The sequence below is a fragment of the Arachis ipaensis genome, chromosome B09 (assembly GCF_000816755.2).
Source record: "Arachis ipaensis cultivar K30076 chromosome B09, Araip1.1, whole genome shotgun sequence".
Taxonomy (NCBI): domain Eukaryota; kingdom Viridiplantae; phylum Streptophyta; class Magnoliopsida; order Fabales; family Fabaceae; genus Arachis; species Arachis ipaensis.
In genome coordinates this window covers 62,327,057-62,382,401 of record NC_029793.2, presented here as the reverse complement: position 1 = coordinate 62,382,401, position 55,345 = coordinate 62,327,057, and the positions used below count along the sequence as shown (strand labels likewise).

Here is a 55,345-nt window from a genome sequence, read left to right as displayed (position 1 = left end):
CAAGGATCTCTAGAAGTTCTCCGAGGTTTAGTTTTAGAAAACTGGCCATCCTTCCCATCTTTTCCCAGTCTTTGTGGGTATGGTGCCTTTGGCACATAAGGCTTCAAGACTGGTTTTGGTAGAGGTAGAGCAGGGATTTCTTCTTCATCCTTGTTCCCATGCTTTGTTGCAGCTTCTTCATGCTTGTCTTTGCTTGGGGTTCCTTCCTCTATAACCTTCCCACTTCTTAGAGTAATGGCCTTGCATTCCCCTCTTGGGTTAGCCATGGTATCACTAGGAAATGTGTGTGTGGGAAGTGGGATTTGCTTGGATAAAATCCCCACTTGTGCTTCCAACTTTGAGATTGCTGCGCCTTGATTTTTCAGATTTGACCTGTATTCTTCTTGATTAGCGTCTATCCTTTTTTCAGTTTGTGCTTGTCTGTCCATGAGGGTGGAGACTGCTCCTATAATCTGTGAGGACAGTTGTGCTATTACGGCTTCTATCCTGTCAAAGTTTCTCTTGATTTCACATGGTTGCATAGTTGAGGATGGCGCATCTTAGTTGAGGTTGTTGTGTATGGGTTGGTTACTATGGTATGATGTATTTTGTGAGTTGTGGTAGGGTCTATGGTTTCCTATTTGATGGTTGGGGTTGTTGTTGAAATGCTGATTTGATGAATAAGGCTTGTTGTGGTCCTGGTTGTGGTTTTGTTGATTTTCCTACCCAAAGTTTGGGTGGTTCTTCCAACCTGGGTTGTATGTCTTAGAGTGTGGGTCATATGGTGGTCTGGATGAATTGTTCACATAATTGGCTTGTTCCCAGTCACCTTCAGATTCTGGTGCATTCCCTTCTTGTTGAGGAGTTTAGTCTTGAATGACTGAGGCTTGGTTGGCCTCCATCCTTTTGGTTAAAGCTGCTATTTGAGCTGCAATTGCCTTGTTCTGAGCTAACAAAGCATCTACAGAGTTGAGTTCTAGCACTCCCTTCTTCTGAGTCCTTTCTGAAGCATAGAAATATTCATTTTCAGCTACAGTTTCAATGACATCTATGGCCTCTTCAATGTTCATTTTCTTGTTGAGTGAGCCTCCTAAAGAATGATCCATAGCCTTCTTTGCTTCATAGGATAGTCCCTCATAAAAGATGTGTAGTTGTACCCATTCATTGAACATTTCTGGTGGGCATCTTCTTGTCAGATCTTTGAATCTCTCCCAGGCCTCTTAGAGTGTTTCTCCATCTTGTTGTCTGAAAGTTTGCACCTCAGCTCTCAGCCCATTGATTCTTTGTGGAGGGTAAAATCTTTCAAGGAATCTGTTCACGACCTCCTCCCATGTAGTTAGGCTATCTTTGGGGAATGATTCCAACCACTTTGCTGCCTTATCTCTGAGTGAGAAAGTGAACAAGAGTAGTTTGTAGATGTCGGGGTGTACCCCATTCGACTTTACAGTATCATATATCCTCAAGAATCTACTGAGATGTTGATTAGGGTCTTCTTGAGAACTTCCTCCATATGAGCAATTATTCTGAACAAGTGTGATGAGCTGAGGTTTCAGCTCAAAAATATTGGCATGAATTGTTGGCTTTAGGATGCTGCTGCCACAATTTCCTGGGTTTGGGTTGATATAGGAGCCTAAGACTCTCTTTTCTTACCCATCATGATTTACTGGGCCTTCTCTGGCATGGTTGTGAGCTTCTTCTTCATGGTGGTTTTCCATGTTCTCCTCCATGTCTGTTTCAAAATACTCTTCCTGTTCCTCAGCACCAACGACTCCTTTCCCTCTTGCTTCCCTCCTCAATCTAAGGAAGGTCCTCTCAGGTTCAAAATCAAAGGAAATTGAAGCCCCGCTTCTTCCACCTTTCATACAACCAACAAGGCAAAAATAAGAAGGAAAATGAATAAAGAAGTTACTCTTATTAGAGTGGATGTTAGTGTGAGTGGTGTAATTAATCAAACAGTTAGAAGAGTGGTAATATGTATGAAACAAAAATTACTCAAAGAAGAAAGAATTAGAACTCAAAATAAAAGAAAATAAAATGGTGCTAAATAAAATAAAATAACAAGGAATTTAAATTGCTTAATCTAGCTCTCCAATCGATTTAATCACTGTCAAATTTAAACCAATCCCCGGCAACGGCGCCATAAAACTTGATGAGTCGAATTCACACCCCATTCAAAAATTGGTGAATTAGTTCTTTTGGAAAGCGCACCAAAATTATCGTCAAGTAATAACCCACAGTGGAGTGGGATCGTATCTACAGAGATTGGCAAATTCGAGCAGCTTTAATCAATTGATGAATTAGTTAAGCAGATCAATAGGATTGTGAAGTACAGAATTGTAAAGGACATAAATGTAAATGACTAAAATATAAAGGAAAGCGATAAAGTGCAGAAATATAAATGGCAGAATGTAAAGTGCAAAATCATAAATTACTTGAATGTAAATAGGAATGGGGAATTGCTGAATATAAAAATAAACTGTAAAGAAATGGATAGATAAGAATGGGGAAATTCATTGAGATTGGGAGATGTTGTCTCTTTGGATCAAATCTAGCTTATATCCTCTTCAATCATGCAACTCATTGACCTCTTGGCAATCATGATTGATTGAGTCCCAATCCCTTGGTGACTCAATCTCTCAGATCTTGATCAATAGCCAATTCCTTGGTCTAATTGCTCATGAAGAGAGATATGCTTGGTCCCTGATTATACCACACACCATTATAGGTCCAAGTAGAGGGAGGATTATATGTCACATATCCAAACACCAAACCCCAGATTCTACTCTAGTGTGAGAAGGGATTTCAAGCATGATTTCATGTTTCCTTTCCCAAGGTTCCCATGAAACCCAATTGCATTCAATATCTTTCCCAAGATAATTGAACATTAAGCATTAAGAACGAAATTCCTTCTAGCAAATCAAAGAGAAGATGAAGAGAAGAAAAATTTCACTATTATCAATCCATCAAGTACAACAGAGCTCCCTCACTCAATGAGAGGGAAGTTAGCTACTCAGAGCTCAAAATGTACTCAAAAGTGAAGTGTAAAAGTAGATCTAAAACTAACTACTTAACCCCCTTCTTCAGTACTCATTGGGGGTATTTATACTACTCCTAGTAAAAAAAAGAATTACAAAAGTAAAAAAGGAAAATTACATTTTGGAGGGNACCCCATTCAAAAATTGGTGAATTAGTTCTTTTGGCAAGCGCACCAAAATTATCGTCAAGTAATAACCCACAGTGGAGTGGGATCGTATCTACAGAGATTGGCAAATTCGAGCAGCTTTAATCAATTGATGAATTAGTTAAGCAGATCAATAGGATTGTGAAGTACAGAATTGTAAAGGACATAAATGTAAATGACTAAAATATAAAGGAAAGCGATAAAGTGCAGAAATATAAATGGCAGAATGTAAAGTGCAAAATCATAAATTACTTGAATGTAAATAGGAATGGGGAATTGCTGAATATAAAAATAAACTGTAAAGAAATGGATAGATAAGAATGGGGAAATTCATTGAGATTGGGAGATGTTGTCTCTTTGGATCAAATCTAGCTTATATCCTCTTCAATCATGGAACTCATTGACCTCTTGGCAATTATGATTGATTGAGCCCCAATCCCTTGGTGACTCAATCTCTCAGATCTTGATGAATAGCCAATTCCTTGGTCTAATTGCTCATGAAGAGAGATATGCTTGGTCCCTGATTATACCACACACCATTATAGGTCCAAGTAGAGGGAGGATTATATGTCACATATCCAAACACCAAACCCCAGATTCTACTCTAGTGTGAGAAGGGATTTCAAGCATGATTTCATGTTTCCTTTCCCAAGGTTCCCATGAAACCCAATTGCATTCAATCTCTTTTCCAAGATAATTGAACACTAAGCATTTAGAACAAAATTTCTTCTAGCAAATCAAAGAGAAGATGAAGAGAAGAAGAATTTCACTATTATCAATCCATCAAGTACAACAGAGCTCCCTATCTCAATGAGAGGGAAGTTAGCTACTCATAGCTCAAAAAGTACTCAAAAGTGAAGTGTAAAAGTGGATCCAAAACTGACTTCTTAACCCCCTTTCTTCAGTACTCCTTGGGGGTATTTATACTACTCCTAGTAAAATAAAAGAATTACAAAAGTGAAAAAGAAAAATAACATTTTAGAGGGAAAAGAAAACACTCAATAAGCATGACTTCTCAGCTGGCGTGTGGCTGGTGCTTTTCTGGCGTGTCATGTGCCCTTTATTTCTAGCTTGGCATGCCACGCTCAATCCTTCAAGTGGCACACTCGTCCCTCTAACAACCTTGGCGTGCCACGCCTTCGAACTCAAGTGGCACGCCATAGTGAAATTCTTGTGTTGGCTTGCCATGCCTTCGAACCCAAGTGGCACGACCCTTGCCTTTCTCACTTCTCTTTGCCTCTGGAAACTTGAACTGGCGTGCCACGCCCAAGGTCTGGCGTGCCATGCCCTTGCTCTATGCTCGGCTAAGCTTCTCTGGAAAGTTGAACTAGCGTGGCATGCCCAGGGTCTGGCGTGCCACGCCCCTTTTGTGAGTGAGTGGTTCCTCTGTTTTGGCGTGCCACGCCACGAACTCAAGTGGCACGCCCCAATGCTTCTTGCTCTCTAAATGACACTGGCGTGCCACGCCTAGTTGCTCAAGTGGCACGCCTAAGTGAAGAATGGTGAATGGCGTGCCACGCCTTCGATATCAAGTGGCACGCCCTTTGTAACTGGATTCCTTCATCCTCTCTGGAAACTTATACCAGTGTGCCACGCCCATGATCGTGTCTTGGTTCCAGTGGTTGCCGTGCCACGCCTCAGCCTTCAAGTGGCACGCCAAAGCGAAATGATAAGGTTGGCGTGCCACACCCTCAATACTAAGTGGCACGCCCAGCCTTTGCTTCTGGTCCTTTGTGCATTGGCGTGCCACGCCTGGTTGCTCAAGTAGCACGCCCAGTCTTCAATTGCCTTCAGCCCCTTTTCTGGATTGTTGTACCAGCGTGCCACGCTATGCTGTTCAAGTGGCACGCTCATGGATTTGTGAACTCTTCAAGCTTGGCGTGCCACACCTGGGTTCTTAAGTGGCACGCCCAAGTGACTTCTTGGGGCTGGCGTGCCACACCTTCGACACCAAGTGGCACGCCATAGTGAAGGTTCTTCTTGGAATGGTGAGTTGGCGTTCCACACCCCTTTGCTCAAGTGGCACGCCCATAGTAGTTGATGGGTCAGGCGTGCCATGCCCAGCCTGGCGTGCCACACTCCTTTTGTGTCCTCCATTGTAGCTCTCTGGAAAAATGTATTAGCGTGCCACGCCCAGTCCTTGGCATGCCACGCCCACATGCATGCTTGGATCTCCCTCTCTGGAATTTAGTACTGGCGTGCCACGTCTAGCTCCTGGCATGCCACACCAGTGCATTTTTGTGGCGTTTGCTCCCAAGTGGCATGCCAGTTTCACACGCCCAGCTTCTTGTTTGTCTTCTTCCCATTTTTGATGCCTTTTTCACCTAAAATTCAGCACAACTCATCTCAAAGTGGTGTACCATAATATTCATCAAATAATGCATGAATTGTACTGATCAAATGAGATTTATGCTCTTTTATGGTCTTCTTTATGCAAGAAAGAAGGGTAGATGATGCAAGTCATCACTTCTTTTACATCAATTCTGCCAAGACTGCACCTAACTTGAGATTTTCTCAAGTTAGGCGCAATGCTCAATAACAACACCCAAGAGAAGTTACTTCCTTCAAGTAAGGCGCAGTTCTCAAGCAATGCACACCAACACACACTAGCCACTTCAAGTAAGGCGCACTCCCATCTCAAGTAAGACGCATTGTTTACTCTTCAATTCAAGTTAGGTGCCTTGTGTGGTGAACAGCATGAAGTTAGGCGCAGCTCTTTGCCATGTTAGGCGTGGATCCTAGTGAAGCCAAGTGGTCTCCACGTTACAAGGCGCGGATTATTTAATTAATTATGATTTAAAGTTTATTTTTATTTTAAAATAGGAAAGGATATTATTTTAGTTTTAGAAAATAGATTTTAAATTAATTAGGATTAGATATAAAAGAGAAAAGAAACTTCTCTTCTGGGGATAATTCCACCTCAGCCAATTTACAGTTTACCAGAATTCTAGTTTTCACGCTTTTCCATGAGCAACTAAACCTCCACTGTTAAGGTTAGGAGCTTTGTCTATTTGTATGGATTGATTCTATTATTTTTGTATTTTAATTCATGTACTGATTTATAATTTAAGAATTGTTTTCGTTCTTTTTCTTATGAATTTGGGTGGAACGAAAGTATGACCCTCTTTCTAATTGAGTTCTTGTATAACTTGGAAAAGCTCTTTACTTGAACAACAGGTTGAAAACAAATTCTCCTAAATTCTGATTATCTGGACTTAACGGGATACGTGACATATAATCCTCTTATATTTGGATAATTAGGATTTTTGTGGCATAATAACTAGAATTAAACTTCACCCCCTAATTGGAATTAATCGACCAAGGAATTGACGGTTAATGAAAGTTAGAGGAGACTAGAAAGGTCTAAGGAATTAGGGTCTAGTCACATATAGTTTGCTATGAATTAAATCTTGCATGATTAAAATAAATTAATAAGAAAATTCAATCCGAAAAATAGATAACTATGAAGCCTTAACTACCTTCTCCATATTATTTTTCCAACTTATTTACTTGCCTGTCTTCTGATATTATGAATTTATTGTTTAATGCTTTTGAACTCTCAAACTCTATTTTCTGTTTGTCTAACTAAGTAAATTAATCAACCATTGTTGCTTAGTCCCTCAATCCTCGTGGGATCGACCCTCAGTCACCTGAGGTATTACTTGGTACGACCCGGTGCACTTGCCGGTTAGTTTGTGGTTATAAATTCTGCACCACGAGTCACAGAGGTACTGGGAAAAGGCTACTATAGGGTGTCCGAACTAGAAGGGCGAGAGCTACCAAGGTCGTGGCATGCCTGCAACCTAAGAAGGTATTATAGTTAGACGTAATAAAGATCATAAGTCAAGGTGCACTCTTTTTCCTGAAAAGGTTTTTTAACGAGGCACAAAACCGAGATCTATAAAATTGCCCGACTTAGAAGGGAAAACACCCACATGTATATATTTTATTTGCCTATATGTCTACTTTCTATTGGAATAAAACTTTCCATATTTTCTACAAAGTTTCTCTACAGAGACGCATTAATCTGAACGCAAAAATCCATCGCCCGATTACAAAGCTAGAGGTCAGCAAGGTGAAAACCAAATTCACCATCCGACCACGATGAAGTTGAATTCATCGTCTGAAATTCTACAAAGGTCGGCAAGGTGAAAACAAAAATGCACCGCTCAACTTCGACAAAATCGGCAAGATGAAAAAGCGATAAAGACAGATTAATGCAAAAGCGACAAAAGTTATAAAAAGTAATCCATAGAAAAAGCCCCGACGAAGTCTGAGAAAAATTGATTGCTAAAAATAACTTGGGAAGGACCGACATGAAGAAGTCGGACCAATCCCACAAAACAACAAAAAGTTATAAAAAGTAATCCATAGAAAAATGCCCGACGAGGTCTGAGAAAAATAGATTGCTAAAAATAACTTGGGAAAGACCGACATGAAGAAGTCGGACCAATCCCCCAAAACGACAAAAAGTTATAAAAAGTAATCCATAGAAAAAGGCCCGACGAGGTCTGAGAAAAATGGATTGCTAAAAATAACTTGGGAAGGACCGACATGAAGAAGTCGGACCAATCCCCCAAAACGACAAAAAGTTATAAAAAGTAATCCATAGAAAAAGGCCCGACGAGGTCTGAGAAAAATGGATTGCTAAAAATAACTTGGAAAGGACCGACATGAAAAAGTCGGATCAATCCCCCAAAGCGACAAAATTTATAAAAAGTAATCCATAAAAATAGGCCTGGCCAGCCCTTATCAAAAATGGATTGTTAAAAATAACTTAGAAGGAATCGACATGAAGAAGTCGCCCCAAGCCGAATAAAGCAACAAAGTTATAAAACGTAAACCCATAAAAAGAAGACCAGGCGAGGTCCAATTAAAAAAGGGGATTACTAGACATAACTCGAGAAGGTTTGTCGAGAGAAACTAACCAACAAAGAAGACGTGCGCTAGAAGGGACGCAGCTCGACCCAAAAAAGCCACGACCTCACCAAAATCAATTTACAAGTGTTCTATGAAGAATACTAAAAAAAATAGCCAAACAAAGCTAGCCTCAAAGTTCGCTTTAACTAAAACAGGAAATAAAAAGAGGTCGGACAGCAAGACTCCCACACTCTAAAAAATTCCTGGAAGTGGCAAAAGTGCAAATCAGTATAGCAAAAAAGATACTATAATAAAAGCTCAAAGAAGGCAACCTCAAAATTGACCTCAAAGAGCGAAAGTATTTGTTTTTTAAAGACAAAGGTTACTAAAGCAACCTAACGTCAACAAAGGTCAAAATCATCCAAAATTACAAAAAAAAAAGTATTTAAAGACCCACAAGCCAAGCCATACAGATATCTAAACAAACTATAAAGGATGTCAAGACTCCCCAGTGGCGGCATCCCGAGGTGAAGGAGGACTGGTCGCAAGCGGGACAGCATCAACAGTTCCATCCGGCCGGTTCAGGATCTGAACATCAGGGTCTGACTCGGGATGGCCGCCCTCAGCTGTAGGAGTTGGAAATGTTGGAGCAGCAGAAGCTTTGGCTGATGGCTTAGGAGGAGGATCCACATCCTCGTCATCATCTGGGACAGGAACAATTTTACCATCTTCAACAATATTGTCCAAACTAAAAAGACTCAAGTCGAGCTCGGTAGCAAGAACTCAGACCTGAGACTTCAAATTCTCATATGCGTCAGTCACGCTACCCACCAGATGACTCTGAAGCTCAGCATAATTAGCATGAGCATTCTCCAGACACTCCCTTTCCTCCAACAACTCGCCATAAGTACGGACATAGCTCTCCTTATGCTGCAGCGCCGTCTCCTCGGATAGCTTGGCAGAAGCCACAGCGGCAGTAGCTTGGGCTTTCTCTTTTTCCAGATCCAGCCCCAGCTTAATAACTCTAGCATCCAGCTCATCCTTCAGACCCTTGATCCAATCATACTCCTACTTGGCTTCCAGCATAAACCCCTTCGTCGCATGGACGGGAGAATCTTGGATCAAGCAAAACAAAGCCGCACCCATATGCACCATCCGGACACTACTTCTGGTGAAAAAATTCAGGTGGTGCAGGATGGACACATCGTCCATAGGAAGTCGGCCATAGGGGGCAATCTGGTTATCAACAAATCCCACAGCGTCAAAGTCAGGGGCATCCAGATTATAAGGTTCAGCAATCTTCTGCTTCTTGGGGGGCAGGACTAGTGGCAGAGGGAGAGGTAGCACCAGAGGTCGGCTGGAGAGGATCAGACGGAGCCAAGTGGACCTGGGGAGTTAGGATGATCTTCCTCGGTCTGGAAGTGTCCGAGGTCGACCTCCTCAGTGTAGCATCAGAAGATCCCTCCCCAGGATCTTTGGTCAAATGTTCTGGGCAACAGTCGCCTTTCTGGCTCTCTTAAAAGCCTTCATGGAATTAGTGGTCTTCACCATCTCTGAAAAGATAAAGCAGCAAAACCGAAGTTGCAAGTTAGAAAGAGATGGATCGACAAAACAAAAAAATAAACAAAGATAAAGCTAGCAAAGAAATCGGCAGCTACCCAATTCAGTTCGAAGAAGGTGGGGATTCCCCAAGAACTTTTTCGTGTCAAGATAAGGAGGCTCCCCCCAATTCTCTTCTAGTACATGAACAAAAGCCTGCTCAACCTCATCCAACATTTCCCAAGTATACCTAGACACTACTACATTCTGTTGCCAGGATAGGGGGAAGGCAGGTTCATTATTCTCATCCAAAAAGAAGGGCCGAGCTCCTTCAACAGCTTGGACCTTGAAGAAATAGTTCTTAAAATCCCTAAAGGATTCATCATACATAGAAAAAACTTTCTTTCCCTGGACAGCTCGGAAAGAAATCCAGGAAGCCTTCTTCTTAGTTACCTCAGGTTTCGTCAAAACAAAAAGGTAAAGAAATAGAGTCTGAGAAGGTCGGACATCCAGTTCTTGGCACAACAGTTGGAAGATTTTTATGAAGCCCCACGAGTTCGGGTGAAGTTGAGAAGGGACAACATTACAGGACCACAACAAGTCGGTCTCAAAGGACGTAAAGGGAATAGTGATGTTCATTTGGCTAAAAAAGTAATCGTAAGCATAAAAGAAGTGACGTTCCCCCTGAGTCAGAGAAGGAAAACAAACCCTCTCATTAGGGTTAGTGATGATGGAAAAATGATTCCACATAAACTCACCGGCAAGTGTACCGGGTCACATCAAGTAGTAATTACTCACAAGAGTGAGGTCGATCCAACACGGATTGATGGATTGAGCAATTTTAGTTAGGTGATGAATTTAGTTAAGCAAATATTTGATGATTTGAGTGATTTTGATAAACAGAAGTAAAATTGCAAGAAAGTAAAAGTTGCAGAATGAAAATTTTCTAAATCTTAAAGTGCAAGGAAAGTAAATTTCAGAAACTTAAAGTGCAATAACGTAAAGGAGTTGAAACTTAAATTGCAAGAAAAGTAAATTGCAGAAACTTAAAGTACAAGAAATGTAAATTGCTGAATCTAAATTGCTGGAAAATGTAAATTGCTTGAAGAGTAAAAGGATTTGGATACTGGGATTCAGAATTGAACAAGAAAATGCAAGCTAAAGTGAATCAGAGAGCTCTGAGATGAAAAAATTTAGCTCAGCAGCCAAACAGAAATGTAAAATTGCTTGAACAAATAAACAGCAAGAAAACTTAGCTCAATTATGAAATTTTAAAAGATAACTTGAAGATCGAAGAAGAGCAATGAGATCAGAAATCAGATCTAGATCTTATTTACTCCCTTGACCAAGCAGAAAAGAAATTGCAGAAGAAATAAAAATAAAAACAGCAAAAGGAGCTTAGATCCAATTCTCCAATTCCCAAAAATATATGAAAGAAAAGCAAAGATGATTCTCAGATCAGGAATCAATGGAGCTATTCAATCTCAATTCAAAAGCCCAAAAACAGGAAGTAGAGTTGCAGAAGAAAGAAAGTGAAAACAGAAAGCAAATCAGATCCAATCCCAATTCCCGAATTCAAAACAAATGAAAATTAAAAGTGAGAAAACTAAAATGAGCTAAAGGTGTTTTACAAATCAAATTAACTCCTATTTATACACTTTCTATTTTGGTCTTCAAAGCTTGGAGTGGGCCTTTTGATTTTTGGATTTGAAGAAAGATGGGTCCGGTTGGCATTGGTTCAAGTGGCATGGGTCAGGATGTATGTGGTCAGCTCCCAGGGGAGCGTTCAGCTGGGTTTTGTGAATGCTACGTTCATTCTTGTGGCTCCCCTCATGCCAAGCCTTCTTACCTAGCGTTCACTCTTTGAACGCTACGTTCAAATTGTGAACGCTACTCTTGATTGCTTGCTTTCCTTGGCTTCCTCTTCGAGCGCTCCTTGTTGCTTTCATGTTGTGCCTTGCTTCCCTTGATTGAGAGGCACGAAAAAGGGAATGATAGTGAACGTAGTGTTCACTTCTTTGAACACTAGCCTTTGGGTTGGCCAAAGATCTTTGCTTCCAAACCAAGGTCCACGAGAAAGTTTCCAAAAGTGAACGTGGCGTTCTAATTTCCAAACGCTACCCCTTTGTTTTGCTTTGTGCAAGCTTTACTTTCCTTGGCCAAGAGCACGAAAAAGTGAAGGGTAGTGAACGTAGCGTTCATATTCTTGAACGCTACCCTTGCTCCCTTGTTTCCAACCCTTGAGTCACGAGAAAGATCACTAAAGTGAACGCTGCGTTGGAATTTTCGAGCGCTGGCCTTTGTTTTGCTTTGAGTGCAACGCTTTAATGTCATGGGCCACGCTTTTAAAAGCGTGGCCTAAGGTATAAAGCGTGCTCCAAAATTCTTCTTTCCTTTTTTCATCTTTTCTTCACCTACAAGCAACCCAACAACTAATCAAAGTCCCACCAAAATCACTAGATCTTTGCATCATTTATAAAATCAATTAATTCTAGCATAAAACCTATGATTTTGTGAAAAATAAATGATGTTTGATTGATTCAACATAATCATGAAAACCCACTCCAATTACTTACTTATTGTGCAAGAAAGTGCATAAAACCTAATGAAACTAATGAAAAATGCTTGTAGAACTAGCATAAGATGACTTGTCATCACAACACCAAACTTAAATCTTGCTTGTCCCCAAGCAAGCACTAAACATGAGAAGAAATGAAGTGAAACAGAGAAGCATACATGTCCTTATTTAGCAGATAATAGAATTAAGACTATGGGGTTTTATGCAGAAAAAATGCAGCTCAATTATTCTTTGCTGATAGATAAGAAATGTTTCTTTGAGGATTCACTAGAGTTACTGTCATAATACCTTGCTTTTTGATTGATCCCTTTTAGTTTCTTTCTTCTTTCTTTTGCTTAGAAAGCTTATTTCTCAATGATAACTCAGTGTCAAGTGTTGCAGTAGCCTTTTGGCTTAATTTTGCTCAACACTTCTTCACTACAGACACTTGGCTCACAAATCCTCTTAGGAACATTGATGCCCAACATCTCTTTGGATCACTAAATGCTTTGTAGCTAAGTTGCTCTTGATGATGGACTTTCGGTTGGTAATCCCGGATTAGTTAATCCAAGTTACCAAGTTTTAAAAGACTCCTCAGAACCTAATTATCCAAGCATATCCTAGTATAAGAAGCATCACAGACATATGTCCTAAGGTCCAAGCTATTGGTGTCTAGCCTTATTGTTTGTTTCTTTGCCAATTCTTGGCTTTTCTTTTCTTTTTCTTTCTTACTTTGCTTCATTTTCCAGGGGATTTCATTAATAAAAGGTTTTATGACAGCAACCAAGTTCACACTACATAGAACACTCTATTATACAGCTTTTATTATTAAGCTTTCCATCCAATCAAGCAATCACCACCACAAGCTTCATTCTAATTCCTACCACATTGAACAATTACTTTCTATTTCAAACATTTTCTCTTATTGATGCAAAAGGGAAACAAGACATGATTTAGCAGATGAGTGTGAAGACAAGCATTTAAACTATTGCAGACATCCAAGTTTGCATTATTTGAACTAAACATGAAGGTAAACAGCAACTTCTCATTCAGAGTATTTCAAAGCAAAGTGAATTTTGTGACAATACAACCTCTCAGGAGTGTCTTGCAACGTTCCTTTTGTCATCATCATCTTTTACTTTTGCATTTCCTTTGGTGATGATTCTTTTAAGAGGCTGAGTGTCTTTTCTGCATAATTATCAGAAGTTGCTTACTTTTCCAAGCACTTAGGCACATGGTTAGCATGCATGAGCTATTGTAATTTCTTGAACTTACTTTGGTGAGGGAACACCAAACTTAGTCCCTTGCTACTGTATATGATGCATCACATACATGAAACAATGTGCTTTTGCTAAGAGTAATAAAACTAAAGACTAGAAGACAGAAAATGGTTTAGTGATTTCCCTGATTGCTTGGAGCTAGCAACCATTTATGCAGAGGGTTGAATTGTGTTTTTAAACGAGATTTTTGGTGGAACACCAAACTTAGCATCCTTCATTCACCCTTGAATTATTTTGGTGTGAAACACCAAACTTAGCTCCTTGCAATACAGATAAAACTACTTAACCTTCTTATTGAAATAGTTAAGAAAAGAAAAATACCTTTGGTTGGGTTGCCTCCCAACAAGCACTCTTTTAATGTCACTAGCTTGACATTGGTCCCTTGTTAGGGTGGTTGATGATTGTGGTGTCTCAATTTGTCTCCTCTCACTGTGAGCCTTCTTCCTGTACGTTGATGGTCAATCTCCACATGCTCCAGTGAGAATATCTTGTTGATGGTGTAGTAATCATCAGTTTGTGGATTTGTCTCCAAATGCTGGTATATCAATCTCACTCTGTCCCCTTTTGAGAATCCTTCAGTTGGTATCTTCTTGTTCTTCCACCCTTTTGGAACCCTTTTCTTACTCTTCCTTCCTTTCTTCACTTGTCCTTCTTTCTTTGCAGCATGGTTTATGTTAGGGACCTCCTTCTCAATAATCAAGTCTTCAACCCCTTCCTGCCTTCTTTTCTCAGCCTTCACATGTTCCTTACCCTCTTTTTCTTCTCCACTGTCCATCTCTTGTTTTGCAAGTGAGCTGATGAGCTCTTCATTGGGTTTTTGTTTCCACTGTAACTCTTCTTCTTCAACTCTCATGCAGCTTGTTTCTTCGACAGTATGTTGTACTTCCTGGAGGACATTTAAGGTGATCTTCTCATCATTTACCCTCAAGGTCATTTCTCCTTGTTCCACATCAATGATGGCCCTTGCTGTGGCCAGGAAAGGTCTTTCCAATATAATAGAGTCACTCCCCTCTTCTTCTAAGTCCAGGATTACAAAGTCTGCTAGAAATATGAATTTCCCTACTCTGACCAAAAGATTTTCAATCACCCCCTTGGGAATTACCAGAGATCTATCCACTAGCTCCAATGACATCTGTGTAGGCTTCACTTTTTCTATAGATAGCCTTCTCATTATGGACAAAGGCATGAGGTTAATACTGGATCCTAAATCACACAGTGCCTTGTCAATGATTGTGTCACCAATGGCACAAGGTAAGAAGAAGCTCCCAGGGTCCTTGAGCTTTGGTGGGATGCCTTCTTGGATCATTGCACTGCATTCTTGTGTCAAGATTACTGTTTCTTTTTAATTCCAGCTCCTTTTCTAGTTGATGAGCTCTTTGAGGACTTTTACATACAGAGGCATTTGTTCTAGAACCTCAGCGAGTGGGATATTGATCTCCAGCTTCTTAAATACTTCTAGAAACTTAGGGAACTGTTGGTCTTTAAGCTCTCTATTAAACCTTTGAGGATATGGAATGGAGGGAGTATATGGCTTCTCCTCCTTCCTCTGTTCTTGTGATTGTTCCTCAATAGCTTGCTTTCCCTTCTTTGAAGCTTGAGGTTCCTCCTTCTCCTTGAGCTTCTCTTGGTCTTGCTTTCCTGTTTCTCCTTCTTACTTTTTGTTGCCAACATCATTCTCCACAGGCTTCTTGTTAGTTTCTTTCTCAGCTGGCCTCTTGTCGTTTACCAAGATTCTTCCACTCCTTAATTGGATGGCTTTGCATTCTTCCTTGGGATTGGGAATGCTGTCACTTGGTAGTGCATTAGGTGCTCTTTCAGACACTGTTTGCTTTGATAATTGTCCAATTTGCCTTTCCAAGTTCCTCAGTGAAGCTTCATGGTTCTTGTTGGCTAGCTCTTGATGTTTCATCATTTTCTCCATTAATATCTCCAAGTTGGAGATTCTTTGAGATTCTTGGGGTGGTTGTGGTTGATTTTGGGATGTTGATGGTGAATGGTAGTTATTTTGGTTAGTGGATGAGTTGTTGGGTGGATAGTAGTTGGATTGGGGTTGATTATTTTGTGATTTTCTGTATGGATTATGGTTAGTGTTTTGATGGTTTTGATGGTTTTTATTTCTGAAGTTGTTTTGGTTTGAATTTCTTTGCCAACGTTGCTAGTTTTGGTTCTCTCCCCATTTCAGATTGGGGTGGTTTCTCCAGGATGAGTTGTAAGTGTCTCCATGGAAGTCATTTGATCCAGACCCTTGATTTTGTATGTATTGCACTTGCTCTTGTTGTTGCTCTCCATAGTTTTCCTCCTGCTGTCCCCACACCATTGATGGTTGGTTAGTTGTGCTCACTGCTACAAGTTGCAATCCATCCATCCTCTTTGACATTGTTTCAATTTGCTATTGGAGCTACTGGTGCATGAGTTTGTTCTGAGCTAATATAGTATCAACTCCCTCAAGCTCAAATACACCCTTCTTTGGAGCTGCTTGCCTTTCAGAGGAGTAGAAATACTCATTGTTGGCCACCATGTCTATGAGATCATGTGCCTCTTGAGCAGTTTTCATCATTTGCAAAGATCCTCCTGATGAATAATCCAAAGCTTTCCTTGAAGGTAAGGACAAGCCTTCATAGAAATTCTGCAACTCCATCCATTCACTGAACATTCCCTCTGGACACCTTCTGATTAGAGCTTTATACCTCTTCCAAACTTCATACAATGACTCTCCTTCTTGCTGTCTGAAGGTTTGCACATCAATTTTTAGCTTGATGACTCTTTGGGGTGGATAGAATTTGGCCAGAAATTTGCAAACCAAATCATCCCAGCTGGTAATGCTCTCCTTAAGGAAGGTTTCTAACCAATGCGTGGCTTTGTCTCACAGTGAAAATGGGAACAAAAGAAGCTTATAGATGTCAGGGTTGACTCCATTGGTTTTGACAGTGTCACAGATTCTCAAAAACACAGAGAGGTGTTGGTTTGGATCTTCAGCAGCACTTCCTCCATATTGACAATTATTTTAAACCAGGGTAATCAATTGAGGCTTGAGTTCAAAGTTATTGGCATTGACATTGGGGGTTAGGATGCTACTCCCATAATTCTTTAGGTTGGGGATAGTGTAGGAGGCTAAGACTCTTCTCTGAGGCTGGCCATGGTTGTTGGCCATACCATCAGTTAGATCTGGAATGTTATCATCCATTACTTGATCTTCCTCCTCTGATTCCTCTTCACCAATAACTCCTTTTCCTCTTGCTTCTCATCTCAATTTTTGGAGGGTTCTCTCGTCAAGGTTACAAGATGTGGATTCACCTCTTCTTCCTCCTGACATAAAACACAAAACCAGAAACCAAAATGAAGCACTCTACTGCTAGAGTGAGGTTAGTATTAGCTTAAGCAAAAATTCAAACAGTTAGTGTGCTTATTAAAAATAAAAAGAAAATGTTTAATCTAGATTATCACCCTACTTAATCATTATCAACGGCGCCAAAAACTTGATGAGGGAAAAACAATTCCACACAAACTCACCGGCAAGTGTACCGGGTCACATCAAGTAGTAATTACTCACAAGAGTGAGGTCGATCCCACAGGGATTGATAGATTGAGCAATTTTAGTTAGGTGATGAATTTAGTTAAGTGAATATTTGATGATTTGAGTGATTTTGATTAACAGAAGTAAAATTGCAAGAAAGTAAAAGTTGCAGAATGAAAATTTGCTGAATCTTAAAGTGCAAGGAAAGTAAATTTCAGAAACTTAAAGTGCAATAAAGTAAAGGAGCTGAAACTTAAATTACAAGAAAAGTAAATTGCAGAAACTTAAAGTGCAAGAAATGTAAATTGCTTAATCTAAATTGCTGATAAATGTAAATTGCTTGAAGAATAAAAGGATTTAGGTACTGGGATTCATAATTGAACAAGAAAATGCAAGCTAAAGTGAATCAGAGAGCTCTGAGATGAAGAAATTCAGATCAGCAGCCAAACAGAAATGTAAAATTGCTTGAAGAAATAAATAGCAAGAAAACTTAGCTCAATTATGAAATTCTAAAAGAGAACTTGAAGATCGAAGAAGAGCAATGAGATCAGAAATCAGATCTAGATCTTATTTACTCCCTTGACCAAGCAGAAAAGAAATTGCAGAAGAAATGAAAATGAAAACAGCAAAAGAAGCTTAGATCCAATTCTCCAATTCCCAAAACTTTATGAAAGAAAAGCAAAGATGATTCTCATATCAAAAATCAACGGAGCTCTTCAATCTCAATTCAAAAGCACAAAAACAGAAAGTAGAGTTGTAGAAGAAAGAAAGTGAAAACAAAAAGCAAATCAGATCCAATCCAAATTCCCAAATTCAAAACAAATGAAAATTAAAAGTGAGAAAACTAAAATGAGCTAAAGGTGTTTTACAAATTAAATTAACTCCTATTTATACACTTTCTATTTTGGTCTTCAAAGCTTGGAGTGGGCCTTTTGATTTTTGGATTTGAAGAAAGATGGGTCCGGTAGGCTTTGGTTCAAGTGGCATGGGTCATAATGTATGTGGTCAGCTCCCAGGGGAGCGTTCAGTTGGGTTTTGTGAACACTACGTTCACTCTTGTGGCTCCCCTCGTGCCAAGCCTTCTTGCCTACGTTCAAATTGTGAACGCTACTCTTGATTGCTTGCTTTCCTTGTCTTCCTCTTCGAGCGCTCCTTGTTGCTTTGATGCTGTGCCTTGCTTCCCTTGATTGAGAGGCACAAAAAAGGGAAGGATAGTGAACGTAGTGTTCACTTCTTTGAACGCTAGCCTTTGGTTTGTCCAAAGATCTTTGCTTCCAAGCCAAGGTCCACGAGAAAGTTGCAAAAAGTGAACGTGGCATTCTAATTTCCAAACGCTACCCCTTTGTTTTGCTTTGTGTGAGCTTTGCTTTCCTTGGCCAAGAGCACGAAAAAGTGAAGGGTAGTGAACGTAGCGTTCACATTCTTGAATGCTACCCTTGCTCCCTTGTTTCCAAGCCTTGAGTCACGAGAAAGTTCACTAAAGTGAACGCTGCGTTGGAATTTTTGAGCGCTGGCCTTTGTTTTGCTTTGAGTGCAACGCTTTAATGTCATGGGCCACGCTTTTAAAAGCATGGCCTAAGGTATAAAGCATGCTCCGAAATTCTTCTTTCCTTTTTTCATTATTTCTTCACCTACAAGCAACCAAACAACTAATCAAAGTCCCACCAAAATCACTAGATCTTTGCATCATTTATAAAATCAATTAATTCTAGCATAAAACCTATGATTTTGTGTAAAATAAATGATGTTTGATTGATTCAACATAATCATGAAAATCCACTCCAATTACTTACTTATTGTGCAAGAAAGTGCATAAAACCTAATGAAACTAATGAAAAATGCTTCTAGAACTAGCATAAGATGACTTGTCATCAGTTAGGCGCTACCAACTCGTAGTTTTTCTCCTGATCTCTACTACTACAAACCCTGTGATGTCTCCTAAGCTGCACGCAATACTCGGAATTAACCACAGAAATGCACATCAAGACGAGGGAGTCCAGCCAGTCAGACATGCCCTCGGGGACTTTGGAAGACGTCTCGACAATATTTTTGCGAGAAGACATGGGTCAACTAGTCCTACAGTAGGAAATAGGAAAATGGGTTACTAATCAACAGCTCGGGCAATTCAAGAGAACAGCTTGGACAAATATGGATATAACTCAAACTAAAGCATACAAATATGTTAGAAGTCAGAGACAGCGGCGAAAGGAAACCCCAGGACCCACACCAAGGTCCAGGGGCATCCTTTGGAGGCAGTAACAGAATAAGGATTCAGGAAAAATCTATAGTCTACGCTCCGACATCTATCAACAAGAAAACAACCCTCATTCAACAACGACACTTCAAAAAGAAAGTCACAAATCACAAAAAGACATCAAAGTTATCATCTTTTCACAATTTATCAGCAAAGGGATCACGTAAAGGAAATCACCCATGTCATACAAAACATAAAGCCTTCAAACATCAAACACACTACGCAGAAGACATCAAAAGATGCTACCTTTTTACAATCCATTATTCCAAACTTCAAACAAAAAGAGATCTACGTATTCAAAATAAAAGGGGGAGCAAAAACAAGTGGTAAATCGAAGAAGCCCTAAAACAGTGCACATTGCAGAAATGATCAGGCACTGCAAACAAAGAAAGATTCAAACTTTCCAACACGAAGTCAAGCAAGATCAAAACTTCTCAAATCCAAGCATAAAAATAGCATGGAAAGAGTAAAGACAAAGAAGAAGAACAACCTGTATAGAAGACGATGAATATCAAAGCAAATGGCAAGCCCACACCGACGATCACTTCCGAAAGCAAGGAGAACACGAAGACATGAAAACTTAGGGTCAAGAGAATGAAGAAATCGCAGAACGAACCAGAAACAGAAGAGCAAAGAGAAAAGGAGAAGTTACAGTAAATACAGAGAAGGGAAACTGAAAAGAGAGGCTGTGAAAATTCAAATAAAGGTACAAAGAGGGAAACAAGAGGAAATGGCAAAAAGTTAATGAGTATTTAAACCTTCTCACGTTCCCAAGGAAGCGCAAAAACGCGCGTTCCAATTAAAAAAGGAGCAAGAAAAAACGCTCCGCATTCAAAAACTACTAAATGGAAGTTCTACGATGAGATTGACAATGCTCGAGCTCGACTTTCCTAGAAGGTGTCAAAGTCCAGCAAAGACACGACCTCAAAAGAAAGACCGAGCTCAAGCAGGGGCACTGTTCATGCCCTGGGTCGAGCTGTACGACCCGGGCTGATTGAAAACAAGTCGACCGACCTCTTCGGATCAGAATTATCCGACCTCTTCATAAAAGAGTTCGGCCAAATCGCTACAAAGGCCCAAGTAGGCCCAAACAGAGGAACACAACCCAAATCTAGAGGAAGTCCAAACCTAGAAAGATAAGGGCGGTTCCCTTAAATATAAAGATGACTTCACTCAAAGATAAGATAAGATAACTATCTTATCTCAAGAGAAGATCACTTCACACCATTATAAATACACTGGAGCACCCAGGTATAACTTATACTCTGATTCTACTAAAAACCTACTAAAAACCCATGCTAACTTAAGCATTAGAGTCTCTTGCAGGTACCACCACCCTCCGGTGACAAAGAATCAGCCACGTCAGCACCATCACCGCCTCCAACAAGTCGGACGTATCAGCTCCGGCCGCCACAGCATATCTCATCCGAAGATCGACCTAACAGTTTCAGATAACCCTCGGAACAAGTAGCCGCAACGTTCTTGCACAAGGAGATGGACACCGCAGTGAGCATTTGGAAGGTAACGCAGGTGTGCGGCGCAGTGACAACTAGTGACGGACCAGAAGGGGCCAATGGCGCAGAGTTTGAGAAGCGTTTGGAAGAGGAGATGCGGGTGTAAGACAGTGCGATGATCAACGAAGGAACAAGAGTGGTTGGCAGCACTAGGAATGGCAACGGGTCCCCATGGAGGTGCACCCCAGCCTCCAAAACACTGCCCGTCCCTGCAACGGATAGCAAGGACTTGGTACCCGCCAGATATTCGGATATATGCGGATATCCACGGGTTTCAAGGAAAAAAACAGAATAAATAAAAATTTAAAAAGCAGTGCAAAATAATCTCAATATATGTCCCAATTTTACAAATTCAAACCCAAAATCAAATTTTACAACAATAAAATGTAATTTTGAACTCAAATTCATCAACTAACAGAATCAAAACCATAATCCTACACCCATAAATCAAACCATAAACCCAATTTCTTCAATGAACAATCAAAATAAACTCAGTATATGTCCCAATTTTACAAATCTAAACCCTAAATCAAATTTTACAACAATAGAATCTAACTCTGAACTCAAATTTATCAATTAACAGAATCAAAATCATAACCCTAAACCCAATTTCATCAATGAAAAATCAAAATATATATTAAAGCCAATTTCATCAATCAGCACAAACCAGCTATGGAGCAGAGTCGTCATCGTCTCTGCTGAGCAGAGGCGACGTTGGAGAACAGTTGTCGTTGACGTCGCAGATCTGAGGTGTCGTCACGGAGCAGAGGGCCAGAGGTGTCATGGAGTATAGGCATCGTGTAGAAGAGGCATTGTTGGAGTAGAGTTGTTATTGATGTCGTAGATCTGCGGCATTGCACAGAGCACAGGCGGAGGCGGCGATGAAAGTGTGAGCAGTGGGCAATGCAATGAGAGGAAGAAAGTGAACGGTGGCGGCGACGGAGGAAGGTAAGGGACAACAACGTGAGGGGCTGAGAGGAAGAACGTAGTGAAAAGGAAGAAAGACTGAAGAAGGTGGTGACTGGTGAGATTGTGAGTGTGAGAGAGAGGCTCCTCTGAGAGAGCAACAGGGAGAAGAGAGGCAAATGAGTGAGTGACAATGTGAAATTAGGGTTTTAACTAATATATATAGGGTTATTTTTGTAATTTTATATATATAGATATTAAACGAGTACCCACGAGACGGGTACCTCTACCCCCGCCCCCATTCCATTTATTACACGTGTATCCATACCCATTCCCCATAGAGAGAAAATGCTCCCCAAACCTGCTCCTCGACAGATAAATCTTCGCAGATACCTGTCCCGTTGGGAAGAATTGCCATCCCTAAGCAGTGCAAAGAGTGCGGGGTTGGCAACGTCGTGGCATAGGGAGATCACGGTTCTGGAGCGTTATCGGTTGGAATAGTGGGACGCACGTCTTTTGTGAGTGCAAAAGTAGTATTTTTAAATTTTAAAATCAAGTTGTAATTTTTTTTAATTTTAAAATCAGGTTTATGGCTAATTGGCTATAATTAGTTACCTATATTTTTTCTAATCGAAGAATCAGATATCAACTAAAATGTAACTGCATTACCAACAATCGTGGTAATATACCTGAATATCACCATCAAGGAAAATTAACAATGCATGATGGGTTTCACCAGCAGTTATCATTTTTCAACTTCAAACAAAGAAAACTTTCTACTACTGCTACTACTACTTTGTCCAGTGTGGAGAGTGAATAGCGATGATAAAAAGATAAAAAATAAAAAAGAAGACACCTCTTTTTAGTTCACGTAACATCCCTAAATATCCTAGTGATATATAACTGATTACGATGAAACAATCAATGCAGTTTAGTCCATTCCAGAACTGGTGATGCAACAACGTTTAATCTAACCTCGATTAGTTTTACATATTTCCGGAACATGTAACATCGAAGCCATAGATATCCATGCAGCTGAAATGTCATCTCTTAGCGCATTAATTGACAACCATTCAGTTTTACATGAAATGAGATAGGCTTTGGAAATCATAATCATCATGCATGGAGCTGGATATAACATTTCCAACCAAAATTTCAACGGGACGACACAGAGCAAAGTTGAATCTAGTCTTTCCAGCACCTCAATGATCTTCGATCTTCTTCAAGCCCTTCATGTCCGTTGTTTCAACTCTGCATTAGACATAAAAATCGAAAGATTCATGCTTTACATCTTATATAAAACAAAATTCATGCCCTTCAAATGTAATTGACAATTGACGACAAGGTAAGCAAGAGAAAATTCCCATGAATAAACCAATTTCATTTATTCTTCCAACAAACCCTACTCCGCTCTTTTTCAAACACATATAAGGAATCAGTTAGCCATGCTTTAAATGAACATGTGACCCAAAGCAACTGGTTAGATAACATGGCAAATAGAAACACTTAATGAAACATTGCGGTCCTAAAGCCTTCTTGTTCTTGCTTTTGCTAGAATCTGATTGACAAAATAGAGCGGCATAAATGATTATGCCAACTAAGTCATCATATATCATTTTAACAAGCTTTTATATTCGCATTGATAATTTTGTAGTGTGTGCTCAGAGAAAGGGAACTGAAAAGTTAAAGGGGAGAAGAGAAGAAAAAAGAAGGCTGGAAAGGGCGATCACAAGTTTAAAACTTACGTTGAACCATACAGCATAATCTTCTGAACTTGTGTGATCTCGGAACCAGTCTGGTTGTCCTCAATAAATATTGTCAAGCTGATCAAGCAATCAACCTAATTAACAGCTGATCCACCAGTTTGATGATAACTGTGGAAGATACCTTCCAAAAGGAAAGAATTAAGGAAAATAACTTACCTACGAACATTTTGGAATTTGACATACTTTACAAGTACTGGTTTCCCCTGACATAGTACAAGTTGTATAAGTATGATGTGAATTTATTACAAAATGCTTACAAATATACCAAGGAATAGTACTTGGATATATGTTACTCGAGACCTTAGAAGAGGCACAGTAAGGACAGAGCTATGGATTAATTACCTTAAGATTGTCTGGGGTCAAAACTGCCATGTCGCTTGGTGGATAGTCATTGACATTACTGCCAATAATTAACAATCAGCAACTGATCAAATTACAGTACACATATTTTATTGAAATCAATGAAGCCAACGTTTACCTAAATCCCATGTGCTCCTTGTTAGAGAACAGCTTAACAGTTTTGGGGCCTAAAAGATAACATTGAATTCCAATTATAATCTTGTCGAAGTAAAGAAAATACAATATAAATACATACACAAGAGGCATACACAGACACATAATGATCCTTAGTATCTGAATATTAATAACAACAACAACAACAATAATATAAAGCAAATAGCCAATTAACAGGGCAGATATAATTGGAGTATGAATTTTGCAACATATAGATCACATCTAAAATCAAAAGAATTGGAGTATGATCATCATATCTAGATCGTATCTAAACCATACACTCACTGCTTGGATACCGTTATTCCATTGAGGAAAGAAGCATTTAAGATAAAATAAACGTCTTCTAAAAAAATTAGAAATGGCTGTTACTGTCAAGTAAAGTATTCAGCCATACAAAAAATGAGAGAGGTGATGAAAGTTTATGGATAAACATAAATGGGCAACTAGTTTCCCTTCATATAACAAATGAGAAAAGGCCATGAAGCTGTTTCACAACCATAAACATAAGGGTTTTTCTTAGAGCATCCATAACCCTAATGGTATGGGGAATAATTAAGGAATCATAAAGAGAAATTATAAAACTTTTATGACATCCAATTCATTGGAAAATATAAACTTTAATTTTTTTTAATATAAACTCTCATGTTAATTCTCTAAGTAGTGCCATGTTAGCAAAATCCCTAAAAGTTAAATGAACAACAAACTATATCATCACTATGAATATTACTACTGAATAACTCAGCCAAAACAGTTCGACAAAGCAGCTTCAAAGTTGAAGCGCACCAAATATATATTCACATAAATATGTTAATAGAACTTCGATTCGAGATGCGAGCTTTTGAAGATTCATGATAAATACCTTCCTCCTCAGGACCCTTGACAAGAATGGAATGGAGTTTAATTACTTGTGTAAATGGAATATACAGCAGAAGCTGCTCATCCGCATCACTGTCCAGATGCAAACCATCATCTTCTCTATACCCCTGTTTGTCAATACAAACATTCAATAACATAAGACACACCTATAACCAACCCAAAACTTTTCTTTAAGAAAAATTGCAGAAATTCCAACAATAAATAAGGGCCTTCAGAAAAGCACAATAACTTGCTACAGAAAAAGATAAAACTAAAAATGAAAACAGGAAACATCAAATTCATACAAGCGAGAATGATTCTATGATTCTACAAACGTAAAATAAATAAATAAATAAATTAATTAATAAACCTGTTTGAGAGCATTGGGGAGAGAATGGGTTGAGCTCTGATTGAGGCATTCAACGCCAGACCAGTCTATGAAGTCTAACAGATCAACCTGATCAACACAACAGAAGAAGGTTCACAACTTTGATACGGAAAGGGGAAAAAGAAAAAGAAGAAGACGGAATTAATGGAAGAGAAGATTGATGAACTGGAATCTTACTTGACCCTTTTGAATGGCACTCGCTGATTCCCCAGACATTGCTGACACAGAGAAGAAGAAGAAGAAAAAGGGGAAACGAACGAAGAAAGGGAGAATGGAATAAACACCCAGCGTGGTTGCGTGGGATTTGGGTGCGCTTTTGTGTTATTGTGTGTGTGAAACGACGACGTTGGACCTCTAATTAGAACACCGGCATAATTATATCATCAAATTACTAATTTCAAAAATGTAAACCGATAAAAAGTGACTATATAAATGATTATATCTTAACAAATTATTTTAAAAGATAATTATTTTACCTAATGTACGAGAAGTCTCTGGTACGGTTTGAAGGGTGGATCGGGAACCCGCGGGCGAAATCGGAACCGGATGGCTTGGCTGGGACGATGGGGGGAGGTACCTGCAAAGACACTCCGACGCTCAAGTCAGAATGGATCTAAGAGGCAGAAAGTGTGAGGAATGAATGAATACTTGGGGGGACCTGGGTCCTCTTATTTATAGGTGACGGTGGATATCTTATCTTATCTTATTTAGTTAAGATAAGAGAGATATTTGGGTTAGAAGCTTTGAAGGGCCGGTGTTTGGACCTTCGTGTTGAAGCGGATCGTCCCCGGATAACCGGGTATGTGAGATCCGTGGATCGGATCCGTAACACCTAATTTTTTTGGTGTTCATTTTCTTCATACCTAATTATTAACTAATAATACTGCTTTGTGTCTTTTTATGAAGTTTTTACAGAAAAAAAAAAACGAAATTGAAATATACTTATAGAATTCGCTTTTTAATTTTTATATGATAGTAGAGAGGATGATTTGCACAAACATTACACGTAATACGTATATAACGTTAAAAAAATTTTAAGTATGTCAATCATTTTATTGAAAGACTCAAATTTCCATTGTTATGTCTAATTAAGATATAAAATAAAAAAATGTCAATGGTTTTGATTGTGGCTAATTTTTGCAGAAATAGAAAAAAAAAAAACTGTGTATACATTATTGTGATGGTTAATTAGGTTGTGAAATCTTTAGTAGTTATAAAAAAGCGTCCAATTATTTTGAGAGAATTTGTGGTGAAATCTTTAATTATATAATATTGCAAAGGCCTTATTCTGTAGTATTAATATACTGACATGATGCCTTATTAATCATGATTATAGATATATGTGATCCATCATTCTTCTTTAGTAGAATTTTTTAGCCTCCTTTATATATATAATCTTGAACATGTTTATTTTTTTTAACGAAAATTCTTTATCAAGAATATATAAATAAAAGCCAATGAGTTATAACTCAAATGGCATAGTCCATAATCTCCCAATTAAAAGGTTGCGAGTTCGAGTCTCCTATCTTTGGTAAAAAATAAAAAAAATCTTTATTTTTATATCAAAATATTTTTTATTTTATTTTCAAGGATCTAATTTTTTGTGTCTGGAGCAAATTTGCCATCTCTTTAGCGAACTTTGTCGATTTCACAAGGTTCGCTGCCTCCTACGCGAAAGTTTATGTAATACATAAAATTTGCTGCCCCTTGAGCGATTGTAAAAACCCGTAGTCATCCTCAATTTTTATTTTTCACTCCTCATTATTCACTATTATTCTCTTTTCTCTAACTTTTCATTTTAACTATTTTCGAGTTATTTATTTTTATATTTCGTCAATTTTAAGTAATTTTGTTCTTCTATTCTTTTAAATTTAATTTTCATTTTTCACTCCTCATTATTCACTATTATTCTCTTTTCTTTAACTTTTCATTTTAACTATTTTCGAGTTATTTATTTTTATAATTCGTCAATTTTAAGTAATTTTGTTCTTCTATTCTTTTAAATTTAATTTATTCTTGTCTTGTTAGGTATAGTTAGTTTGATCATTAGATGATATAGGTAGTTTAGATTACTATATGTTGTTAGTTACATTATATTTAACTTAAGTAATGTATTAGATAATCTCAAACAATCATGTAATTATGGCAAGAGATTAACAGATGCTAGTCAATAAATAATGTTTTTTAAATTATTGTTTCATTTGAACTAATTATGGTTTAGAGCAAAATTATGGTTTAGATATTTAAATTTATTTCCAACATGTTTGATAATAAGTTAGTTATTCTAATTTATTCTATTATAGTGTAGTTTGATAGTGCAAAACATGTTAGGCTATGAAGATACTTTTTATAGACGTGATCGGATTAACCATATTACTAGCAGACTTGTCCGAGTGATATACCTTATAACTTATGTCCTTTATATATTTAAAATTTATCTTATTACCTATGGCCTCTACTTTGTCTAACTCATTGATTTTTTTTTTTGGTAGAGTCCTCGCGTCTTGCATACGAGAAGGAATTTACTACAACAGTCTCCAGAGGATATGAGGACACACCTTAGACGAGAAAGATTTGAACATGTGACATACATGCTAGAATGGGACCATGACTGGGCACTGCTTAGATTGAGAGATGACTATCACCCTACAAGATATGGTATATTGATAAACCCTAATTTTATGGTTTATCTTGTGGTTAATTTGGGGGATTTTATCAACTTATCTCACATTTGTTCAATGAAATAGCATGGTTTTGTAATTCTCCCTTAATTTGTGCTTAAGTGTAAAAACATACTTTTTAGGCCCTTAAATTGGTGATTTTAATTCACTTTAATTCCATTCGATGCCTTAATGTGTCTGTTGAGTGATTTCAAGTTCACATATCCATTAGGACTCAACATTGATGTAGATCCAGTTAGCGGCTACATCGATGGGTGGGAGCATTTCTATGATGAACACGCCATTGAGGACCTCTGCCAGCAGTTATCGGGCCTCCATGATAGATAGTCATAGAGCAAGTGGACTGTCAATCTTACTTGGTTTCGCAATGTTGTTTATGGAAATTGGAAAAGCACCCAATGGAGGAGCGCATGCTATGGTACACTAGAGGACACATCATACAGATCACCGGGAATATTCTATTTCCAGATGCCTCTGACTCTCGCTTCTACATTAGGTGGTTGCCTTTTCGATGTGGGAGGTTGTCATGGGATCAGCTATGTTCGTGGCTTTGCCGCCAGATGTGTTGTGCCATGGATAACCATTAGCAAAACGTGTGTGGATGCTGTGGATTGCTTCTTGGGTATATTATCATATACCTTTGTGTCGACCCGAGGAATTTGACCAACATCGATTTTCGCTTATTGAGAGGTATTATTATTATTTTGGTATATTATTTCTTAAGTTAATGGAATAATTGTGTTATTTCTAAATATTCATGATATTGTAGGTGGATGGTTAAAGTCACTTAATGACAGAGTTGAGATGAGGCTTCGATAGTGGAGGCGTGTTTGCAATGGCATCGGTATTTATAATGTAAATAGTAAATATTTGAGACTTATATTTGAATAATAAATATTTTTTGTGTATATCATGTTTCTTGGTATCTGACAGGTGACTGGACGTCATATTCTGACCCACTCATCCAGAATATAGTTCCATATAGGACTGCTGAGGCTAAATCCTCTACTGCAGTAGTATGCCCGCTATTATCCTTTGCCATTGTTGAGTGGCACTAGGTAGACCATGTGGTGCGACAGTTTCGTGGCCTCCAGCACATCTATTGACAACCAGACCTAAACTGGCGCGCACTGTACAACATACTTCAATTGTTCACTGATAAACCACTATTTTATGGTTTATATTGTGTTTAATCGAGTGGTTTTTATCAACTATTTACCCACTTATTCATATAATTTGCATGTTTTATATTTTTCTTCCTGGTTTTGTGATATGATTGAAAACATGCTTCTTTGGCCTTATATTTGCTAATATTAATCCTCTCTTATTACCATTCGATATCGTGATATGTGCGTTAAGTGATTTCAGGGATTATAGGGCAGGAATGGCTTGGAGGATAGAGAGGAAGCATGCAAAAGTGGAAGGAATACAAGAAGTTGAAGAAATTGCTAAGCTGTCCAGCCTGACCTCTTCGCACTCAAATGGTTATAACATGAGCTACAGCGGTCCAAATGAGATGGTTCTAGTTGCGTTGGAAAACTAACGTCCTGGGCTTCACAACGATATATAATTTGCTATAGCTACCCCGAAGCCAGGTGACGCGAATGCATGGATCACGCGGACGCGTGACCTGGCGAAAACCCAATCCGCGCGAACGCGTGGACGACCTTCCGCGTCACTTTCCTGCGACCTGTACGTACCAGAAATCGCTAGGGGCGATTTCTAGGCTGTTTCTGACCCAGTTTTCGGCCCAGAAAGTACAGATTAGAGGCTATAAAGTGGGGGAATGCATCCATTCATCAACAGGTCTTCCATTATTCACTTTTCATAGTTTAGATGTAGTTTTTAGAGAGAGAGGTTCGCTCCTCTCTCTTAGGTTTTAGGATTAGGATTCTTCTTAAAGGATTTAGGATTTTAACTTCCTCTCAGGTTCAATATTCCTTTTATATCTTTATTTATTCTAATGCTTTTGTTCGTATCTGACTTATGTTACCAATTTGGCTTATGAACTCTTTATTTTTAGATTGATTTTCTTTTATTAATGCAACTGAGGTATTTCAGACTTATGATTTTTATTTAGCTTTTTATATTTTTGGCTTTAATTGATTAATTGGAGACTCTTGAGTTATCAAACTCATCGTGATTGATAATTGTTAATTTTGCTAATTGAATTGAATTCCACTAACTCTAGTCCTTTCTTAGGAATTGACTAGGACTTGAGGATCTAACTAATTAGTCCATTTGACTTTTTTTTTGCTTTAGTAAAGGTTAACTAAGTGGGATTAGAGCTCAATTCTCATCACCATCGATAAGGATAACTAGGATAGGACTTCCAAATTTCTGTACCTTGCCAAGAGTTTTATTAGATATTAATTTATTAATTCCTGCAATTTATTTTCCTTGTTCAAATCTTTTAAAACCCAAAATTCTACCTTTTCCATAGCTAATAATAAGTCATACCTCCCTGTAATTTCTTGAGAAGACAACCCGAGGTTTGAATACTTCGGTTTATAAATTTTATTGGGTTTGTTACTTGTGACAACCAAACGCTTGTACGAAAGGATTTTCTGTTGGTTTAGGAGATATATTTACAACGCGGTTATATTTGTGAATTTCTTTACCGATGGAAAATCAGTTCGTCAAAATGGCGCCGTTGCCGGGGAATTGCAAACGTGTGCCTTATTATTGGTTATTGTAAATATTTGCTTTTAAATTGATTTATTTTCGAAAAAAAAAATCATATCTTTTTCAAAAACTTATCTTATCTTTTTCAAAATACTCTCTTTTTGTTAGTTTTTGTTTCTATTTTCTCCTACTACTATGAACTCTCACCCCTTTGGCTATGAGTCTGGTTACAATTATGTTGCAGAAAGAGGAAATTACAATGAGAACAGGCATCAAGGTTGGAACAATCAAAGATGGGAGGAGCCACAAGGATTTGATCAACCCTCATGGCAACAACCACCTCCAATGGACTATCAACAACCGTTGTGTGATGCATATCAAGGCAATGGCTATGGTGAGCGCTCTTTTGATTATCAACAACCACCACCATATGCCTATGAACCTTTTTCTCAACATGACTTTGGACCACCATACTCACAAGCCCCTTTCCACCATTCACCTCCATATGACCCTAGCCCGTATCCACCATACCAACCACTTTATGAGCCAATTGAACCATACACAGAACCACCCCCATTCCAACACAACTACTCTCATGAACCACCACCTCAATATACACCATCTCCTTATCGTTATCAAGATAAACCACCTTCCTATCATGAACCCTTTCTCCCAACAAATGAACCCTCCTATCCACCCCAAACCTCCATGGAGAAAGCACTTACCGATCTAAACTCTACTATACAAGCTCTCGTCACCCAAATCGGACCACCAAATACCTTCAACAATCAACCCTCAAGCTCTAGTGCACTTCCTTTTCAACCACAGAATGATCTCCCCATCCCATCACCACCATCCATGGAAGAGCACCCACATCTATCAATCCAAGAGCAACATGATCCCAATGATGCTATTGACATGGAACAAGAGAGAAGGGATCATTTTCGTAAATCCATACTTCATAAGGAGCTAGAGGAGGCCCTCAAGGTGAAGGTAGTAAAAACCCTTAAAGTCAAAGGAATGGTTGAAGAATTAGTGAAGGAAGACATCAAGGAGGAGTTTAATTTTGTCTTAGAGCAAGAGGAGGCCCAAAATGTGGAGATAGGAGAGACCCTTGAAGATGAAAGAATAGTTGAAAGGAGTTGTCATGGAAAAAAAATTATCAAGGATGAGTACTATTTTATAGAAGAAGTAGTAATTATTGAAGAGGAAGAAGTGGTTGAAGACTTGGGAGATGCTGAACCTCCATGGGAAAGTCAAGACATAGAGCCTCCTTCCAAGACGGTTGCATTTGATATTGAGGAGGGTGTACAACCTCCAAGGCATGTCATGGTTAAGGACTTGGAGGAGGTCGATCAAGAGATGGAGATTAAAGAAGAAGAAGCACAACCTCCCATGCCCTTGGAAAGCATTGAAGAAGAGATTGAATTGGAAGAAAGCTACCAAGAGGAAGAGGTTGAAATTGAAGAAGCTTACAAGGAGGTGGAAGTTGTCAAAGAAGAGCACAAGGGAGCGGAGCTTGCAGGATCATTAGAAATACCTCTCCCAAGGCCATTATCGTCCAACACAACGTTCAAGTGGGTAAAATTCTTATCCTTGACCTTTACTTTCTCACTTGAATATGGGCTACTTGAGATAGATGGTCAACTTAGAGCTCTTTGTGGCATTAAGAGTAAGAGGAAGATGGTTAGTGGTTGGAGTTGTCAGGCAAGGTTCATTAAGGTTCCACATTCCGCACTGGAGTACAAGTGTTGGCGCAGAGCTCAATTGAATGGGTCTAGGATGTTGTTTGGCCGCTTTAGTGAGAATTCAAATTGTTTGCCACCCGGATGAAACAATGATGATAAACTTGAAGACAGGTGTAGAAACAAGATTTGGGATTCGGGAATATATGAGGATCAATTTTGGGAGCTCAAAAGCTTGTGAAGAACTCCATCAAAGCTTGAGGAATTTACTTGGTATTGATAGAGCTTATTGGAAGTCCAAGCATTGGTGGAAGTTTCAAGACGAGTTCAAGCACAAGCCACCATAACAGAGAGCTCACCAAATGTCCAACTTAAGGACTTTAACTAAAAGTGCTAGGTGGGAGACAACCCACCATGGTATGATCGTTCCTTTTTCAACTATAATTTTATTTAGTTTTGTTTGTTTTTGAATTTTATTTTATTTCATTGAACCTGGAATTATTCATAACATCTGCATACTGCATTCTGCATTTAAAAAAAAAAAGCACGCAATGCGTAAGCATCGCTGACGCGTCCGCGTCACAAGTGCATTAGGAAGAAAAGAAAAGTGAACAGAGAGTCAGGCGAGAGCATGGCTGGAGGCGTGCCTTAGGCACAAATATGCCCACGCGACCGCGTCACTGACGCGACTGCGTCATTTGAAAAATAGCTTCCCCACGCGTTCGCGTCACCCACGCGAACGCGTGGCTCTGTAAAATCGATGTAAAGGGGTGTATGGCAGAATGTTGGGCTGGAACGTGGTTGGAACCATGCTAGAAGCACAAGTCCCACCATGCGAACACGTGCCCCACGCGTTCACGCCGTTTTTCAAAAATGGCCATTCACGCGATCGCGTCAACCACGCGACCGCGTCACCCAAAAATCTGGCAAAAAGAGTTTCGAACAGAGAGTTGCACGAAGGCGAGGCTGCACTGCGTTAATCACACAAATCAGGCCACACGATCGCATGACCCACGCGTCCGCGTCACCTGAACTTATCGCACACCACGCGACCGCGTCACTCACGCATCCGTGTCACATGCGGCGCACAGCTTATCTAAATCAGCCAAAATATCTTATCTTTTCTTTCCCAATCCTAATTTTTCTTATCCTTTCTTACTTTCTTCTTTTTCATCTTTTTAATTTTGTGCATATTTTTATTTTCTTTTCTAAAATTATTATTTTTCATTGGTGTTAAAATTTCCTCATTCAACTATTACATCTTTTTGAATTATTCTATTGCTTCATGACTTGTTTTATTCTAATTGGGTATTATTATTCATAAGTCAATGCTAATTTTTATAATACTGACATTCCTTTTGCATTGATATGCACTTACACTATTTTGCATTACCCACACCCTCTTCCCCATTGTTGCAATTCTTGCACTATTGATATGCTGTATGCTTCTACTATTTTCTCACTGCATGTTGTAGCTACCATGTAATTGAGATCTTTATTATTTGGCATTACCAACCCATATTTTATTTATTTTTCTTATCTTTATTTCTGGGTTACTTTTCTCCCTTTTCCTCTTCTTTCAGGATGGCCACCGAGGAAGGAAAAAGGAAGAACTTCTATATGGGGAGATAGGCAAGTCAATCTGCACAATCTATAGAGAAAGGCATCAGTTGGAGCAGCCGTCCACTTGCACATCTTAGCATGCACCGAGGACGGTGCAATCTTTAAGTGTGGGGAGGTCGATACCGATCTCCATGGGTTAGTTATTTTCTTCTCAACACCAATATTTTACTTTATTTGTTAGTTCATTGTTGCATTTACATGTTTGATTGCATGTTTATTTGATTTTGTACATATCTTACCACTTGGTTGAAGTAATATTTTCTTTTTCAAGAAATTTTTATAGTATTTCACTAATTTAAATTGAAAAAATTTTTTTTTGTGTTAAACTTGTTTGAAGTTGTAAATTGGAACATGAATTATAGCTAAGAACATACAACTTGTGAGATTTTGAGCTTATTTACATGGTTACATTAGTTAACCATAAATATTTTATTCTTGTGTGTTTTCTTCTCTATAATTGCAATCTTTACTTTGTTCCACTCTATATGTCCATTATTTAGTGTATTTACATGCTTGCATATGATTGAGACCATTACTTGTTTTCACTCACTTATTCCAAATAAGCCTACCCTTTTATGTCACCCTTGTTAGCCACTTTGAGCTTTTTAACCCCCCTCTATTTCATAACCACATTACTAGTCTTAAGCAGAAAAACAAAATAAAAATCCCAAGTTGAATCCTTGGTTAGCTTAAGATAGATATTGTGTATAATTTAAGTATGGAGAATTTTATGGGAACATGGGATGATAAAAAGGGAAGAGAAGAGTGATTGACCCTAGACACTTAAGAGTTAGAGTGATATACACTACCAGCGAGGGTTCAATGCTCAATTCTATGTTCCCTGCTTTCATGAGCTATCTTCTTACAAGTTTACTTGCCTTTTATTATATGATTTGAATTAGTGGAATTTGACTTACTTTTTTCTGGAAGAACTTATTTACTCTTAACCAAGTAAGTAAAAGCATTTAGCATGTAGTTGCATTCATAGGTTGCATTTCATACATTCTACCATTCCTCTTCACTCTTATAGTTTCGCTTGAGCCTAGCATGAGGACATGCTAATGTTTAAGTGTGGAGAGGTTGATAAACCACTATTTTATGGTTTATATTGTGTTTAATTGAGTGGTTTTTATCAACTCTTTACCCACTTATTCATATAATTTGCATGTTTTACATTTTCCTTCCTGGTTTTGTGATATGATTGAAAACATGCTTCTTTGGCCTTATATTTGTTAATATTAATCCTCTCTTATTACCATTCGATGCCGTGATATGTGCGTTAAGTGATTTCAGGGATTATAGGGCAAGAATGGCTTGGAGGATAGAGAGGAAGCATGCAAAAGTGGAAGGAATACAAGAAGTTGAAGAAATTGCTAAGTTGTCCAGCCTGACCTCTTTGCACTCAAACGATCATAACTTGAGCTACAGCGGTCCAAATGAGATGGTATCAGTTGCGTTGGAAAGCTAACATCCGGGGCTTCGCAATGATATATAATTCGCCATAGCTGCTCCAAAGCCAGGTGATGCGAACGCATGGATCACGCGGACACGTGACCTGGCAAAAACCCAATCCGCGCGAACGCGTGGACGGCGCTTCCGCGTCACTTTCCCGCGACCTGTACGAACCAGAAATCACTGGGGGTGATTTCTGGGCTATTTTTGACCCAGTTTTTGGCCCAGAAAGCACAGATTAGAGGCTATAAAGTGGGAGAATGCATCCATTCATCAACAGGTCTTCCATTATTCACTTTTCATAGTTTAGATGTAGTTTTTAGAGAGAGAGGTTCTCTCCTCTCTCTTAGGTTTTAGGATTAGGATTCCTCTTAAAGGATTTAGGATTTTAACTTCCTCTCAGGTTCAATATTCCTTTTATATCTTTATTTATTCTAATGCTTTTATTCGTATCTGACTTATGTTACCAATTTGGCTTATGAACTCTTTATGTTTAGATTGATTTTCTTTTATTAATGCAAATGAGGTATTTCAGACTTATGATTTTTATTTAGCTTTTTATATTATTGGCTTTAATTGATTAATTGGAGACTCTTGAGTTATCAAACTCATCGTGATTGAAAATTGTTAATTTTGCTAATTGAATTGAATTCCACTAACTCTAGTCCTTTCTTAGGAATTGACTAGGACTTGAGAATCTAACTAATTAGTCCATTTGACTTTCCTTTGCTTTAGTAAAGGTTAACTAAGTAGGATTAGAGCTCAATTCTCATCACCATCGATAAGGATAACTAGGATAGGACTTTCAAATTTCCGTACCTTGCCAAGAGTTTTATTAGATATTAATTTTTTAATTCCTGCAATTTATTTTCCTTGTTCAAATATTTTAAAACCCAAAATTCTACCTTTTTCATAGCTAATAATAAATCATACATCTCTGCAATTTCTTGAGAAGACGACCCGAGGTTTGAATACTTCGGTTTATAAATTTTATTGGGTTTGTTACTTGTGACAACCAAATGTTTGTACGAAAGGATTTTCTGTTGGTTTAGGAGCTATACTTACAACGCGGTTATATTTGTGAATTTCTTTACCGATGGGAAATCAGTTCGTCATTCACCCTCTAGTATTTTATACTTTACAGTCCCCTTAATACTATACATCTCAACTGCCATAATAACTTCCTCCTTATTTTCATACTATTGTCCAATCTCGAACTCATTGGTGGAATCATTCTCAGGGTCTCCTTGACTAAATAAACAATCTGAAGTCATTGCCTCGAGAATCAATGTGAAAAAGTGATCAAGCCAAATTATATGGTTGGAAAATGGTAGGCTGTGTGAAAGAGCGAAACTCTCGCACGATCTAGAATTTTCACAATTAAATTCGTGTTGGTAGTATAGCTTCTAGACCGACAAGAATTCTTTCCTTACAAATGTTTTGTTTGTCAATTATGCAAACCCAATAAAATTGATAACCGAGTATTTAAACCCCGGGTCATCTTCTCAAGGAATTGCAGGGAGGTATGACTTATTATTAGCTATGGAAAAGGTAGAAATTTTGGGTTTTTAAAAGGTTTGAACAAGTAATTTAATTGACAAGAAAAATAAATTAATAATTAGTAAAAATCTTGGCAAGGTATGAGAACTGGAATTCCTATCCTAGTTATCCTTATCAATGGTGATGAGAATTGGGTTTTAATCCCACTTAGTTAAGTCAAGTGGACTAATTAATTTAATCCTCAAGTCCTAGTCTTTCCTTTGGAAAGGCTAAAGTTATTGGAACTCAAATTAATCAGCAACTCCCAATTTCAATCACTGCTTTATTTGATAACTCAAGCGTCACCAATTACTTAACCAGAGCCAAAAGGGAGAAAATATCTAAATTAAATTAAAAGCATTCATATAAATAAAGCAAAGTAAAGTCAAATCTGAAATACCTCAAATTATATTAAATAAAACATTCAAATCTAAATACGAAGAATTCATAAGCCAAATTGGTAACATGAGTCAGATATGAGTAAAAGCATTAGAATAAATAAAAATATAAAAAAATATTGAACCTGAGAAGGAGTTGAAGTCTTAAATCCTAATATAAATCCTAATCCTAATCCTAAGAGAGAGAGGAGAGAATCTCTCTCTCTAAAAACTACATCTAATCCTAAAACTATGTGAATATGAATGTATATGAGTTGTATGATGAATGAATGCATTCTTTCACTTTATAGTCTCTAATCTGTGTTTTCTGGGCTTGAAGCTGGGCCGGAAATAGCCCAGAAATTGCTGATTGCGAAATCTGTCACGCTGATTTTCGTCACTGCGATGCATCCGCGTGGAGCACGCGTTCAGATCACCTAGATGTACGGCCACTATAGCAAATTATATATCAAATCGAAGCTCCGGACGTTAGCTTTCCAACGCAACTGGAACTTCATCATTTGGACCTCTGTAGCTCAAGTTATGGTCATTTTTGTGCGAGAGGGTCAGACTGACAACTTTGCAGTTCCTTCAACTTCTTGTATTCCTTCCACTTTTGCATGCTTCCTTTCCATCCTCTAAGTCGTTCCTGCCCTATAATCTCTAAAAACACTTAACACACATATCAAGGAATCGAATGGTAATAAGAGAAGATTAAACAATTAAGACCAAAGAAGCATGTTTTCAATCATAGCACAAAATCAGGAAGGAAAACTTAAACTCATGCAAATCATATGAATAAGTGTATGAAATATTGATAAAATCCACTCAATTGAGTACAAGATAAACCATAAAATAGTGGTTTATCAACCTCCCCACAATTAAACATTAGCATGTCCTCATGCTAAGCTCAAGAGAAGCTATAAAGGAGTGAAGAGGAATGGTAAAATGTATGAAATGCAATCCTATCTATATGAATGCAACTAAATGTGAAATGCTTCTACCTACTTGGTTAAAAATAAATAAGTTCTTGAGGATAAACATAAATCAAATTTCACTAATTCAAACCTTTTACAGTAAAAACAAGTAAACTTGTAAGAAGATAGCTCATGAAAGTAGGGAATATAGAATCAAGCATTGAACCCTTACTGGTAGTGTATATCACTCTAACTCTCAAGTGTCTAGGGTCAATCACTCTATTCTTTCCTAGTCATGCTTTCTCAACCTTGTTCTTCATCTAACCAATCAACAAATATTTAGTATACCAATGCAAACATCATGATGTCTTTTCAAGGTTGTAATGAGGCTGAGGTAAAGGTAAGGATATATATATAAGGCTAAGTGAGCTAACAAAGTGAATCCTTGATTAGTCTAAGATCTCACCTAACATAATAATTTAAAAAGCTAAGTGAGCTAACAAAGTGAATCCTTGATTAGTCTAAGATCTCACCTAACATATACATACTTTATATAATTTAAAATGCTTTACCTAGCTACCCAAATTTTTCCCACTTTTGTATTACATGCTCATGTATCAAACTTATTTTTGAATTTTGTCCCATGTGCGTTGATTCTTCTTATTTTGCATTTGGGGTAATATTATTTTTCTTTTTTTTTTGTATCCCCTTATTTAATTACTTAATATTTTTTTTCAATGCACATGGTAATTTAATTATTTTGATTTCACATGAGCATGCTTCCCAAATTTTCAAATAACTTATTCAATTTAATTTCCTTTTTTTTTCTATCATCCCATGTTCCCATAAAAGGGTGACATAAAAGGGTAGGCTTATTTGGGATAAGTGAGTGAAAATAAGTAATGGCCTCAATCATATGCAAGCATGTAAATACACTAAATAATGGACATATAGAGTGGAACAAAGTAAAGATTGCAATTATAGAGAAGAAAACACACAAGAATAAAATATTTATGGTTAATTAATATAACCATGTAATTAATCTCAAAATCTCACAGATTGTGTATTCTTTGGCTCAAAAACCATGTTTCAAATATAACTTCAAATAAATTTAACACATAGAAAATTTTAATTTTTTATTTAAATTAGTGAATTTTTTTTTGCAAAAATAGGGTCCTAGAAAGAAACTTATTATTTTTCAACCAAGTAGTATTTAAATGCAAACAATCAACTACACATGTAATCTATTATGCAATGCAACAATGAACTAATGAAGAAAATAAGACATTGGTGTTGAGAAGAGAATAACTAACCCATGGAGATCGGTATCGACCTCCCCACACTTAAAGGTTGCACCGTCCTCGGTGCATGCTAAGATGTACAAGTGGACGGGCTGCTCCAACTGATGCCTTTCTCTATAGATTGTACATATTGACTTGCCTGTCTTCCCATATAGAAGTTCTTCCTTTTCCTTCCTCGGTGGCCATCCTGAAAGAAGAGAAAAAGGGAGAAAAGTAACCCAGAAATAAAGATAAGAAAAATAAATAAAATATAGGTTGCTAATGCCAAATAATAAAGGTCTCAATTACATGGTAGCTACAACATGCAGTGAGAAAATAGTAGAAGCATACGACATATCAATAGTGCAAGAATTGCAACAATGGGGAAGAGGGTGTGGGTAATGCAAAATAGTGTAAGTGCATATCAATGCAAAAGGAATATCAGTATTATAAAAATTAGCATTGACTTATGAATAATAATACCCAATTAGAATAAAACAAGTCATGAAGCACCAGAATAAAAAAAAGATGTAACAGTTGAATGAGAAAATTTTAACACCAATGAAAAAATAACAAATTTTGGAAAAAAATAAAAATATACCCAAAATTAAAATGCAATGGATGAAAGTATGCAAATAAATTAAATAAAATAGAATGGAAGTGAAGAGGGATGAGAAGTAAAAAAGATGAAGTAAGAAAGAAAGAAGAAAGAAGAAAAGATAGAAAAAAATTAGGATTAGAAAAGAAAAGATAAGATAATTGGCGCTGATCAGTTTGTGCCAAAGGCACGCCTCCAGCCACGCTTTCGCATGACTCTCTGTTCAATCTTGTTTTCTTCCCAACGCACATATGACGCGAACGCGTCGGCGATGCTGTCGCATCGCGTGCCATTTTTTATGCAAAATGCAGAATGTAGTATGCAGATGCTGATGCAGATGTTATGAATAATTCCAGGTTCAATAAAATAAAATAAAACTCAAAAATAAACAAAACTAAATAAGATTGAAAACGGAACGATCATACCACGGTGGGTTGTCTCCCACCTAGCACTTTTAGTTAAAGTCCTTAAGTTAGACATTTGGTGAGCTCCCTGTTATGGTGGATTGTGCTTGTATTCATCCAAAAATCTCCACCAATGTTTAGAATTCCAATGGCCTCCGGGATCCCAAACTAGGCGCATAAAACCTTCAAGTAGGTTAAAGCAAGTGACAAGGCCCCAAGAGTGTTGATTTCTAGACTGAATTCCGGGGTCCCAAACCTTGCTTTTGCACCCGTCTTCTTGTTGATCATCATGATTCCATCCGGGTGGCATGTAATTTAAATTCTCACTGAGACATCTAAACAACTTCCTAGACCTATTCAATTGAGCTCTACACCAACCTTTGCGTTTAAACTTAAAGCTTCCAACCATAATGAACCTTGCAGGACAATTCTTACCACTGACCATCTTCCTCTTACTCTTAATGCCACAAAGAGCTCTAAGTTGACCATCCGTCTCTAGTAGCCCATATTCAAGTGGGAAAGTGAAGGTCAAGGATGAGAATTTTACCCACTTGAATGTTGTGTTGGACGGTAATCTCCTTGGGGGAGGTGTCTCTAATGAACTTGCAAGCTCCACTTCCTTGTGCTCTTCTTTGACATCTTCCACCTCTTTGTAAGCTTCTTCAATTTCAACCTCTTCCTTTTGGTAGCTTTCTTCCAATTCAATCTCTTCTTCATTGCTCACCAAGGGCATGGGGGGTTATGCCTCTTTTTCTTAAATCTCCATCTCTTGATCAACCTCTTCCAAATCTTCAACTAGGGTATGCCTTGGAGGTTGTACACCCTCCTCAACAACAAATTCAAACTCCTTAGAAGGGGGTTCTATGACTGAGCTTTCCCATGGAGGTTCCGCATCTCCTAAGTCTTCGACCACTTCTTCTTCTTTAACGATTATGACTTTCTCCAATTGTTCCAATACAAAGTCATGCTGTTCATTGTCCACCAGAGTTTCTAGCTTCTCCTTCATACTGCGTTCTTCAGTAGATTCTCCACATGAAGCCATGGGAGTTCCTTGAGTGTCTAGATGTCGGGAGTCTAGTCGGCTTATCGCTTGGCCTAGTTATTGAATGGTTGCATTGAGTCGATCCATTGTCTCCTTGAAACGATCCTTTGACTCTTGTTGTGCTTGGCTATCATAAGTAGGATCATAGTGCTCTCGGATTGATGGATATAGAGGTGGTGGTTCTTGGGAGTAATTGGGTTGGAATTAGGGTGGTTCTATGTATGGTTCATTTGGCTCATAAGGTGGTTGGTATGGTAGATACGGGTTAGGGTCATATAGAGGTGAATGGTGGAAAGGGGCTTGTGAGTATGGTGGTCCAAAGTTATGTTGAGGAGGGGGTTCATAGGCATATGGTGGTGGTTGTTGGTAATCAAAAGGTTGCTCACCATAGCCATTGCCTTGATATGCATCACAGAATGGTTGTTGATAGTCTATTGGAGGTGGTTGTTACCATGAGGGTTGATCAAGTCCTTGTGGCTCCGCCCATCTTTGATTGTCCCATCCTTGATGCAAGTTGTCATTATAATCTCCTCTTCCTGCAACATAATTGTAACCAGACTCATAGCCAAAGGGGTGAGAGTTCATAGTAGTAAGGGAAAATAAAAACAAAACTAACAAAAAGAAAATATTTTCAAAAAGATATGATTTTTGAAAAAAAAAGATTTGATTTTTGAAATTTAAAACTAAGATAAGATAAGATAAAATTTTAAAATAAAAATCTAAATTTTTTTTCGAAAAAATCAATTTAAAAGTAAATATTTACAATAACCAATAATAAAGCATACGTTTGCAATTCCCCGGCAACGACGCCATTTTGGAAGAGCAAAACTCTCGCGCGATCTAGAATTTTCACAATTAAATTCGCGTTGGTAGTATAGCTTCTAGACCGACAAGAATTCCTTCCTTACAAAAGTTTTGTTTATCACTTAGGCAAACCCAATAAAATTGATAACCAAGTATTTAAACATCGGGTCGTCTTCTCAAGGAATTGTAGGGAGGTATGACTTATTATTAGCTATGGAAAAGGTAGAATTTTTGGGTTTTTAAAAGGTTTGAACAAGTAATTTAATTGACAAGAAAAATAAATTAATAATTAATAAAACTCTTGGCAAGGTATGAGAATTGGAATTTCTATCCTAGTTATCCTTATCAATGGTGATGAGAATTGGGTTTTAATCCCACTTAGTTAAGTCAAGTGGACTAATTAATTTAATCCTCAAGTCCTAGTCTTTCCTTTGGAAAGGCTAGAGTTATTGCAACAACTTCCAATTTCAACCATTGCTTTATTTGATAACTCAAGCGTCACCAATTACTTAACCAGAGCCAAAAGGAAGAAAATATCTAAATTAAATTAAAAGCATTCATATAAATAAAGCAAAGCAAAGTCAAATCTGAAATACCTCAAATTATATTAAATAAAACATTCAAATCTAAATACGAAGAATTCATAAGCCAAATTGATAACATGAGTCAGATACGAATAAAAGTATTAGAATAAATAAAAATATAAAAGGGAAATTGAACCTGAGAAGAAGATGAAATCCTAAATCCTAATATAAATCCTAATCCTAATCCTAAGAGAGAGGAGAGAATCTCTCTCTCTAAAAACTACATCTAATCCTAAAACTATGTGAATATGAATGTATATGAGTTGTATGATGAATGGATACATTCTCCTACTTAATAGCCTCTAATATGTGTTTTCTGGGCTTGAAGCTGGGCCGGAAATAGCCCAGAAATCGCTGATTGCGAAATCTGCCACGCTGATTTTTGTCACTGCAACGCGTCCGCGTGGAGCACGCATTCACGTTGTCTAGCTCTACGGTTACTATAGCAAATTATATATCAAATCGAAGTCCCAGACGTTAGCTTTCCAACGCAACTAAAACTGCATCATTTGGACCTCTGTAGCTCAAGTTATGGTCGTTTTAGTGCGAGAAGGTCAGGCTGACAGCTTTGCAGTTCCTTCAACTTCTTGTATTCCTTCCACTTTTGCATGCTTCCTTTCCATCCTCTAAGCCATTCCTGCCCTGTAATCTCTGAAAACACTTAACACACATATCAAGGCATCGAATGGTAATAAGAGAAGATTAAAGATATCAAAATTAAGACCAAAGAAGCATGTTTTCAATCATAGCACAAAATCAGGAAGGAAAACGTAAACTCATGCAAATCATATGAATAAGTGTATGAAAGATTGATAAAATCCACTCAATTGAGTACAAGATAAACCATAAAATAGTAGTTTATCATTGTGTCAGTACGATTTATATATCACTGAAGTAGTTCATCTCTTCCTCTTCCTCATCTAAAATTTCTATTGGTTCAGCCTCAGCATCTTTATCGTTATTGGAGTTAACTTGATAGGGATCCATCATCAGGTCTCTAATCACAGAACCCTCATGACTTTTAACATTAGCTTATATCATACCATTATTACAATCCTCGACATTTGACCCCTCTTAACTACCATTAGGTGGCATATTTAGGTCAACCATCGCTCTTCTAATATTTCTTCTAACTGTCTTACTTAAGGGGGTATCATCAATAGTATCCATAGAAGTTTCCCCATACAAGTCGGCTAGAAAAATGAATAACTTCAACAGGTGGATATTTGTCCAACTGTTGTGCCAGACCCTTATAAGATGTATGTCCTAATCATCATGTAACCGATATCTAATTCCCAAAAAACATAAGACCTTATCAAAATCATCATCAAATAAAAAAATAACAAAGTAATAATAACAATTGTAATCTATGAATAGTACAAATAATTTTTTTGTAAATAAAGTGTTATTTATTTTGGTTAGTTATCTATAATAGATTTTTTTCCACTCTTTTCGTGTGTTATTGACTAGTGGCATGAACTATCAAAATCTTGAATGTTGTTAGACTTTCGACTTCAGGTGGCATATAAGTAAATATTGGTTGAGCAAAACTAAACACGATAGGTCCATCTTGATCATATATTATTTTACCGTCATAATGGGCTGACAATAATGAAATTTCAGAAATGGTATAGAGTAAAAAAAGATGAAAATAAAGAGAGTAAAATGAAATACTAGTAGTGATTTTTGTGACTGACCAGCTTCAGTGGAATTTTATTGAGGAGGTGACTCAAAGTTTACGGTGGGCGAAAAACTTTATGTATTATATGAAGTTCACTAAAGGGTGGTGAACTTTGGAAAATTTATGTTCGGTAAGTCGGTTACCGGTCGGTTCGGGTGATGATCCTGGGAGATGGTGGGGGCTCGTCAGGTCGTGGACTGCCGGTCAGAGGTGTGCGAGGTCCCGAGTACTTCGTGTGAAAGAGGGGTGCCACCTGCAAAGACACTCCGACGCCCTTGTCAGTAATGTGCAGGCGGAAAGGGTGATGTGATATGTGACGTACCTCGGGGGAAGAGCCAATCTTCCCCTTATATATTATCAGGGATGGGCCCTGTGAAGGCAGGCCCACTATTCCCGAGGCGCTCCCTTCACAGCTGTGGGTGAGCTGTTACGGACGCGTGTCCGGGTCAGCGATGGAGCGCCCTATCCCCGACCGCCCGGATCGGGTGGAGCTCGGGTCGGCCCAAGCCAACAGAGGGTTTGGGCCATACCGTAACAGTGCCCCCACACGCCAGTGGTAGCCGTGAGGACTATTGGTGGTGCGTTCTTTCTTTCTTCATACGTCGTCGCCAGATCGGCCGCCCGTAGGGGGGACGTGCCCCCTGCGCGCGTGTCTTTTGGTTACTGAGGTAACCGTTCAGCGCTTCGTTCTCCGTGCTGAGCATTGAATGCTCATAATGGGTTGGGAAACCCCGTACGCAAAGACTATTTTGCCCCCAGTCTTTCGCGCTTCCTGGGAGGCGGTTTTAAATGGTTTGTTTTCGCTTTATCTCTCTTTTTTACACTCCTGCTTCTTCTATCTCCTTGCTATCTCTTTCTTCCTCTTTCGAAGATTTCAGAGCACTGGTGTGATATCCCCACGCATCTTCCCTTCATCTTTCTTAGTCTCTCGCAACAAATTCAGGTAACCCTTGGGCTTCTCTCTTTTTTGCCTTGTTGTTGAATGTCTATTGCTTGCATTTGCTTTTGTGTTTCCTGCTGTCTTGTTTGGTTTTTGTTGCTGGATGACTTTTCAGTGCTTAGGTAGATGGGTTAAAGGAGGGGTACCATTCCGGGGTAGGTTTTTAGGTAGCTTGCTTGATAGGTGTAGCTTTGTCCATGCTTAATTTGAACTGTTCAGTAGGATGAACATAGTTTCTGGGCATTTTCCGGGCTCCCGATCTCATAGTCTAACGGAGTGGTACCCCGCTGTAGGTATGCCTCGCGTTGTCGCTCGGACTTCTTCTTCTGCCGCAAATTACGACCCTTACGCCTGGGTGACCTCGGACATAAAGGAGAGCTGACGGAATTTCGGCAAGCCGGGTACTTATGTGGGGGAACAGACGAGGAGACCAACTATGAGACCTTCGTTCTTGCCCCCGACGAGCGGTTGTACGAGATCAACCTCCGTTTTCCCCGGGTCACCGACTGGATCTGGTTTTACAAGGCCATGTTCACCCAGGTCGGCGTTCGCCTACCCTTCTCTGACTTTCAGATGTCGCTCCTCAGTCGGATATCCGTGTCGCCGTCGCAGCTCCATCCGAACAGCTGGGCTTCTATCCGCTGTTTCGAGATGGTCTGTGAATATCTCGAGCTGCCGGCGTCAGTGGATGTCTTCCTCTTTTTCTTCAACCTCACCAACCCCTCCAAACAAGGGAAGGCGAGAAAAGGGTTCCTTTCTTTCCGGTTTGCCCAAGGTCGGAGGATATTTGGTCTGTTCGAGGACTCTTACCATGGGTTCAAGGACAAATTCTTTAAAGTTCGCCCTGCTAAAGGTCGCCATCCCTTTTGGTTATCGTTAGAGGGGGAGCGCCTCATCCCAACTTATTGGAGTTTTGGGGCGGGGTCTAATTCTTTTATTAAGGTGACATACAAAGGGATGTCCCCTGTAGATAAGAAAATAGCTTATGTGTTGTTTGCTCTCTTTGGGAAGAACCCCATGAACCCCCATCTTCTCATGGGTGAACGGGAGGCCGCCAGGAGCTATATCCGTGAGTCGTTTTATTTTGTGCTTGTACTGTTTATCATTGCTTGTTTTTCTTGATCTGACGACTAATACGTTTGTCTGTTTGCTGCAGTGGAGATGTCTGCCTCAGTAACGGGGCTTGAAAATTTCATGAAGACCTTCTTCGAGGACAGTGATGAAGAGAAGGCCGAAGAGAAAGATGCCGAGAAATCGGGGGGCCCTTCCGGGGAGAAGGAAGATCAGGCTGTGCCCTCTCCCCAGGATACCGGTATGTCGGATAAGAACCCAGAAGGGGCACAGGCTTCCCCCCTTCCCGAGGTGGTCATTGGCGGGCATTCATCCTCTACCCATCAGGAAGATGATAATGTGGAACTCATCCACACCCCCAAGAGGCGGAGGGCGTCTGCGAGCCCGGAAGGGACTCTCACCATTATGGAAAGAAATGTTGATGCTACAAAGTTTATTAACTCGCAGCTGATCCCTAGGACGGATGAGCATTTTCATGGAACCGACCTGGCTGGACAGGCGAGATGGATGTACCGTACTTTGCTCCAGGGGGACGTGATAGCTCGAAAGGCTGAGTTCGAGTTGTCAGGAATGCAGGCTTTCCGGAGGAAGCTCGAATCCTCTGGCAAGGCCAACAATGATTTCAAGGTGCAAGTCGAGCTGCTCCAGAGCCAGTTGTCCGAGAGGGGGGAGAAGCTCAAGGCTTCTGAGGAAAGAACGGCATCTGCCGAGGAGAAATTGAAGGCTTCTGACGAGACGGTGGCCCGTTTAGCCGAGCGGGAGATGACCCTGGAGAGCCAGCTGAATGCCGCTCAGGGTCGGGTGGCAGTCTTGGAGCAGGAGCGTGACCAAGCCGTTTCGTCGGTTAAAGCCGCTAAAGCCGAGGTTGAGGAGCTTAGGAAGAAGCTGAAAGCAACCAAAGAGCAAGGGAAGAACGCGATTTCCATGACTGATGATGCCCTGAAGGCCCAGGTGAAGATCGTGGCTCCCGACTTCGACACGTCGGCTATTGGGGTCTTCAAGATGATCCAAGATGGCAAGATTGTTGACATGCCTAGGAAATGATCTCTTTTAACTTTGGTTCGGTGTGGAATTGTTGAACTTTTTGTTGTGACTTTTTGACTTGTATGCTTAGCTGGCCGCTTGGTCGACTTGCCGTTATTGCCGTTTATATTGCTTGTCGTTTTATTTTCATTATCGTTTTTTCGAGGCGGGCTTATTGCTTGTGCCCGTTTTGCCATTTGCGCTGGCAACTCGATTGGAGCCGTTGTGGTTTTATTTATGGAGCCGTTCGATATGGCTGTGGTTCCGTTGGCTTCCCGGGGTGATCAGTCCCGGGTTACCGTTTACGAATGCGTCCTTGTGAGGTACGCGTTGAAAGAAAATAAATGGAAGAATTTGGACAAGTAAGAATTAGTCGTTAGCTAGACAAGTTTATGAACACAAAAGGCATTTGATAAAAGTGAATAATTGGGAATTAACATTTGATCAAAGCAAAACTCTACCCAGCTCATCGAGTCGTTTGGTCGGTATACCCAAGCTATGAATAAAATCTCCTTAGGTTACCAGCATTCCATGTTCTCGGGATCTCCTTGCCGTCGAGTCTTTCCAGCCTGTAGGCGCCTTTGCCGAGCACCTCTTTGATTCTGTAGGGACCTTCCCAATTTGCCGCCATTTTTCCTTCTCCTGGGGTCGGTAAATCGATGTCGTTTCGTCGTAGTACGAGGTCTCTTTCCTCAAATTCCCTTCCGAGGACTTTAGCGTTGTAGCGCAGGGCTATCCTTTGTTTCAACGCTGTTTCTGACAAGTGGGCCATTTCCCTAGTCTCCTCCACCAGGTCCTTTTCTACTGCTTCGTCCACACCTGCGAGTAGTAGCCGTGGACTCGGTTCGCCGATCTCGACAGGTATCACCGCGTCGACACCGTACGTTAGGCGAAAAGGAGTTTCCCCCGTAGAGCTTTGTTCGGTTGTTCGGTAGGACCAGAGGACCGAAGCTAGCTCGTCGGCCCATGAGCCTTTCTTATTGTCTAAGCGCTTCTTGAGGCCAAGTAGGATGACTTTGTTTGCGGACTCCACTTGTCCGTTTGTTTGGGGATGTTCCACTGAAGAAAATTTCTATTTTATCCCTAGGCCGGTGAGGAACTCCGTGAATTTCTTGTCAGTGAATTGCGTCCCATTATCCGAGATGACCACCTCCGGGATACCGAAACAGGTTATCACCTGTCTCCACATGAATTTCCTGCAATTGGAGGAAGATATGCTGGCCAGTGGCTCAGCCTCTATCCATTTGGTGTAGTAGTCGATGGCCACTATGAGATACTTGACTTGCCCTGGGCCAACCGGGAAAGGTCCTAAAAGGTCAACTCCCCTTGAGCGAAAGGTCGTGTAGACATTAGCAGGCTTAGCTCGGAAGCCGGCGCCTTGTGGAAGTTGGCGTTTTGTTGACACTTTACGCACTTTCTGACAAATTTCCTAGAGTCTTTCATCATTGATGGCTAGTAATATCCAGCTCGGATGAGCTTCCTTGCTAGGGCCTTGCCCCCGATGTGGTGGCCGCAACATCCCTCGTGGACTTCTCTAAGTACATAGTCCGTCTGGTCGGGGTGTAAGCACTTCAGCAGGGGTTGGCTGAGCCCCTTTCTGAATAGTTGCCCTTGTATAATTGCGTATCTGGCTGCCTCCCTTCTCAACGTTCTGGACGCCTTCTCATCGTCAGGTAACTTGCCAAGTTCCAGGAAGTTCGTGATCGGGTCCAACCAGGAGGGGCTTGACTCCGCCAAATGGAGGGCGACGGTCGGTTCCTTCACCATGCCCTGGATGAGAGATCGGTTACCCGCTCCTGGCTTTGTGCTTGCTAGTTTGGACAGGAGGTCTGCCCGTATGTTCCTTTCTCTTGGAACGTGTTGGACCGTGACCTCTTGAAACTCTCTTGTCAATTCTCTCACCTTTTCCAAATATTTTTGTAGAAGGGGGTGCCTTGCTTGATAGCTTCCATTTACTTGTGAGGTGACGACTTGTGAGTCGCTGCATACCTCCAGTCTTGTTGCCCCGACCTCCCGAGCTAACGTTAGTCCTCCTAAGAGGGCTTCATATTCCGTTTGATTGTTCGACACAGGGAACTCGAACTTGGTCGATTGCTCGTATATGACTCCCGCCGGGCTTTCTAAGATGACCACGGCTCCCCCGGACGTCTGGTTAGAGGCCCCGTCTACGTGGAGCTTCCACCGTGTGCCCGTTTCCTCAGGGGGATCACCGATCACCTCTTCCAAGAAATCTGCCATTGCCTGTGCCTTAATTGCATGTCGGGGCTCATACTGCAAGTCATATTGGGAGAGCTCGATGGCCTAGGTCATCATCCTGCCGGCCAAATCAGGTTTTTGGAGTACTTGGCGAATTGCTTGGACCGTCCTCACGACTATACGGTGACCCTGAAAGTATTGCCTCAACCTTCGAGAGGAGGTTAGGAGTGTCAGCATCAGTTTTTCCAGTTTGTTGTACCTCAGCTCTACTCCTTGTAGAGCCTTGCTTACGAAGTAAATTGGTTGCTGAGCTTTCCCTTCTTCTCTTACGAGCACTGCTGCAAGTGCTTCCTCTGTTACTGCTAGGTAGAGGTAGAGTGGCTCTCCGGCCTTGGGCTTTCCGAGCACCGGAGTCGTTGCTAGGATCTCCTTGAAGTGGTTGAACGCTTCCTCACACGCTGGGGTCCATTCGAATGGTATCCCCTTTTTCATCAGATTGAAGAAGGGTAGGGCTTTTGCTACCGATGCGCCTAGGAAGCGGGATAACGCCGTCAGCCTTCCCGCCAACCGCTGGACGTCTTTGATACAACCCGGGCTCCTCATCTGGAGGATCGCTTGGCATTTTTCAGGATTGGCTTCTACTCCTCTTTGGGTGATCATGAATCCTAGGAACTTCCCGGCCTCCATGGCGAAGGTTCATTTGAGCGGGTTGAGCCTCATACCGTGTTGTCGGAGGGAGGCGAACACGCTCCCCAAGTCTCTCAGGAGATCGTCGGGCCGTGCGGTTTTCGCGAGGATGTCGTCCACGTAGACTACTACTGTCTTGCCTATGAGCTCATTGAATATCTTGTTCATCAGTCTCTGGTATGTGGCGCCAGCATTTTTCAGACCAAACGGCATCACCTTGTAACAATAGATCCCTCCTAGCGTTATGAACGCCGTTTTGTCCTCGTCGGGTCGGTGCATCGGTATCTGATTGTACCCAGAGTAGGCGTCCATGAAGCTCAGATACCGGTACGCCGCCGCTGCGTCGACGAGTGCGTCAATGTTGGGCAAGGGATAGCAGTCTTTAGGACATACCTTGTTGAGGTCGGAGTAGTCTACACACATCCTCCACCTCCCACTGTGTTTTTTCACCAAAACCACATTCGACAGCCATGTCGAGTAGTCCAGTTCTCGGATGAACCCTGCTTCAAGTAGGCTGGCCGTCTGGCTGGCCACCTCCTCTGCCCTTTCCTGTGACATCTTCCTCCTCCTCTGGGCCACTGGCTTGGCCTCTGGCTTGACGGCCAGATGGTGTGACATGAGCTGGGGATTTATTCCTGGCATGTCGGCTGGTGTCCAGGCGAAGAGGTCGGCATTAGCTCTGATCATCTCCATCAAAGGTTCTTTCAATTCGTGGGGGAGGTTTCTGTTTATGAATGTGAACCTCTCGTCCCTGTCACCGACCCTAAATTTTTCCAAGTCCCCTTCTGGCTCAGGTCTGGGCCTGTCATCTATCCTGGCGTCCAAGTCGGCAAGGAAAACCCCCGTTGCTTCTTTGGACTTTTTCCTGAGAGAGAGGCTGGCGTGGTCGCAAGCGACTGCCGTTTCTAAGTCTCCTCTGATGGATCCTACGGATTCGTCATCAGTAACAAACTTCATTACGAGCAGTTTCGTACTGATCGTCACCCCAAGGTCGTTGATGGTTTTTCTCCCCAGGATGATATTGTAAGCTGTGGAATCTCGTAAGACAACAAAATCGGCCATTATCGTCATTCGCCTCTGTCCTTGTCCCAGGGAGGTCGGGAGTGAGATGATCCCATCTGGCTTGATGAAGTGGTCTCCCAGCCCTACCACGCCGTGCTGGTGGGTCGCCAGATCGGCATCACGCAGTCCCAAAGCATCAAAAACGTTGCGAAACATGATGTTCGAGTCCGCTCCCGTGTCTACTAGGATCCATTTGACGAGTCCGGTTCCGACTCTGGTCCTGATAACCATGGGGGGACTTTCCGGTACCTCGTTGAACCATTGGTCCTCGGGGCCAAAAGAGATTGATGGGAGTCCCCGGGAACTTCTAGCGGATGAGGAGGAGGCCGCCAGGATCTTGGCGTCTTTTTTCTGCGCCGATTTCGACTTCGGGGCGGAATTCCTCGCCGTTACTACGTTCACCACCGTGAGACCGTGGTCGTCCCCCTCGGGTTCTTGACGTCATCTTGTCGCCCGGGACCTGTCCTCGCTATCTTGATCTCGATTCTGTCTCCTCGGTTCCCTTATGAGGTGGGAGAAGTCGGCGAGCTTTCCATCCCTGATTGCTTGCTCCAGGACATCCTTTAGATCGAAGCAGTCTTGGGTCTTGTGCCCGTATCCCTTGTGATATTCGCAGTAAAGGCTCTTGTTTCCCCCCATCCTGTCCTTCAGAGGTCGGGGTCTCGATAGTATCCCTTTCTCGGCTATCTGTTGGTAAACTTCCGTGATCGGAGCCGTGAGGGGGGTATAGTTGGTGAATTTCCCTACTCAGGGAAATGGCTTTGGCGCCTTGCTCGGACCGCCATCTCTGGCGTGTTCCTTCTGTTTTTCTCCGCCCTCGTAGTGTCGGGCTTGGTTGTAGGGGGGTTGCCGTTTATTGGCAGCCACAATCCTGCTGACTTCTTCGTCGTTAATGTACTCCTTAGCCACGCACTGGATCTCCTGCATAGTCCATACCGGCCTCGTGGTGAGGTGCTTTCTGAAGTCTTCATTCAGGAGCCCATTCGTTAAGCACAGACTCGCCACCGAGTCCGTCAGCCCGTCAATTTCCAAGCATTCGTCGTTGAAACGATCTAGGTATTTCCTGGTCGGCTTCCCGACTCTCTGGGTTACTCCCAGCAAATTGATCGGATGCTTGGCTTTGGCGATCCTGGTCGTGAACTGAGCCAGGAAGGCGTGGCTGATGTCGGAGAATTGGGTCACCGAGCCCTGCGGGAGGTTATTGAACCACCGTATTGCAGGTCCCGCTAGGGTGACTGGGAAAGCACGGCACCTTACCTCATCTCCCGCTCCTTCTAGGTTCATCCTGGCCTCAAAAGCCGTGAGGTGTTCCAGCGGGTCTTGCGTTCCATCGTACCTCATGTCCGTTGGCTTGTCAAAGTGTTTTGGCAGCCGGACTTCGAGTATGGAACGGTGGAACGGGGTCGCTCCCATTATTATGGGTCCCCGTGTTCCCGTCGTTCTTCCCTCGTCGCTTTCCCGATGAGTGTCCTCGTCTCCGCGGTTCCCGATACGCCGCCCCTCACGTCTGGCGTAAATGACGGGGTCACGACGTCTTCTCGTGCGTCCTCTCCCCCCGGTGCTTTCGGATTCAGCTTGGGGGCTAGGCGTGCGTCTGGAGCGACTCCTGGAGAAAGAGCGGGAGTGACTCTGCTCTGGAGTGCGTTGGTCGCGTTCCCTATCTGCTAGCCGGCACTCCAAGTCTTGCATCCTGTGGCGTAGCTCTTGCATTATTCTGGCGTAGTTGTCTCCGGTCCCCCCATACGGGGGTCTCTCATGTGATTGGGCTGTGTCCCTCGGGGGTGACCTTGGGTGTTGTCGGGTTCCCGTCCCGGCGGCGTCGCCTTCGGGTACGACCTCGCGGCCCGTCTCCGTTTCGACTAACACGAAGTCCATGGACGAGTCCCCACAGACGGCGCCAATGTTCGGTAAGTCGGTTACCGGTCGGTTCGGGTGATGATCCTGGGAGATGGTGGGGGCTCGTCAGGTCGTGGACTGCCGGTCAGAGGTGTGCGAGGTCCCGAGTACTTCGTGTGAAAGGGGGGTGCCACCTGCAAAGACACTCCGACGCCCTTGTCAGTAATGTGCAGGCGGAAAGGGTGATGTGATATGTGACGTACCTCGGGGGAAGAGCCAATCTTCCCCTTATATATTGTCAGGGGTGGGCCCTGTGAAGGCAGGCCCACTATTCCCGAGACGCTCCCTTCACAGCTGTGGGTGAGCTGTTACGGACACGTGTCCGGGTCGGCGATGGAGCGCCCTATCCCCGACCGCTCGGGTCGGGTGGAGCTCGGGTCGGCCCAAGCCAGCAGAGAGTTTGGGCCAGGCCGTAATAATTTACATAGTTAGTTGAGGGAGCGGCGAACTTACTCCAGACGTAAAAAAAATTAGATCCTCAAAAATAAAGTGAAAAATATTTTTCTATGAAAATAAAGATTTTTTTTTATTTTACTATAGAAAAATTCTTTACCAACAATGTGGAAAGCTCAATCAGGATAGCCAAGTAATGTGGGTAGCTATTCGAATATACAGGCATAGCGCTTTTGGATATAAAGCATAATGGGCTTGTATATTTTGAATAAAATAAAGTTTTTTTTGGTCCTGTAGACATTAAAAGTAAAAGAAGTAATATTTGGCAATGTTGATTAATGATTTGATATTATTGATAAGTTGGTGAACAAAATAAAAAAAAATATTGTAGATAAAAAATTAAATTATAAATTTTTGGCAAAAAAATTGGGAATATTTTCATATGGTAGTAGCCTATAAAGATAAAAAGGGTATTGACGATGATGTTATGAACATGTGTCGTAATGAATACAATGGTAAAAAATTTTGAAAATGATATTAGTTTTGCATGACATGGAAAAAAAATTCAAAGTTTATTTATAGATATATATGGTCAAACTATGTAGATGTTTAGGCATAATTTGATGAAAATTGGTGGAAAATTACTTGTGAGTAAATATACATAATTACTAATACAATTAACGTTACTTAGGTGAAAAAAAATTGTGAGTGTTGGATGATATTAGATTTGACTTAGATAATTATGAAGCGAAGAAGAAAAGATTATAATACACTTTCTATATGTTAGAGATAAATTGAAAGAGGGAAGTATTTTAAAAGTTTATAAGGTCCCTTCTTATGTGCAATTGTTGAGTAAGAAAGATTGTGCAAGAGAGTGGCGGCATATATGCATCTTGGAAGACGATATTATTGGAAATAAATAGCATGAATTTATTTATAGATGAATTTATTTTAAACTGATCTTAGTTGTAAAATTATTAAAAAGATATTAATAATTTTGATGTATATAGAGATATGATTATTAAATTAACTCATTTTGAAAAATTCTATTTATTTCCACATTTTTCAAATGAATATTCTCATAATGAACATAATATTAGAGTTTTCTTTGATATTCTATCATTGTAATTAACAAAGTATTTATTACATAATGCCTTAGGGTACTGGCTGAATACATATTGAATATGATTTAAATACTTGTAAAATTAATTATTAATCAACAAAAAAATTATCAACTCTTGGTAAAAAAATTTTGAGTTTTATGATTATATTGATTGAATAAAATAAAGTTTTGTCCAAGATAATTGAATAAATAAAGAAATGAGTTTCTCGAGTCATTTATTAGTTCATTATGACAATAGTAATGAGTTAGAGTTTAACAGTTAAATCATACTTTAAAAGTTAACAAAGACCTAGAAATTATGGAAGGAATTATACCTTATTCCTCTCTTGTTCTAATTAGTAAAAAAATATTATTTCATACTGTTGAGTCATCGAATAATAATGCTAGATGTCAAATTTTATTAGTAAATTAGTAATATAATACCTGTTGGATTTATGTAGTCACACACTAATGTATGTTATGATTTTTGCTAAAAAATTATTTAATTATTATTTTTATTTGATCAAATAAATAATTATCTTAATTCTAATAGAATATTGTTATATGCTTTACTAGA

At 40.0% G+C, this 55,345-nt stretch overlaps 2 protein-coding genes across 2 annotated transcripts; both read right to left on the bottom strand.

Moving 5' to 3' along the window:
• On the bottom strand, window positions 22,438-25,444 carry LOC107619092 (PITH domain-containing protein At3g04780). Its single transcript, XM_016321308.2, has 8 exons — window positions 25,284-25,444; window positions 25,089-25,175; window positions 24,723-24,846; window positions 23,829-23,877; window positions 23,693-23,750; window positions 23,507-23,553; window positions 23,330-23,407; window positions 22,438-22,835 (listed from the first exon to the last, which is right to left on the bottom strand). The coding sequence occupies exons 1-8, from the start codon at window positions 25,320-25,322 to the stop codon at window positions 22,787-22,789; spliced, it is 531 nt and encodes a 176-aa protein (XP_016176794.1). The 5' UTR covers window positions 25,323-25,444; the 3' UTR covers window positions 22,438-22,786.
• Window positions 48,505-49,670, bottom strand: LOC107615552. Its single transcript, XM_016317606.1, has 2 exons — window positions 48,975-49,670; window positions 48,505-48,861 (listed from the first exon to the last, which is right to left on the bottom strand). Exons 1-2 carry the CDS (start codon window positions 49,668-49,670, stop codon window positions 48,505-48,507), a joined length of 1,053 nt encoding a protein of 350 aa, XP_016173092.1.

Excerpts from the sequence above, each read along its gene's own strand:
- LOC107615552 (XM_016317606.1), bottom strand. The coding sequence starts at position 49,670 with ATGGCAGATTTCTTGGAAGAGGTGATCGGTGATCCCCCTGAGGAAACG. Across the intron at positions 48,862-48,974 it reads ACCCCGACCAGACGGACTAT|GAAATTTGTCAGAAAGTGCG; the intron begins GTACTTAGAGAA and ends GAAAGACTCTAG.
- LOC107619092 (XM_016321308.2), bottom strand. The coding sequence starts at position 25,322 with ATGTCTGGGGAATCAGCGAGTGCCATTCAAAAGGGTCAA. Across the intron at positions 23,408-23,506 it reads AAATTCCAAAATGTTCGTAG|CTTGACAATATTTATTGAGG; the intron begins GTAAGTTATTTT and ends TTGCTTGATCAG. Across the intron at positions 22,836-23,329 it reads ATTATGCTGTATGGTTCAAC|AGTTGAAACAACGGACATGA; the intron begins GTAAGTTTTAAA and ends TGTCTAATGCAG.